Genomic DNA, 68,058 nt, shown 5'->3' with positions numbered 1-68,058 from the left:
GAAAATGTATAAAAGGCTCCATTACCTTGCATCTTACGTTATGGTCCCGTAGAAGCAGTTTTTGTAAAAAAAATAGGCTAACGATTGTGTCACAACGGCGACTCTCTGTCGCACAGTAGAGAAATTACCGTATGGACAGGAGGAGAAGCTCGCAGGCAATCTTTTATTGTCTATGAGGCAATCAGGGGGACGTGGAGGCATGAAGTCAAAGGGGAAGCCCATAGAGAGTCCATAAAAGACACGGGACAAAATTATTCAACAACATCTGCAAGATTCGGTGGGTGCTTCAGATTTCGCTTGGCACAGCTATTAGAAGACTTACAATTGTGCTCACGTGACATCTACATCATCAAGTTCAGTTTGAGTCTGCGCAGTACGCTCGACCCCCAGGAAGTGCGTGCTCCTAATTGACTTCACTTGTCTCCGCTGAATCCTTCGCTGTGTCCATTTCTTCTACTGTCTATGGACAAAACTCATCCATGACTCCCAGCATGCATCGTGGCATGAATAAATGATCCCCCTGAATTGTCCCCTTATTGTCTTTAATTCTTATGTGCTTGTATTTTTGTATCTTAAAGGGATAGTTCACCCAAAAATGAAAATTATGTCATTAATAACTCACCCTTATGTCGTTCCAAACCCGTAAGACCTCTGTTTATCTTCAGAACGTTTATCTTCAGAACACAGATTAAGATATTTTAGATTTAGTCCGAGAGCTCTCAGTCCCTCCATTGAAGCCGTGTGTACGGTATACTGTCCATGTCCAGAAAGGTAAGAAAAACATCATCAAAGTAGTCCATGGGACATCAGAGGGTCAGTTAGGATTTGTTGAAGCATTGAAAATACATTTTGGTCCAAAAATAGCAAAATCTACAACTTTATTCAGCATTGTCTTCTCTTCCGTGTCTGTTGTAAGACATCAGCAGTGATATCCAGTTCGCAAACATCATTCGATGTCACCAGATCTTCTTGAACCAGTTCACCAAATCGAACTGAATCGTTTTAAACGGTTCACGTCTCCAATATACATTAATCCACAAATGACTTAAGCTGTTAACTTTTTAAATTTGGCTGACACTCCCTCTGAGTTAAAATAAACCAATATCCCGGAGTAATGCATTTACTCAAACAGTACACTGATGAACTGCTGTGATAAAAGAAGACATTAAATCTCTCAGGATCTCAGCAGAGGAGCATTAAAAAACTCTACAAACTTAATTACCAGCTTCACTTATCACTGTTAGACATCTATAAAAGTTTTTATTGAGAATTAGCAGAGGTTTAACTCTAATGTGTGTCACCATAACAGTGATTAGTGTTTTCATTAGTTGGGCTCTTAACTCTTATTATATGTTTTGTCTTTTTTGGCTGCTGTGACAGCGTGTTTGTTAAACACATTTGTGGCATTAAAAAAAAAGCTAAAATGAATTGAGGTGAGGTGATGGCAGTAATCTGTTGATGATATTATTTGCGTTCAGACCCATTTCAAAACAGGAATGTTTTTTTATTATTTGAAATGTTTTATTAGTTTGGATTTGTTTTTGTTATTTAAAACTTCAGGTGACATAGAACAATATAATCATAACTGAACCATGGCATTTATTTCAGTTCTATTTCATCAGGGGAAGCTGATTATAATCATATATATACAACAAATCAATTTTAATCTTATAATGTTTTTCAATTACATCATTAATGTGTTAAAAAAGTAGAAATACAAGCAAAAAACATGTTTGTGTCAAAACACTGCTTGTATGCAGAGAGTTGGTCTACTCAGACTCAACAAACATGACCAACCAGCTTCAGCAGCTCTGTTGGAGAACAGCTAGACTGGTGCATCAACTACACCAACGCTTAACATCTAATACACTTTTAGACTAAGAACAGTAGAGCAGAAGCCCCTCCCATTTCTGAATTTCCATAAATGACTGTTTCTTCCCTGAGCTTTGGTTAAACCCACCCAGGTTTGTTAAACATCACTATTATGACCCAGTAAATGAAAGTGCACAGAGGTATGTCTTGTCTAAGATTGTGTCTCAGTAATCCAAACTGTGTTTGGAGCACATATAAATGTTTCTGTTACTGAAAACACTGAGTTCAGGTCGAGTTTAGGAACAGTTTCACAAGATCCAGAAGCAGGAAATCTGCAGAAGTGAAACTGTGACTCTTCACAGAAACGACCCGCCCACATCAGCGTCTGCTTCAGTGTTTGTCTGATAGTGAGCTTTCAGCTTATCTGTGCTTCTACAGGAAACAAACCCAGGCTTTATATATACATGACGGTTTTCAGAGAGGTATGATCTCATTTTCTCCCACTTGTGAAATAAATATTTGGGTTAGACATATATAGTGTGTACTGAGTAACAAGTTATATATAAACAAATCACTGTGCATTACTGATTCAGTCTTGGTTGCTGCTGTTTGCTCTCAGTATTTAAGTTAATCTGTTGACAACCAGAGAAACACAAATTATAATTTAAAAAAATGGAAAAAGATTCAGAAAGAATCAAAAAGAATCAGAAAAAGTAAAAAACGACAACAGCAAAAACTGTAACTCATTTCCAGGAAATGATCTCTCTCTGCTGATCACAAAACAGCAATAGACAACAGAGCTGCTGTCTCCTCTACTAAAACTGCTCATTAGTACAGTTAAGGAAGCGCTTTTTTCATTGATATTGAGTATTTATAACACTATGACTCTAGGCACTTTTTAAGGAAGGTAAAAAGATGAATAAGTTATTAAGAATATTGATATATATAATGAATGCTGTAATGTTGGAGCGTGTTGCTCGTTACGCCGCTTGTTTTCTAATTTATAATGGTCTCCTTTCTAAGAAGCTTCAGAATCTACAAATAATCTGGAGGTGTAAATGTACAGATGTCAAATTTAGCTAAAGGAAACTTAGCCAAAATGTACTTTTGACCATTTAAAAAAAGTTCCACATTTAGTTAAAAGTAAACACTTATCTCTGCTTATTTAAAAACACTTTTACAACTAGGTTCTTTCGTTTTAAATATTGTCAAGTAAAACCTTTATTATTACAGCGCTTTAACGATACAGATTGGTCAAAGCACTGAGCAGCATTAAATATAAAAATGCAATGAAAAATTTCAGCATATGCTGGATAGGTATGTTTTGACGCATGACTGCTGGTCATGAGCTGGTTAAATTGGTAACAGAGTACAGTATGTGTCAATAATGCAAAAGAACAATAGTAAATATTAAATGTGCAGGGACACAGAAACTAGGAATCATCACATGCTAGACAATAATAAGCAACTTGTGTGAGGAGGATGAGTGCAACTTTATAGTGTCACTGATTTGGAAACAGCTGTGGTGCAATAATGAGTTCCTAGGCAGGGGTTTATGGGGGATGGAGTCCAGAGAGAACCAAGACAAAACCCTTATCTGACAATTGCAATCTATAGTAACATACTATAAACAGTGTATAGAGTAGGAACCTTGCTGAGAATATAGTAATAACACTAGAAACAACTAAATTCACAGTAACATACTGGTATGGAAAATGTACAGTAGAGAACAGTTGAGAATCCAGTGATTACTGTAAAAAAAATAAGAAAAATAAAGCTGTGCCTTATCCATTCTTACTCTAAAATATGTCACTACTATGCCACATCTTAAAATGAGCTAAAATAATTCTAGCTCAATATTTTCAAGGCTATGTACAGTGGTTTTGCTTATTGCACACATAGAAAGTAACTAATGACTATATGTTATCATCTATCACTGTACACAGCAAAATCCCCAGTGTTAATTTAACACTCTGAGTGTGGACTCATATAAACACTGAAGCAGTGTTTAAAAGTTACACTGAAGCAGAGTTGAAGTTAATGAGATAATTAAGAAGTTAATTGAGTTATGATTAAGCATTATTGAAGACACCTGATGTTAACAAGCAGAATCACCAAACGAGAAAATCACAATTTGTGTATCACCATTATAGTGTTCAGTGTTTGCTTTAGTTGGGATCTTGGCTTGTAACTTTTTATTTTTAAAGTTTGTTTGTCAAATCAAGAGCAAAAATCTTCGCGTGTTGATGATTATGTTTAATGTTGTAATTTGACATGAATCACTGAACTCATTTACAGTCTCTTTTCAAGTAAAGCTTCCATTATTGATTGTCACAGCTTTGATTCCGCAATGAAAAAATCTGTATTTTCTATACATTTTGTAGTTATCTCTTGCAAGTGATTCTGATTTTTTTTTTTTTTTATTAAAGAGTTCTAATTTTAGGCACACACAGATAACAATAATCATGTATGAATCTCAACAATGGTGACAAACAACATATTCAGATAAACAGACCAACTCTGAACATCACAAAACTAGATACAAAAAAATGAACATAAAAACAGCAAAAATAAAATATAATTAAAATAAAAGTTAAAAAAGACAGTTCAGCTCATAATTTATTCATGCCGCAATGCATGATGGGAGCCATGGATGAGTTTTTATTGGCTACAACATGCTTTTTTGATGGTCACCGTTGTGTGTGATGCCTCACGCTGATTCCTGATGTCTGTGTGTCCAAACAAAAGATTACTTTTTTTTTTTTTACGGTCGAACTAACTATTAAAAACATGTCATACTATGTCAGAAATGCTGAGTTGCTTACTTTTCTTGTTCACTTAATTTATGTATGCAGTAAAGAAACCTAAACTCAGGCATTCAGGTAACTCTATAACAAAAAGCTCAAATCACAATCCAATGGCACACATGATTGCCTTTGCTGTGGTCTGTCTGTATGATACAATTCAGTTACCACAGCCACATAAAATCTAAAGATAATAACTGAAGGGTCAAGATCCCAACTAAAGCAAACATTGACCACTATAATGGTGACACACAAATTGTGATTTTCTCGTTTGGTGATTCTGCTTGTTAACATCAGGTGTCTTCAATAATGGTCAATTAACTCAATTAAATTCTTAATTATCTCATTAACTTCAACTCTGCTTCAGTGTTACTTTTAACACTGCTTTAGTGTTTATATGAGTCCACACTCAGAGTGTTAAATTAACACTGGGGATTTTGCTGTGTAAACTCATATTACACAATGCTACTGGATATACTGTAGCTGTACGTGTGTTTGAGAATCAAACTGTTCTGTTCAGACCCAGCAAATAATAAAAATTAGTGAAATGGAATGTAATATCAAATCATTGCACATGCATTGAAGTCTGTGTACAAAGTTCGAATAATGTTCCCAGCATCTCTAACCACAAAACTATATTTAGTTTTCATATTAAAGCCAATTCTTGGTATAAAAATACTGAAATAAAAAAAAATCTTCAGTGATCTTGTATTTTAATAAATACCTATATATTCATTTTTCTTCTGAAGGTACAAGATCATGGTGGGAAAATTAAATGAATTAGCCCAGCTGAGAGATTCTGGGTTTGGTCGACCCCAGCCCAGACATGGACTCAGACTCCTCTACTGGTTTGCCAACGAATGTGTTTCTTTTGATGAAGAAAATAACATGCTCTCTGAATGTGACCCAGTCAGTGGAGAATTTGGGTTTCCACCATTTTAATAACAGATGCTACGGGAAAAAGTTTCTTGATGAGGAAGATTTCCCTTACTATGTTGTTGGAAATCTAAACTTTGAAAAATATCCAGAAGCTGAAGATCTTCCTGATTACGTCTTAGAAGACAAATATACAGACGAGCACAACAGCAACACGGATCGCATCATCATCAGTCTTGACCAGGACTGGTTTCATGAAGTTTACGTGACTCAACACCCTCGACCGATCAAACAACTACGACCCAGACGCCACTCACCGGATCTCCAGAGGCCTTCTCATGATCATCAGGAGGATGAGTTTAGAGGACTTTCTGAGGAAGATGGATTATTATACACACACACAACCTGTCAGACCCCAAACTAGAGATTTCACATCGGTCAGTGTGTCATCCAGTGATTCATCAAAAGAGTCTATAATCCAGTTTAATGATGACATGCCTCGACAAAACAGCTCAGAGAACCTACCCGGATTGTGGGAAAGATTCTGCACCATTCTTTAAAACAGATGTGCGTTCCAGTGATTTGATGGACTTCATATTTCTCTTTGCAAAGCCTATAAAAAAAGAAGCATATAACAAACAGTAAAATTAAATTAAATTTGGTCTAATCAGAACAGTGTTTTCTGGTGAGCTTTATCACTACTCTTCACCAAAGGAACACAATATGTACAAAAGTAATTGTACAGTAACCTTGAGCTAATTTTTCCACAGTCATATCGTCCTGTCATCCGCATATGAGACACACGATAATATCACACATGGTGCATCATTCATATACTTATTTAATCACTTATTCAGTTACTTATTTTGATGTATTATCACCTGAAATTAAAAATCATTTTCTTTCATTTTGTAAGAAAAGATTTGAGTTGAGTGATGAAAAAAAAAACACATCACGTCACATAAATATTTCAAAAGGTGAGTATATGGATATCACACATGCAGTTTGCAAACTTTGCTCAAGAGTTACGCTGGCATAGATTCTCAAACCATTTTTCTGGCCTTTTTAAGAGCTAAACATGATTTACAGTTCAGATGATGCAGGTTTCACAAAAAAAGTAAAAATAAATAAATAAATAAATAAACATAAATTGTCAGCTTTTATACAATTTTTTTTTGTAAGTGAAAGTGACATTCAGCCAAGTATGGTGACCCATACTCAGAATTTGTGCTCTGCATTTAACCCATCCAAGGTGAACACACACAGAGCAGTGAACACACACACACACACTGTGAACACACACCCGGAGCAGTGGGCAGCCATTTATGCTGCGGTGCCTGGGGAGCAGTTGGGGGTTCGATGCCTTGCTCAAGGGCACCTAAGTCATGGTATTGAAGGTGGAGGGAGAACTGTACATGCACTCCCCCACCCACAATTCCTGCCGGCTCGGGACTCGAACTCACAACCTTTCGATGGCAGTCCAACTCTCTAACCATTAGGCCACGACTTCCTAGGAAGGAGGGATAAGTCAAATGTATCAATTATTATATAAATTTAAAACACATAAATATATCTTAGTGTCCTCAAAGCAAAATCTCCAGTGTTAATTCAACACTCTGAGTGTGGACTCATATAAACACTGAAGAAGTGTTAAAAGTAACACTGAAGCAGAGTTGAAGTTAATGAGATAATTAAGAAGTTAATTGAGTTATGATTGACCATTATTAAAGACACCTGAAGTTAACAAGCAGAATCACCAAACGAGAAAATCACAATTTGTGTGTCACCATTATAGTGGTCAGTGTTTGCTTTAGTTGGGATCTTGACCCTTCAGTTATTATCTTTAGATTTTGTGTGGATGTGGTAACTGAGTTATAACATACAGACAGACCACAGCAGAGGCAATCATGTGTGCCATTGATTGTGGTTTGAACTAATTGTCATGTAGTGATTGAATGTGTGAGTTCAGGTTCCATTAAATGTATACATAAATTAAGTGGAAAAAAGATAGCAATCCAGCATTTTTGGCACAATATGACATGTATTAAGAGTTAATTCTACACAAAGAATTTTTTTTATTTAGTCTAGACACACATACATCAGGAATCAGCGTGAGCATCACAACAACGGTGACCATCAAAAAAGCATGTTGTAGCCAATAAAAACTCATCCATGGCTCCCATCATGCATTGCGGCATGAATAAATTATGAGCTGAACTGTCTTTGTAACTTTTTATTCTAATTATATTTAATTTTTGTTGTTTTTATGTGAAGTTTTAGTATCTAGTTTTGTGATGTTCAGAGTAGATCTGTTTATCTGAATATGCTGTTTGTCACCATTGTTGAGATTCATACGCTGATTATTGTTATCTGTGTGTGCCTAAAATAAAGACACTTTAATTTAAAATAAATAAATAATCAGTCACTTGCAAGAGATGGCTACAAAATCTATAGAAAATACAGACTCTTTCATTGTGGAATCAAAGCTGTTACAATCAATAATGGAAGTTTTATTTAGAGAAAACACTGTCAATTAGTTCAGTGATTAAGGTCAAACAACAATTACATTAAAAAATAATGATCACCATCCAATGACTTTTGCTCTTGGCTTGACAAACAAATTTTAAAAGTAAAAAGCCACAAGCCAAGATCCCAACTAAAGCAAACACTGAACACTATAATGGTGACACACAAATTGTGATTTTCTCGTTTGGTGATTCTGCTTGTTAACATCAGGTGTCTTCAATAATGCTCAATCATAACTCAATTAACTTCTTAATTATCTCATTAACTTCTAACTGTTTATATGAGTCCACACTCAGAGTGTTGAATTAACACTGGAGATTTTGCTGTGTAGTTGTTTGGATTTTTAGAATCACTTTAGATTCTCATGGCTAATATATTGGTACACATTTACAGCTGTTTGTTTGCTGCTGCTGCGTGTAAAATATTGGTTGATTTCCGCAGTGGTCTGAATGAAAACAGCTGATGAGCTTTTTGAAAATGTAATATCATTCTCTGACAGCTTGTGAACCACACTACACAAACAGTGCTGCGCTCATAAACACTACTTTATTAGCCATTACAGCTAGGCAAATATTTTAATGTTTTGTCACTGTGTAAAGGAAACACAACAAAATGCTGTTGAACAACGATAACTGATGTTTTCAGATATGCAAATCCAGTCCTGGCCTACAAAACCTGTACCATTATGATACTGAAATCTGGGTTGGTTATACATGTTGGTTACATGTTGTGTGTTTTATTTGAATAATAGGTGAATAATTCTTACAGCTTGGGACAGAATTTTATTTTGACAAAAAAACGAGCATGGCTTAAAGTGCTTCACTTAAAATACTGTATGTTAAATAATAAAAAAATGTGTTTAAATAATGTTGGCTCTTATCACTTTGTGCACAATATCTTTATATGGATATGTGGATATGATATGTGGGCTCATTCAGTGTAGTTAACCGAGTAGTGTAGTTATTATATTATTTAAAATCCCATGCTATGTATACTGTGTTAACCTAAAGACTTCTTATAGCACTTATCCTAGGTTTTGAAATTAACTCACTGTAAATGTTTTAATAATTTTTAAAGATGTTACAATGTAATAACATAATGTTATTGTTGTTTTACTTCCTCCTTTTATCTCATATCACAATTACATTAATTTCGCAATTCGTGCCTTTGGGCCACCTGGCGGTAGTTTCGCGAATTATTTGAACACGCGACTGAATTACAGTTAACGCCGCGACACCGCAGTCCACCTACTGTACATGCAGACATTCATATGAGGAGTCTAGCAGCCAATTAGGCAATCAGAGAACACATTTTATCTTTGAACATGAAAAATAAAGCTGGCTACTGCCATGCTCACACCCCCTGCACAGCGTGGAACATAAAATTTATATCCATGATCTGCCATTTTCTCTATGATCCTCGCTTGTTTCATCACCTTCTTTCTTCAACCTTCAACTTCTGATGATTCGGCTGCGCAGTTCCGCCTGGCCTTGAACATGGGCTGGAATGTGCAAATATTTGAGGCGTAAATATTAATGATCCTGACTGTTACGTCACAGTCTTTATTTTTTTAAGATTTAAATAAGGAGAAAACAATGGTGTTTGAGACTCATTGTATGTCATGTCCATGTACTGAACTCTTGTTATTTAACTACACTGTCAGAAATAGGGGTACAGTAGGAGTCCATTTCTGTCCCCCAAGGTACAATCTACAATAACTTACCCCTTAGGGCTTATTATTGGACCTCAAGGTACATGTATGTACCTTTTTGAGTGTCAAAAAGGTACATATATTTTCCCAAACATTAATAGGTACATATATGTACTGTTTCTTTTAAAGGTTAAGGTTTGTAGAGCCGGCCCTGATTGGCTGCTTGAATCTAAAAGTATGTCCAGTTTCTTCTGTTTTTTTTTTCTTTTGGCGGAGATGAATATGTCATATTACACATGGTTCTTACCAGATTTGGGTAGTCCAGGGGCCAAAGAGTAAAAGTCCTGCCATATTATTGCTCCACCCATGAACTCAGCAGATGATTTCATCAGAGGAATCAAGTCATTCCTTCCAAGACACAAACTAGTCTTGAGTCAAATCCCAAGTCCTCAAAGAGCTCAAGTTAATGAGATAATTAAGTGACTAATTAAATGAAGATGCATTAGTGATGAACACCTGCTTTTAAAATCAATATCACTGAAGAAGAGAGAAACACAAGAACTACAACTGACTTTAAGCACAGCCTTGGATTAAAGGTGCCATCTGTAATGTTTGGCAAAAAAAATCAAGTCATACTCCACATTCCATACCAGATGGGGGCAGTATGCCTCAATAAAGTGAATTGGTCTACTCTAGAGTAACAAACGAGAAACGGCATAGTCTCTATGCTCCGCCCCTACTTTCACAACAACACAACAGCCATAGCCGAAGCCTAACTGTGCGTTCAAAAATCGCTCTTGTCGCTCTGCTCACGACCCTGCAGAAAGATTCGTGAGCGCTCAGATGCTCTAACGTAGATCGAATGCTTATTTTGTATTTAAAGCGGCCGCAAAGCAAACAAGCTTGTTGATCTCATGCAGACTAACCACAAGGAGTTATAACCTCATTAAATATTGTTGTGGACGAAATATTAGGATCCTTTACTTAAAATGAACAATCTCAGACACCTTGGTCCACGTATCACTTTTAATTTATTTTTTTATGTCCCTGTAGTGTGTAAACAGCAATAATCAACCTGTCCTTTATTCTGCTTGAGAACTAATGTGCCAACTCTCAAGCATTCACCGTGAGACACACGCAATTGACTCTTTTCACACGCTTTCACGCCACACATAAATTTTTTCACGCCCAGAAAAACCACGAAACAAAGAGGACACGGAGACCAACAGACTAGACAGAGCAGGTTAGTTATGATACATAGGGCTGTGCAAAAAATCGAATGCGATTTTCATGCACCTCTCATCAGTAAAGACGCTCCTGTAATTAGAAGTATATCTCCAGCCTGTGCGTTCAGATCAGGGTTGCCAGGTTTTCACAACAAATCCTGCCCAGTTGCTTCTTAAAACTAGTCCAAAACTAGCCCAATGGCGTTTCCGGGAGGTTCCCCAATATAAATTGCTTCCCGGGGTTAAAATATACATTTTTGGGAAGGGTTTCCCTGGTAAAATTAGCATTTTAGGGGCTAAATATCACATTATTGGTATTGGGATTGCTTCAAACCACGGACATGAAAAACAACCGCAGACTTGGCAACACTGGTTCAGGTGGAGCGGCAGTTACTACACAGAGCCGTAGTCTACCGACAACTAACACAAAATCGCTTTCAAAATCGACAAAGAATCGCCTGCGATTTTAACATCGATGTTGTGTAGATTGTCAGTGAATTATGGCTCTGTGTAGTAAATGCCAACCAGTGTTGCCAAGTCTGTGGTTGTTTTTCATGTCCGCTGGTCACAGCGACCCCAATACAAATAACTTGATATTTAGCCCCTAAAATGCGAATTATACCAAGGCAACCCTGCCTATATTTTAACCCCGGGAAGCAATGTTTTATCGTGGAACCTTCTGGAAGCGAGATTGGTCTAGTTTTGAGAAGCAACTGGGCAGGATTTGTTGTGAAAACCTGGCAATCCTGATCTGAACACACGTGCTGAAGATATACTCCTAATTACAGGAGCGTCTTTACTGATGAGATGTACATGAGTAAAGACATGCACAGCCCTATATAATAAAATGGGTAACGTTAAGTTATAGCTAGCTAATTATCAAATGCAGCTACGGTTAGCCATCGCTAACATTAGCACGTTTATCGAACAGCCTTCGATACATTTCTATGTTATAACTTTCCGAAAACAAATACACAAACATATAAAACAAACCTCTAGCGAAATACTAACAGCATCTAACTTGCAAGTTCGGAGTCGAACCTCATTTCTTTTCAGGTCCATCAGTTGTCTCCAGCGATTAAAAGCAGTGCCGATGTTTACTCTGGTATTCTTATTGGATTTGATTTGTGATTCCGAGCGCGGTTGTTTCCCTGTAGCGGGTGTTGGTCTCTTGCCAAGGGCTTCAGCTATCCTTCCGCTCTCTTCTCTGAACTGAAAGTAGTGGGCTGTACTTTCCACACGATTGACATCAGGTTCAAGTACACGCCCACAAGCCTTGCGAGTTATTCGTGTATTGCAGGTTGGCTGGTGGTTATGTTGCCCGCATACCGCCTCCCACGGCCGAAACTGGTATTACAACACCTGTCGGGCCGGGGCTAGTAATGCTAATGCTAATTAAGGTTGATATCTCTGCAGCACTAAAACTTGATATTTTTTTAATGACATCATCGCCCTTATTTCTTCTCATTCTTTTGATGCATGTAGGTCATGTTATGGATATTTTTACCTCAATTTCTGCATATAGCACCTTTAAATCAATTGAAAGGAAAAAAAAAACTTTGGCACCATAATTGTGCTGAGTATTTGCTTCAGTTGAGCTCTTGAGGATTTAAATTTAAATTTGTTTCTAAACAATTGTGTTATTGCTTTGCAGCTAACATTTGCGCAATGCTGGTACAACTCTTGATCTAGCAGATGATTTATGCTTTTGATGACTGTCTGATCTTGATTAAATTTCTTGATTATATGTTTGAAGTGAAGAATTCGTGGTTTAGCTCTTACCGAGAGAACTGCTGTGTATTCACTGCTCTGTGTGTGTGCACTTTGAATGGGTTAAATGCAAAGTATGAATTATGAGTTTGGGTTCACCATACTTAACTGCACGTCACTTTCACAAAATGAGAGAAATCTCATTATGTAAATGCCTCCATATAACGCTTCAATATTAAGGAAAAAATAACACGTTTTGGAATTAGATAAATATTAGATAAATATTAGATAGGATTATATAGGAAATATTAGAGCAATGCTTTGTTTTTTTGTACGCATGCTGTATTTTAACTGGAATTATTCAAAACCTAAGCATGTGATAAGATTTTTTTTTAATATAGTGTGGCAGATTAGTCAGATCCTCCCTGTAGTGACGTCATGTTATTGGTAGCCTATCTTCCCGCAGGGAGGTGTGTATAAATGGCTGTTTGGTGCGGGCCGGATGTGCGTCATCTGTTCTGTGCCTGCGCTCTTCCTGTTTACCGGCATTCAACAGAGGTCTGTGGTTAAAACACAGCCGTTTGGGCATTTTAACACCGCTTGTGTCATTTTGTGGGGTTTTGCGTACACTGGAGAGTCTATTGTAAACAACCGTTACGTGCGGTCTGGCTCGTTACACTGCCTAGTCCCAGGTACGTAAGATTTAGTATATTTCCAGAGGTTTTAGGTGATGTGGTGTGGGGGTCAGCTATGTTTATCTTTACCGCAGCATTCCCGTGTGTTTACCGTTTGAGTGGGGACATCCAATATATGCTGTTTGGCATCTACTTCATTTCTATCCCGTGGATACTGACGTCAGCTCTGCTTTCTGGTGTGGCAAACGGCTGCGTTATTTGGTATGTGTGTTTATATTTCCGATTGCTGTTCATAAACTATAACTAGTTTACTAATCGTCTTCTTATCTGTTAGGGGCTAAGACTGTGCGTGCTGCATTTCCCTACTACATATAGAAGCACGCTGCTGTTTTGTTCCTGCTGGATTTGCTTTCGTTTCTTTTCTGTATATTTTTGCTGTGTGTTTTCATCATTTTGTCCTGGGTGATTTAGCGCGGCCCGATTTTGGAGTTGTTGGTTAAAACCTGCTCCTACTGTGACTGTATTTTAAAGATCTTTTCCTCGTACGTTGGGAAATAACGAGTTCAAGGGCCGCGCTCATTCAGATATTTATTTCTTCATTTTCCCTTTGTGGTGTTTCTCATTTTGGACTGGTTCAGAATGCTGAGATTTTCTCTTGGACATTGTTGTCTTTAAATTTATTTTCCTTTTCCTTTTGTGTTATTATCTAGCTGTTTAAGCTAGAATTTATTTCTTTTCTTTATGTTGGAAGGGTTTCTTTTGCTCCCCTGCATTTAATAAGTTTTTATTGATTAATCTCTATTGATTTGATTTTTGTTTTGTATTACAATTACAGGAGCTGTGTGTCCGACGGCAGTGAGGCTTTCCTTCACCGTGTGCTGTGTTATGCTGTGTGAGCACCACTGATAAAATCACGGGTATTGGAGTGAGTGTGTGTGTGTGTGTGCACTTAGTGTGATTCTCCTCTTTTGCTCCCTCTCTTAGCCCATTTGATGCCAATAGGCTACAGCTCCGAAGTAAATGTGAATCCTTATTGTGGATTGTGATTTCCAGCTTAGTAATTGGCTGGGTGACTATTATTCCTGCATTTTAAACTTTTGTACTAATAAACAAACTCTATTTTGCTACCCACGTCTCTTGCTCATTTTATTCAGTGGAATGAACCTGGGTTCCTTATAACATTTTAAGTGAACTGTGATTCCCTGGTATAGTCCCAGGGTGGCGTAGTCTATTGTATATCTCTTGAGTGTTGAATATTGCTGCAAAAAGACCACTTTGCCACATTTTGGCGTAGTCGGCAGGGTCCACTAAATTGAACAGAGACGTGGGTGAAGATTTCTTTGCCAGCTGGTATTGCCATTATTTGCTTTTCTTTTTATTTCACAGGAACAAGACAGCAGCGTAGACTCTTTGAAGGGTCTCTTTGGCTACCTCCCCTGATTGTGTTTCAGGTCCAAATTTTCTTTCTGCCCCGCCTTGCTTGGTGGTAAGTGTTTTACTAAAAGTTAGCTATGGCAGAAGAATTACAAGAACTTCAGGATCTTGTGGCCCAATTAAGAGCTGATAATGAGAGACTTAGACAAGAACAGACTCAAATTGTTATTCCAGGTCCCAGTACAGCTCCTATTTCTACCACCTTACCCTCTGGTGCACAGCAATCTGCTGGTGCAAGTGCCCCATCTACTGAGCGATTTGTGTTTGTTCCCCGAGATAGGAAGTGCCCAAAATTTAGCGGGAGACCCGGTATTACCATAAATGAATGGGTAGAGGAGGCCCAAGCCTGTATGCGGGTTCGCCATTTGTCTAGAGCTGATCAAGCATTCTTTCTTTTTGATCATTTAGAGGGAGAAGCTCGGGATGAGATCAGGTATCGGTCTGAGACAGAGAGGGGGGATCCAGATAAGATAATTCGGGCCTTAAAGGAATTGTATGGGTGTTCTTTGTCATATGTAGCATTGCAACAGGCATTTTTTTCCAGGAGGCAGCAGGAAGGAGAAACACTTTTAGAGTTCTCTATTGCATTGATGGGCCTCTTGGAGGGGGTAAAACAGCAGTCGCCGCATGCCATACCAAATGCAGAAGCTTTATTGCGTGACCAGTTTGTCGAGCACGTGCTCGATATTGGTCTTCGTCGGGAACTAAAACAATTAGTCCGCCGTGACCCTACCTCTTCCCTCTTAGATGTTCGTAGCGAGGCAATGCGCTGGGAGCGGGAGGGAATGCCTGGGGGTGCGAGAGGGCGAAGTCAGTCTGTACCAGTGGCCTATGGGGCCCAGTATGCCATACAGGGGGAGTCGCAGGTAGTTCGGTTGAGCTCCCCTCCCAAGTCGGAGCTAGCAGAGTTACGGGAAATGTTGAAGTCACAACAAGAACAGTTAAACCAACTTACCCAAGGGTTGGCTCGCTTGCAGGTCCCTAATTCATATAGCCGGTCCCCACATCACAGTAATATAGTATGTCGGAGGTGCCAACGGTCTGGCCATTTTGCCCGAGAGTGTGATGGAGAACGTGTTCTCCCTCGCGCTCCAGCAGTGGGTACATCTTCGACTGGGTCTAGGCAGTTTCGATCTTCACAGCCGTCGGAAAACTAATCCCCACCGGGCTGCGGAGTCACAGCGCGGATGGGGAGTCATTTGACTCAAATGTTGTAAACCGTCTAAATTCTGTCTCTCGTTTGGTGTCCTCCTGTCCTCATCTTAATGTGCTCATCGGTGGTGTTCAAGTGCCATGTTTAGTGGATACCGGTTCCATGGTGTCCACGATCACCGAGAGTTGCTTTCACCAGTATTTTGAACCATGGGGGCAGGAGCGTCTTAGGTCGTGTCAATGGTTGCAACTTACCGCTGCGAATGGTCTTGCGATTCCTTATATCGGGTATATGGAGCTCGATGTCGAACTTTGTGGTAAAGTAGTACCGGAGTGTGGAGTGCTGGTTGTCCGAGATCCTCCTGGTGGCGCCGGTGGACATGTCCCGGGTGTTTTGGGGATGAATGTCCTTGGCCGGTGCTACCAGGAACTTTTTGGACAACATGGTACATCCCTTTTTGACTTACCGGTGGTGTCACAGGCCCCTAGCTCCGTCACAAAGGCATTACAACATTGTAGTAAGGTTAGTGTCCAGACCTCTGTTGATCGTGTTGGGGGGTTAGGGTGCGGGGGCGGGGCGTGTGTCACATTCCAGGTGGTACCATGAAGCTGGTAGCGGCAACCTGCTCAGAACATTATGCTTCCGGTCCCGTGCTGTTTGAGCCTCCAGATTCAGGCTTACCTGCTGGTTTGTTGGCCTCCCCCGCACTGGTTCAAGTGACCCGGGGCACGGTGTATATCCCGGTTGTGAATGTGGGTACCACTGAGGTGATTCTTTACCCCAGGACGTCTTTAGGCACATTGAGTGGTGTCTTTGTCATTAGTTTGCCAGAAGGTATTACTGAAGTAAGGTCCTTAACTGCTACTGTAGGCTCCCATAGTTCCTTGGTCCCCTCTACTGTGGAGGACCAGATTGATGCCATAGATTTGTCAGTTTTGGCAGGGGAAGAGCAAAGCCGGGTCCGGGCTTTGCTTCACAAGTACAAATTTGTGTTTTCAGCCCATGAGGGTGATCTGGGGTGCACTAACCTCTTGTCCCATGATATTCCGCTTCTGGACGATACCCCTGTCAGGCAACGGTACAGGCGTATACCACCTTCGGAATATGAGGTAGTAAAGTCCCACATTAATCAACTTCTTGAGGCACAGGTTATCAGGGAAAGCTGCAGCCCCTATGCGTCTCCCATTGTTTTAGTTAAGAAAAAAGACGGTAGTCTACGAATGTGCGTAGACTATCGTCAACTTAATTCTAAAACTAGGAGGGATGCCTTCCCTTTGCCCCGTATTGAGGAGTCCTTTGATGCCCTGACTGGTGCCCGCTGGTTCTCCACTATGGATTTAGCCAGCGGGTACAATCAGGTACCTGTCACTGAAGTTGACCGGCCTAAGACTGCTTTCTGTACCCCATTTGGCCTATTCGAGTGGAATAGGATGCCATTTGGTCTCTGTAACGCTCCCAGTACCTTCCAACGTCTGATGGAGAGGTTGTTTGGTGACCAACAATGCCAATCTTTGCTCTTGTATCTAGATGACATTGTGGTGTTCTCTTCCTCGGTGGCTCAACATCTGGAGCGTCTGGAAGTGGTCTTGGGTCGGTTAGGGGCTGAAGGACTAAAAGCCAAGTTAGGAAAGTGTGCCTTCTTTCAACGTGAGGTAAAGTATTTAGGGCATGTGGTGTCGTCTCAAGGTGTGTCCACAGACCCAAGTAAAATTGAAGTGGTAGCTCAGTGGCGCACTCCTACAAGTCTGTCCGAGTTGCGTTCGTTCCTGGGTTTTGCCAGTTATTACCGCCGTTTTGTGGAGGGGTTTGCCAGGTTGGCGGCCCCTCTGCATAAATTGGTGGCCGAACTGGCAGGTGGCAAGACAAAGAAACGTAGAGAGGTGAGTTTTAACGGTGCCTGGGGTGAGATTTGTCAGGATAGTTTTGAAGCCTTAAAGAGGAAACTCACCTCTGCCCCTGTGCTTGCCTACGCAGATTTTACTTTGCCATTTATTCTGGAGGTTGACGCTAGTTTCAGTGGTCTTGGGGCAGTTCTTTCCCAAGAACAGGGAGGAACCGTGCGGCCAATTGCATATGCCAGCCGCAGTCTTAGGCCCACTGAGCGCAATATGAACAACTATAGCTCTATGAAATTAGAGTTTTTGGCGCTCAAGTGGGCCATGGCTGAAAAGTTCCGTGAATATTTGTTGGGGCACAAATGTGTTGTTTTCACCGACAACAATCCCCTTAGCCATCTATCATCGGCAAAGCTTGGGGCGACTGAACAGCGTTGGGCAGCACAACTTGCAGCTTTTGATTTTGAGGTGAGGTATCGATCAGGCAGATGTAATAGAAACGCAGATGCTCTGTCGAGGCAGCACCCACTCGACTCTAGCATGTTAGGGGACTTGCTTCCAGGCACTGCAGTTCCTCGTGCTGTACAGCAGGGGGCTGGTACGCAGGTAGCTGTTCAAGCCACTCAAGCGGTGATCACAGCCCTGCCCAGTTATACCACTGCAGAATTGAGCTCTTTGCAACAGGCAGACCCTGTGATTAATGAAATTTTGCCATTTTGGAAACGAAAGGTGTTCCCTAGAGCGGAAGAACGCAAACGGTTGTCTAGGCTGGGATTGATCCTGCTTCGTCAGTGGGATCGGTTCATTGAGAGAGAGGGTGTATTGTATCGACGAGTGTTCCGCTCTGATGGGGGTGAGGAGTGTTTTCAATTGATTTTACCCACTACCTTAAAATCTGAGGTTTTGAGGCAGCTTCATCAGGAGCATGGGCACCAGGGGAATGAGCGTACCACTGAGTTGGTACAGCAGCGGTGCTATTGGCCTGGAATGTCCTCAGAAGTGGCACGATGGTGCCAGGAGTGTGAAAGGTGCCAAGTTGCTAAGCATGGGGGTCCCACTGCCCGTAGTTTTATGGGCCATTTGTTGGCATCAAGACCTAACGAGATCGTAGCCATTGACTTTACTGTGCTTGAACCCTCTCGTTCAGGAGTTGAAAATGTCATCGTGATGACTGATGTCTTCACGAAGTACACCATGGCTATCCCCACACGGGACCAACGGGCGGAGACTGTGGCCCAGGTTCTTGTGGCCGAGTGGTTTTACAAGTTTGGGGTCCCTGGTCGGATTCATTCCGATCAGGGCCGTAACTTTGAATCCTCTCTCATCCAGCAGCTCTGTCAGTTGTACAAGGTCGAGAAGTCTCGCACTACTCCTTACCATCCGGCTGGTAATGGCCAATGCGAGCGCTTCAATAGGACGTTGCATAATCTCCTCCGTACATTGCCTGTTTCTCGGAAGAGGGACTGGGTGTCTTGCCTTCCACAAGTACTTTTCTGTTATAACACCACCCCGCATCAGACCACTGGTGAGTCTCCATACTTCCTAATGTTTGGGCAAGAACCACGGCTCCCAGTTGACTTTTTGTTGGGCAGAGTCCAGGAGGTGGGGGTAGGTAATGTTCATGAGTGGGTTGTGGAACATCAAACTAGGCTCCATGTGGCCTTTGAAGGGGCACGTGATCGGCTAAGGGTGGCCGCGGAGAGACGTAAAACACATCATGATCAGAATGTGCGGTGTGTGTCACTTGAGGAGGGCCAGTTGGTTTACCTCCGTGAGTGTGGCATGAGAGGTCGCCATAAGATCCAAGACTTGTGGAGCCCAGTTGTGTATAAAGTAGTGAAGGCACCTGTTGAAGGGGGTTCAGTATATACAATTGCACCGGTTGAGGAGTTGGGTAAGGTAAGGCATGTTCATCGCTCTTTGTTGAAGGCTAAGATTTTAGGGGACCGTCCAGTTTCGAGCCCTCAGGATAGGCCTTTGGTGGAGGGGGCGCTGCCTTTAGAGGATGAGCCAGACGAGGGCGATTTGCTACTGTTCGTCCCTGAAACCCCCCAGGCTCAGAGTCCGGCTGTTAGTAATTTAGTCCCTGCAGCTGTCCAAGCTCCCTTGGATATCTTGGACCCTTGCCCCCCTGTGACGGTACCTGGGATACCAGTAGCCCAAGGACAACACCGTTCTGGAGAAATGGGTCTCGCTCCGGGATCTGTTACTGTGTCTGTAGGCCCACCAGGCACTGAGGTAATGGCTTTGCGGAGATCAACGAGACCCAGAGCAGGCCAGCACTCCAATGTCCATCACCTGCCACGGTCAGTGGAGGTGCCTGGTGAGGCTGTGCCCCTAGGTGGGTCTGTCTCTAGTGGGATCTCTGTCATTTACAGGCCTTGGAATTGATAAGTAGGGTTGCCGTATTCTATCGTCGGGGCGACGATACAAAAAGTAGGGGTAGATTGTGGCAGATTAGTCAGATCCTCCCTGTAGTGACGTCATGTTATTGGTAGCCTATCTTCCCGCAGGGAGGTGTGTATAAATGGCTGTTTGGTGCGGGCCGGATGTGCGTCATCTGTTCTGTGCCTGCGCTCTTCCTGTTTACCGGCATTCAACAGAGGTCTGTGGTTAAAACACAGCCGTTTGGGCATTTTAACACCGCTTGTGTCATTTTGTGGGGTTTTGCGTACACTGGAGAGTCTATTGTAAACAACCGTTACGTGCGGTCTGGCTCGTTACACTGCCTAGTCCCAGGTACGTAAGATTTAGTATATTTCCAGAGGTTTTAGGTGATGTGGTGTGGGGGTCAGCTATGTTTATCTTTACCGCAGCATTCCCGTGTGTTTACCGTTTGAGTGGGGACATCCAATATATGCTGTTTGGCATCTACTTCATTTCTATCCCGTGGATACTGACGTCAGCTCTGCTTTCTGGTGTGGCAAACGGCTGCGTTATTTGGTATGTGTGTTTATATTTCCGATTGCTGTTCATAAACTATAACTAGTTTACTAATCGTCTTCTTATCTGTTAGGGGCTAAGACTGTGCGTGCTGCATTTCCCTACTACATATAGAAGCACGCTGCTGTTTTGTTCCTGCTGGATTTGCTTTCGTTTCTTTTCTGTATATTTTTGCTGTGTGTTTTCATCATTTTGTCCTGGGTGATTTAGCGCGGCCCAATTTTGGAGTTGTTTGTTAAAACCTGCTCCTACTGTGACTGTATTTTAAAGATCTTTTCCTCGTACGTTGGGAAATAACGAGTTCAAGGGCCGCGCTCATTCAGATATTTATTTCTTCATTTTCCCTTTGTGGTGTTTCTCATTTTGGACTGGTTCAGAATGCTGAGATTTTCTCTTGGACATTGTTGTCTTTAAATTTATTTTCCTTTTCCTTTTGTGTTATTATCTAGATGTTTAAGCTAGAATTTATTTCTTTTCTTTATGTTGGAAGGGTTTCTTTTGCTCCCCTGCATTTAATAAGTTTTTATTGATTAATCTCTATTGATTTGATTTATTTTGTTTTGTATTACAATTACAGGAGCTGTGTGTCCGACGGCAGTGAGGCTTTCCTTCACCGTGTGCTGTGTTATGCTGTGTGAGCACCACTGATAAAATCACGGGTATTGGAGTGAGTGTGTGTGTGTGTGTGTGTGTGTGCACTTAGTGTGATTCTCCTCTTTTGCTCCCTCTCTTAGCCCATTTGATGCCAATAGGCTACAGCTCCGAAGTAAATGTGAATCCTTATTGTGGATTGTGATTTCCAGCTTAGTAATTGGCTGGGTGACTATTATTCCTGCATTTTAAACTTTTGTACTAATAAACAAACTCTATTTTGCTACCCACGTCTCTTGCTCATTTTATTCAGTGGAATGAACCTGGGTTCCTTATAACATTTTAAGTGAACTGTGATTCCCTGGTATAGTCCCAGGGTGGCGTAGTCTATTGTATATCTCTTGAGTGTTGAATATTGCTGCAAAAAGACCACTTTGCCACATAGGTAAACCAGCTCATTATGACTATATCTTCATATGTCACAGTTCTTTCTTCTCCACAACACCACATGCTGAGCTACAAAGAGAGATCTAGCACAACAAGTCAAGGGTCAAGAGCAAAACTAATCCAAACACTGATCTCCATGATGGTGGCATCATTTTAACCAATAAAACATCAACATCTGATCCTCTGTAATTCTTAATAACAGCAGGTGTTAATCACTAATGCACAATCATCATTTAATTAATCACTTGATTATCTCATTAACTTTAACTCTTTGAGTACTTGAGAAGACTCGTTTGTGACTTGGAAGGAATGACTTGGTTCGTCCTCTGGTGAAATCAGCTGCTGGACTTCCCACCTCTGTAAAAAAACTGTACCCTTGAGGGTCCAGCCCCAGTGACAAGCTATTGTACCCCTAAAGGTACAATTATGTACTTTATTTTCTGAGAGTGTACCCTCAAAGCTGTACCATTGGGATAGGGTACATAAAACATCAACATCTGATCCTCTGTAAATCTTAATAACAGCAGGTGTTAATCATTAATTCACAATCATCATTTATTAAGTCACTTAATTTTCTCATTAACTTTAACTCTTTGAGGACTTGGGATTTGACTCAAGACTCGTTTGTGACTTGGAAGGAATGACTTTATACACCACTCTATACACCACTGAAAACTATGAAGGAGGGGTTCTGGCACTGACCTGAAGCTCCGAGGAATCTGAGCAATCTCGTCACATACAGAGCTGCAGCAGCAGAATGGAGACGCACATCTGGATTCTCTTCATGTGGGGTGAGAGGTTTCTTCATAAGATACAAATCATCCATTAGTAAGAAATGTTTAATTTTCTTAGTTGATGTTTGTGTTTGTTTGACTCATGAGAAATTTATGTAAAACTATTTGTGTTCATTTAGAGGTTGTCATACATTTACATTAAGTTGAAGCGGGGCTCAGCTGTGTGTGTGTGTGTGTGTGTGTGTAAGTTATGTTTTCAATAACTCACAGCTGCATGACTCATGTTCTGGAGCCAGAGCTCGTTCTTGTGAGAAAGGAACAGCGTTGTAATGCTGCTGTGTGTTGTTATTCTGATTCCTAACTGTGATCAGTGTCATACAAACACTGCGCGTCCCAGTCTTTGTTAGGGGAATGCAGCGCTTCTGTTATTACACTGTTCACTGCAGCAGGAGAGATTCTAGCTCTCATATTCACTGATGGAATCCTGTTCTGTTCTGTTCTGAGAGATATCGATTCTCCAAAACTAGAATGAATTTTCTAGGCTGGTTTGTTTGGCTCAGCAATCCAATCAGATGTCAGAAAAGTACAAAAGACAGTCCAGACTGCTGAGAAGAGTATCGGCTAAGGCTTTAGTATAAGGAACACTGAACATACATTCATTATTAATAATTATTAGTGAATTTGTGTTCTCTAAAGGGTTTCCGAGTATTGTTCCTTCAGGAACTGAACACACCCAAAATAAAAAAAAGGGGTCAGGGTTGCCTCACAAGCATAGCTTTTCCTCTTTGAACGGCTTCCAGACACTGAAAAACCGAACAGCCCAAAACAACAGTTTCTTATGAAACCCCACACTACATAAAAATCAAAAGTGATCTCTTTGACATCTCAAACAATTCTCTTAGACAGAAATGAGGTTACTTTTTATCAAACTGAGACTTTTGTTTGAGTCTCCTGATTCTCACACTTGTCTCCTGAGACAAAACTGTAACACTCTCCCAATGGTCTCCTTTAAAGCTTTAGAAGAGCTCTCATCATCATCATCATCATACACTGTGCTCAGGCTTTTCTCCTACACTTTTCTCTCACATTTGACTCTTTATTTCAGAGGTGTTCTCAACAACTTTACAAAGTATGCATCAGGTCAAATACTTGACAGCTAATAAATGATGTAAAAACAACCCATAAATTCAGAGTTTAAGGCTATATTAAGAGCGAAATTATGCAGAAATAAGGTTACATTAGTCTAAATTGTTGACACACAGTAAGGGAATAGAGCTGTACAGGTTACAGTGCACAACATTTGTTGTTGGAAACAGTAATGTACCCAATGACTTTATCAAAACTGACTCACATAATTCTTCAAGTCACATAAATGTCTAATGACTCAACTAATTTGATTATTAACACATAATATTTGATAGAAATGTTTGAGCTCATATTGAGACATTTGACTTGGTGCACACTTTGTAAAAGAAAAGTCTGAGCACAGTGCACTGTAAAACAAACAAGTAAACTTAACTCAAACCGTTTGAGTAAACAGATTGCCTTGATTTAAACCATGTAAGTTTTAAAACTTTGCATTTAAGTAATTAAGTGATTAACTAAGTACTGATTGAGAATTAGTGATGAACAGCTGCTGTTAACAAACAGAATCACTGAAGAAAAGAGAAACACAAGAACTACTACAACTGACTTCAAATACAGCCTTAGACCGGGCATACACTGTGCGATTTTCATCCGATTTTGAGCCTGACTCGTGCGACTCTTTTTCGGTCGGGACAATTTTCAGCATTGTCGTGTATCATGTAGTGTTCGTGCAGTTTACAAGGGGAAACAAGAGGCGGTTAACCTCTCCTGACTGGCAACCGGTTGGTCGGATGGATTTCTGACATGTCAGAAATTTTGGTCGCCTCTCGTGAGGCATCACACTACTGAAGCAGGGCTATGAACCGATTTTCCGCGTGGTTACATGGTTACTTCAAATGAAACAATAAATCAACATCTAAACCTTAGTTCATTCTCAATAAGATCTTCTGTAGACGTCTGAAAGAAATAAAGTCAGTCTGGTTATTAATAAGTGGAGCTGCTGATGCTGTTTGTGGGGTTGTTTCATCAGATCTTGAGAGATTTCATGTATTTTATTTCAGTTGATTTCATCTAAGGCTGTGTCTGAAGTCAGTTGTAGTAGTTCTTGTGTTTCTCTTTTCTTCAGTGATTCTGTTTGTTAACAGCAGCTGTTCATCACTAATTCACAATTATCACTCAGTTAATCACTTAATTGCAATGTATATCTGCTTTCAGTGAAATCAACTGAATTAAGTTCAGAGTACTCATAACTGTTAGTTTTTTCTACTTAAATGGTTTAAGGCAATCGGTTTCCTCAAACGATTTGAGTTAAGTTAACTTGTCGGGTTTTACAGATGATGATGATGATGATGATGATGAGATGTCTTCTAAAGTTTTAAAGAGATTATTGTGAGAGGGTTAGAGTTTTGTCAAGTCAAGTCACCTTTATGAATATATATCGCTTTAAACAAAAATTGCATTAAAAAAAAAAATAGAACAACTTTAATTAGGAAAACAGTGTGTCAACCACAGATTACTATAATTACTATAATGTAACAAGAGCTCATTCAAATACTAAGGTGCTAAACCTTTCAGGGCTTTATAACTAATAAGCAATATTTTAAAATCTATATGATGTTTGATAGGGAGCCAGTGCTCGTTGGCCACCAGGTGGTATTGTGAGCAAATTAAATTTCCAGAAATGAATCCTTTTGTGAACCACTTGACTGAAAATCTTAATGCTTCATGAGGCTTCATCTTGCCATCACTACCTGCGCACAATTCTCAAAACACCCACAAGATGTCGGCATTTTATCTGTGAATCTGATATTACAAAATCGATATTCGATTATGATAAAATGTTTAAATATTGGGGGAAATATCAGTAAATCGATATATTGGTTGATCTCTAGTTTTTGGATTAGAAATAAGCCTGTGATTTTTACCACAGTAACTAGTAACCAAAATAACTAGTTTGTTATGGTCTGGACTGATTACCTGGGTATATGATTGTGGATTACCCCTTCATGAAATATATTGCCTTTGGATCCTCTACCTTTGTGTCACCGTGCAGTTCATGATGGCTGCATACTGTATACAGTGCTATGCATTGAAGAGAAACTTAAACTAGTTACTGTTTAAAACTAGCACTAAGTATTGACATGGAGGCTCAACTGCTCCTCAGACAGCAGGAGTTTGGTTCTGACTGAAGGTACTTTCCAGTGAGACAATAAAGAGATCTCTCATGTTCCTCACACCACATTCTCTAGACCAGAAAGAATCATTGAGAAAGAAGTCTCACAAGCATCTCTTGATGTCTCAACATTCTCTCTCTTGCTTCTCCAGCGTCTCTTTCAGAGTCCTTCAACATCGACACTGAACATCCACTGAGATTTCACGGCACGCCGGAAGGTTTCTTTGGTTACAGCGTTTATCAGACCGAGTTTGGAAACAGGAAGCAGTGAGTCAGACACACACTGGTTGCTAGGGTATTCTGTGTGGTTGCTAGGTGTTTCCTGATGGGAATGTCTGATTGGTTGTGCTGGTGTGTTTCTCAGGATCATTGTTGGAGCTCCATTAGAAGGAAACTCAACAGGGGAGATGTACAGCTGCACAGCAGATCTACAGTCCTGCACACGACTGCAGCGGCCAGGTATCAGCAGCACAGCCATCTACCAGTGACTGCTGTGGACTTACACTGCTTTATACTGAGCTGGTGACCACCCCCCCCCCCTTTTCTCTCTCGCTCTCTCTCTCTGTCCCTCTGTCTCTCAATTCAATTTAATATTGCTTTATTGGTATGAATGTAAATTATACAATATTGCCAAAGCTTGGTGTACATGTAGAGAAAAAATAAATTATAACAAAAAAATTAACATCACAGTAATGGAACTGATTATTATAACATTTTATAATATTAAACTAACAAATTATAACATTTGTGTAAACATTTGATACCACAGTCTTTAACTTGCATACAAATACACAAACATACTAAGGGTCACTGTGGTGCACAATAGGGTCAGACACACTGAGGTCACACACACACACACACACACACGTATCTCGCAGCCAGTGCTGCTGTGTGTCCCTCTCCTAATATTATCTTTGATTGCTCTGTTTCACTAATGGCTGTAAAGTTCTTTATTGAATTTGTTAAAGTATATATGTCTTTTATGGAGGTGTATTTGTGACAGTGCAGGAGGAAGTGTGTCTCTGTCTCGATCTCTCCTGTCTGACAGTGAGCACACACTCTTCTCTCTCTGGGTAACCAGCTCTTTCTCAGCCATGGTTCCAGTGTAAGTGCTGGAGTAGCTGATCTCATATCAAAAAGTGTTCAGGGTAACGCTTCCAAAATGAGCTAAATTATTCCTGGAAGAATGCAATAAGTAGATATTACTTTGCAAGGTTTGTCGTTTTCCTTTATTAATGTATATGCTCCTCCTAATGTTGGGTATGAACAAGGTTTATTTTTTAGCAAACCGCTTGAAAAATGTCATGGCTTCAATAATTTATAAAGACCAGTCTTATTGTATTCCAAGACATTCTATTATTGATAACCTTTTTCTTGTGCGAGATTTATTGCATTTTACTGAGGTTTATGGACTTGATGTGGGCCTTTTATCACTTGACCAGGAAAAGGCGTTCGACAAAGTCGATCACGTAAACCTTTTTAATGCCTTATCAGCTTTTGGTTTTGGAGAACAGTTCATCTCATGGATCAAGATACTCTACACAGATGTTTTTTGTATGTTGAAGAAAAACCAAAGAGGTGTGCCCTTGAGCAAGGCATCGAACCCCCAACTGCTCCACGGGTGCCGCAGCATAAATGATGAACACTGCTCCGTGTGTGTGTGTGTGTGTGTGTGTGTGTGTGTGTATTCGTTCACTGCTCTGTGTGTGTGCACTTTGGATGGGTTAAATGCAGACCATGAATTCTGAGTATGGGTCGCCATACTTGGCTGAATGTCACTTCACTTTTAAAACGGATCACTAACAAGAACTTTTCCTGTGCGTAGAGGCATAAGACAAGGATGCATCCTCTCAGGACTCTTATATTCAATATCCATCGAACATTTATTGAGAGTTCTCAGAGAAAAGCTACAAGGTATTTCAGTTCTCACTCCCAATATATCAGAAACTACAGTATTATGTTGTATTGCCTATGCTGATGATGTCAAAGTCATAATAAGATCTCAAGAAGACATTTTTTAAATGAGGAAGTGTCTAGACTGGTTTCAAAAAAGCATCTTCAGTGAAGGTAAATTGGAACAAAACGGAAGCATTACTTTGTGGCCAGTGGCGGGAAGAAGTTCCACCTCATCTCCCACAACAGTGCCACTGGAACACAGACGGATTGAAGATCCTTGGAATCTTTTTCGGCACTCAGCAGTATATGGCAAAGAATTGGAATGGAGTGGTTGAAAAGATTTTAGGACGATTGAAGAGATGGAACTGGATTCAGCCTCAGTTATCATGTAGAGGAAGAGTCTTAGTGATAAACAACTTAGCTGCTTCAATGTTGTGGCATCGACTGACTGTTTTAGACCCTCCAGCTGGACTTTTACAGCTACTCCATAAACACTTTGTGAATTTCTTCTGGGGAGGACATCATTGGGTTCATCCAGGGTTTCTGAATTTACCTGTGTTTGAGGGTGGTCAGGGTCTCATTGATCTAACCGCTAAATGAAAGCTATGAGACTACAATCAGCTCAAAAACTGCTGTATAACACTGATCCACAACCGTGGATTATGTATGGGTTAGCAGTATTACGAGCAGTTAGTAAAATGGGATTTGATAGACACTTATTCCTTATTTCTAACGATGCAATCAAAGGTTTGGGTATAAATGAGTTCTACCTGTCTGTATTAGGAGCAAGGAGTATTTTTAAAATGCAAAGAGAGAGTCATTTTGGACTTGAAGAACTTTTTCATAACTCATGGCTATGTTATCCGTCTAACATGCCAAATGTTGGAATTAACACTTTTATTTCATCAGGGGTTTTAAAAGTGGCAGATTTAGTTTACACAGAACATAGTACATGGTTTTCAGTACAAGAAATAACTAAACAAAAAGGTAAGAAGCCAGAAAGGATAGTGAAGAATGTTTTAAGCAAGTTAAAATCATAATTTCCTATATCATTTAACAAGTTTCTTGAAGATTATTGTGTTAATGGTTCAAATCAAAGTTTTTTTTCCTGAATTATTTGTAACAACATATAATTGTCAGGATAATGGAGATATGAGACAACTTCTTTCCTTAAAACAACTTCAACATATGTCTTTTTCTGAAAGCAGCAAGCGACTTTTGTATATAGCTTTGGTGGAGTCAAGATTTTATGAACAACTTAAAAATAAGATGGATACAAAATGGAGGAGTTATTTATCTGTTCCTGATTTTCAATTACCTTCATGGTGTTTGTTATATAAAAGTCCATTGCCCAAACGATCTTACACTGTGCTCTAGCAACAAAAACATTTTTGTTTAAGTGCAACTTTAGTACATCTTCACTTTGTAAATTTTGTAATGTATCGGATATTGTTTTTCTAATTTTTTCTGACTGCTATAGAATTGTACCTCTTTTGAATCTCTTAGAAATTTTACTTAGAGGTTTTGGTTGGAATTTTTCAAAAACGGTATTTATATTTGGGGTTAAATATATGAAGCCTCAAAGTGAGTCCTGCACCTTCTCCTGATTTTTTAATTGGGCAAGCAAAGTTATCCATTTGGAAAGCATATCAAATTGAAAATGAAGACAAAAGAATTAATAAAGTAGGACTGCTCAAAGCTTTGGTAGAATCCAGAGTTAAAATAGAGGATACATTTTATAAAATGAACAAGTATATGTTAATTAAAAAAAAAGTGGTGTATAAATGCAAATTTTATTTTTGTGAATGATGATGATAAATTAGTGTTTCAGTGGTACTGTTGAAATTTGAAGGAATTCATATTGAATTTAAAATGTTATTTATTACTCATTGTTATTAAGTATTGTTATGAAGAATGGAAATGTGGTGATCATTGTATAATATGATAGAAAAATAAAAGTGGATAAAGTCTCTCTCTCTCTATCTCTCCCTCTCTCTGTCTCTCCCTCTCTCTCATTCTCTCACTCTCTCTCATTCTCTCACTCTCTCTCTCTCTCTCTCTCTCCCTCTCTCTCTCCCTCACTCTCTCTCTCTCTCTCTCTCTCAGGTGTGACAGGTTCAGAGAGCGTCCTCTTCTTCGGCATGTCTGCTGCTGTGTCTTCTGCTGCTCTCACTGTAAGTTCAGAGTCTCTGACCGTCAGACCTCCTTCATGAGATGCTAATGATGTGTGTCTCTTCCTCAGAGCTGCAGTCCGTATGTTCCTCATGAGTGTTATGGAAACTCGTATCTGAACGGTGTTTGCTATCAGTTCAACAGCAGCTTACAGACCGTCTCTAACTTCACCGCTGCTTACCAAGGTCTGATGAGTCTCACACAAACCAAGACTTCATTCAGTTTAACCATCTCAGACTCTAACACTGTAAACCCTGTGTTGCTCTATTTCACTTCATTTGGAGATATATTAGTTGATAACTAAATTAAAGATTAAATAGATGATATTATGTTATACTTGTTATATTTGAAGTAACAGCAGAGTTTGTGTATGTTGTGGTGTTTCTGCAGAATGCACCAAGAGAGAAGTCAATCTGGTGTTTCTCTTTGATGGATCCAGCAGCATGAGAGCACACGAGTTTGAAAAGAACAAAAGATTCATTAAAGATGTTATGAAAAAACTTTCAAACTCATCCATAAAGGTAAAATAAAACATCAACTATGATTTTGGAAATATCGACATGCAATAGTTCATAGGATACTTGTGATTCTGTAAGCCATACCTGGAGCTGCAATCATTACTAATGATGATAATGATGTTGTTTGTTGTCAGTTTGCTGCTGTCCAGTTTTCAGGAGAAGTACGAACTGTGTTTGACTTCAACAATTATCAGACTGGCTCTGCTGAAGAGAAACTCATGAAGGAAATACACATGAAGTCTCTCACAAACACATATAAAGCAATCAACTACGTTCTGTGAGTGAAACCTTCATATGATTATGAGCATTCACTGAATTTCCTTTTAGATAGTCTAGAACCTTAGGATGAATAAATGAAAATTAAATATGATTCATTGTGTAATTTTACTCTAACACTGTTGCTAATGTTGGACATTTGTCATTCTATAAATTATAAGTTAATGATGTTTTATTAACAAAGTTTGGGAGTAGCATGTTCCAATAATCAGATAATTAGCATGATAGGAAGTGGACGGCCAACTCCCATGACAGTTATGCAGCATCCCTCCTCCACCTGAACACCTCGCTCCGCACTATTCCTGTCCCAGCGTGGGATGTGGAGGAGTCAGGGCCGCTGCAGGATTGTATTGTTGTGCCCCCTTCCTCAAATATTATGGGTAAAAATAGAACTTTATTTAAATAAATAAAAATATTGTTTACAAATTACAACTGTAGCTCTCGACAGTTACCTATGGCTATGACTTTTATGATAGTTGTCTGATTTTGTAGTCTCAAACACTCAGAAATCATGCAAACGAAATTTAAGCAGTTTTACTGATAAAAGCATGGTTTATTTTTGTAAGAGTTGTGATGTCCAATTGTTTTTTGTCCAAGACATTATAGATTATATTTTCATCTATAGCAAAAAGCTGTCCAAAAATGAAAGATGAAGTGAATATTTGAATGAAATGTTTGTCTAATAGCCTAAAGAAGGATCTGATCGTCCTGTAAGTGTAGCAGCATTTACATGGCCTTTGGCTTTCTTTCAGGTATTTGAAATAACACTTAATCTACATCAATGGTTTATTTTGTATAAGCCTACATTATGTATTTTAACAGTGTTCTTAACCAATCATTATTGCCTCATAGTTTTTTGTATAATCCATTTTAAGTAATTTTAAAGGTCTGTTTTTAATAAACAAACAAAAAAATCTTAATACTTCTTTTTAAATTATTATTCAAAGTAACAAAACCATGGTTAATTTGCAGTTACCATGACTAGATGAACGGTGATTTTTGGTGTTATTCTCGTTAAAACCATGGCTAATTTCCATAAGGGAACATGATAAATCAGAGAGAATATTAGATGCATTGGTGATGGTGAATTTATTTCTGACATTAAAACATGTCATTAACATAAACAGCCAAAAAGTTTCACAGGATTATGAATGGACCTGAAAGTGATGCACGGGCTTTAAACAGCCAATTAAAATCTGATTTTAGGGGTCAAGAGCCAAACTTAAGCAAACACTGACCACTATAATGGTGACATGTTAACATCAGGTCTCATCAATAATGGTCAATCATCCCTCAATTAATCACTTAATTATCTCATTAACTTTAACTCAGCTTCAGTGTTAATTTAACACTTCTATTTTAACTCTTGAGTGTGGTCTCACATTTACTCCCAGCAGAGTTAATTTCACTCAGATTTTTTTGCTGTGTGGTGGGTCTAAAATATAAAAAATAATGAAAAGCCTCAAGTTGGCCTGAAAGCCCGGTCCAAGGGGCATAAAAAGGTCGAGGTGAAATGCAGGGCTCTAGATAAACCTAAAAATATATTTCATCCTAAAAATAAATTTCATTCTAACAATAAACAGCTTTTCAAATTTTTATACACAGAGTTTTACACTGTCAATCACTTATGACTATTTTAGTCTTTCAAAGGACAAAATGTGTAGAAAAACAGTAATAGAAATTATGCATAAATGACATAAAATGCAGACCAGGAGCGAGGCCCTGTGCGGTCGCACACTGGGCACAGTCCTTGTGATGGTACTGTTTTTATATATGTATATATATTTTCATATACATGAAAAATATCCAGTGAAGCATCGAAACGCGAAAATGATTCTAATCATTTTATTGGTCTACATTCAGTGTAAATGGCAATTGATAACAGAGTGTTTTTATGGCGCATATTTTACAGTGCGACCTTCTTTCTCTGCATGATTTTGTCTATTAAAATAGATTCAGAATATTAAGATTATATTGTATCTTCTGCCATAAAGATAAAGACTGATATTTTGTTAAAGAATAAGCACTTTATTTAAAAAAATAAAATTATATTATGTGTTTTAATTACTTTTTGTATGTTGTATGTGTATATACTGTATGTAAAACAAAATAATATTTTACAAGGGCCTCATCTTTTAATTTTGCCTGGGGCCCCACTTCATCTTTGATCGCCTCTGATTGTACGTCCAATGTCAAGCCAACTCTATGCCTGTTTTTTTACTGTCTTTCGTTTTGTTTTCTCTGCTCCGGATTGCAGATGTCTTTTCATGGCCATAGATGTCCATCTATCAATTATAATAATTTGCATTCAGTCCTAAACAGGAGGTGCGAGCAGTCATCAGCGTGGATGTGGGAAAGGCGGCGGTTATTTTTTTTTAATTTTTTTGAGCAATTGGGATGGTGCCGCCCTGGGAGTTGGTGCCCTACACAAATTGTGTACTCTGCGCCAGTCCTGGGAGAGTTCTCTGGGTTCAGGCTGAATTCTGAGCTCAGACAGCATGCCAAATATACTTATGATTTGCTCAGTCAGATTATATGAAAATGTGAAGTGTGAACATAATGCCCTAAAAACATCAGAAGCAAATTGACAATCAGGCTGAAATCTGTTCATATGTCATGATTTATGATTTATTATGTCATCAGAAAGAATCTGCTGAATAGAGTGTCGTCTGGAGCCGATCCCAATGCTCAGAAAGCTCTGGTGGTCATCACAGATGGAGACCCCAGTGATAATGATGATGATAATGTCCTCAAGAAATGTGATGAGCAGAATATCCTCCGTTACATCATCGGGGTGCGTTTCTTTGTCCTTTTATGTCTTTTTTCAGCTAGTTCAGTTTACTGGTCAGAGTCACTGTAAGTCAGTCATTGGTAATTTGAATTGTTAACAGACACAGACTCTGAGAAACTTTCACAATATATACAACATGTTGTATTTTATCACAGATTAGATAACTATCCACCACTGACTGTGTCACATTATTGAGTGGAAAACACTTTTTTATGTCATCAGGTGTATCAACATTAATAAATGTTTCAGATATCAAGCTTTTTTGAGTTCACATTTTTATTAAAAGTGTTTTTTTTCACAGTCAGATGTAATGACTACTGTTTTTCAGGTGGGAAACGTTGATTTAACTGGACTCACTCAGCTGGCATCAGAACCAAAACAGAACAACACCTTCTACATTAAAGACTACAGTGGACTCGAAGGACTTCTTGACAACCTGCAAAAAAAGATGTACAATATTGAAGGTAAAATGGAGATGTATGGAAAATGGACCATAAATAGAAGTTTTAAATAGAAGTAGCAGAAGAAGAATCCACAGATGATTGTAAGAGTTTTCCTTCTGTGTTTCAGGGTCAAAGAATGCTCAAGGCAGAGACAGACAGAAAGAGTTATCACAGAGTGGATTCAGTGTCGTCTACCAGCAGGTGAGAGATATGAATGATATAAAGTAACAAATAATTATTTTTATTCTTTATAAGGAGCAATAAGTTTCATTCCATAAAACCAGTTCATGCAGTTTGTGCACTAAATTCGAAGTTGTAGTAAATTTAAGCTCAAAAAGGAAATGTATATAAATAATTACAATTAATTATGATTAATTACAATTATTTATATGTGCTGCCAGTAGTAACTGTAGCAGAATTAAATTGCCATCAACCAATCTGTTCTTCCACTGAACCCTTAGCTCAGTTTTATATTAACTCTAAGAAAGGATATTTCCGTGGCCACAGAAAACACTTTCATACAGTATTAATGCACCAGAGCATGTAACAAAATCAGAATCGTAAAGGGACATTGATTTGTAAGGCAGAATTTTATTAACTAAACACTAATGCACACTAGTCTAACAAAAAAAAAACATACATACATAAAATCACTCATACAGGGGAAAGGGAAAATGAGATTTGATGGATGATACCATCAGGAAAACCAGAGAATGAAGCTATGAAAAGAGTCAGTTAACAACCTGAGTAAAACCATCAGAGTTAATAACGGGGTCTATAGCTTATACTAAACCTCTGTTTCATTTATTTAAATGTATGACTCTTGCATTTCCTTGGCTTCGAATGAGCATCTGGATGCAAATCTTGATGGTTTGGAGGTTCGGTGCTGTAGGAGTCGCAATCATGTTCTTCCGGTTTTGAAGATTGATGAATTCCAAAGGTGTCCTGACTCGATGGTGATTAGGAGTTTCTTCCAAATGGAAAGTGACAAGAGCTAAAAGAGACATCAGCTGAGATCCTAGGATCTTTGGTGAATGGAAAGTCGAGGCATGAGGTCTGGCACATACTTAGTCATTAAAGAGAGTTCTAGCTCATCCTCCTCATCCCCTTATGATCTAAAAGAAATGCACATTGAAGGTGGGTCACTGAGGTGAGGGCTTTAAGGTCTGAGAAGGTTTACGCCTCTCAGGATGGGCTTGTCCAATGAGAAAGGTTAAAATTCCAAGTGGGAGGTTGGAACTAATGATGAGTTTTACAACCCTTTGTGTGAAATAATGGAAATTTGCTAAATGGAACTCAAGTGGGGGTTCAAGAGTAGAATCTTCAAGATTCTTAGAACACTAATACTGTATATTGCCTATGTTCCAACACTATACACTATTGTTTAGATCATCAGAAGACAAATTCACAGATACTAAACATGGTAAGATTACATATAGGTAAATTACATGAACAAGTGGTTATATCATACGCGTGCATAAACCAGTAAACAAGACAAAAAGACAGTATACAAGAACAGTAAAAAAATACACAATGACCTGAAGTATATGTGTGTTCATTCAACACAGAGTTTTTCTATGAGTTAATTAAAGAAGAGTGCATTTTATAACAGTATGTTTCAGAGAGAACTTAGTAGAAGGAAGATTCTCTCCACATACTTATAGGTCGTAAAAGTCACGTGGTCTGGCTGAGGTGTCGTGGTTGCCACACTGTAAAAAAAGTTGCGTCAACTTAAAAAAATAAGGCAACTTATCGCAAGCGCTTTTTTCCACCCAACTTAAAATAATAACTTAATATCACAAGTTGTCACAACATAAATAGTCATGTTAACCTAAAAAATATCAGAACAAAATATTTTTTGTTTACTGAACACAAGGCCTATTATCTACATTTACATTTAGTTGACACTTTTATCCAAAGCAACTTACAATTGCTTTATTTGTCAGAGGTTGCACGCCTCTGGAGCAACTAGGGGTTAAGTGTCTTGTTCAGGGACATGTTGGTGTCTCACAGTGGATTTGACCCCAGGTCTCTCACACCAAAAGCATGTGTCTTATGCACTGCCCCAACACCACCATCCATACACATTCACAATTTTTTATATTATTCAAAATAGTCTAAATAAATAAAATAAATTTTTTTATTATTGAAAGTTTGTGTCCAAAGCACAAGGACATGCCAAGTCTTGTATATTAACTTATTTACCCAATGCATTTTACACTGAACTCAACACATGGTACATAATGCATGTTAAATAAATCCAGTGTTAATTATACCTTCATACATTAGCAGTCTTGTGGCATGAAGTCATATTTATTTAACATTTTTATTTGTTTTTAAAGGAACTATTACGTGAAAATTTGTATATTGCGTATTTTAACATCAACCTAATCCACTGGGCAAAGTTACGTCCAGTGGACGTCTTTTTATGTCTTTGCAGACGTTGAAAAGATGTCCACTGAGGAGACAGAATGTTTTTATGTCTTGTGTACGTCCGATATAGATGTTCACAGATCCTCCTTACAAGGTTCTGTGACTTTATTTCTGTCAGACATCTAGAGAAGCTCTTATTGAGAATTAACAGAGGTTTAAATGTTGATACTTGATCCATTTGAAGTCACCATTGTGGTGGAAAGTGTTTAGTTTAGTTGGGATCTTGGTCCATTGACTTCTTGTGTTAGCTTGTTTCTTGCTGTTGTAATAGTGTATTTTAAAATGCTGTTTTTGCAGCAAAGGATGACAGAATTTAAGATGGATCAGGTGTTATCAGCTCTTTGGTGGGTCAGATGTAACCAAATGGTACCTAAAGGTCACAATAAATTCTGACCATGACACTGGGGATTTTATATCTATAGATATAACTGAACACAGCAACACAATTGAACAGGTAGTGAATGAAGGAATGACAGAGGTTTGACTTTCAAGTTCAACAATTTTATGAACAAGCAGTATGAAATATCTAAACAAGCAATCAACTTTACTATATTTAAAAAAGGGGAATCACAATTTCAAAAGATCTGGGCCCGTATTCATAAAGATTCTAAGAATCCTCTCAGGAAAGTCTCAATTTATCTCAAAAACTTTTACGTAGGAGTCTTAGCTTAAGAGTGATTAGGGACCGATCTGAGAGAACTCTGTGTAAGAAAATAACAAAAACTTTCATCTTAGTGAGGAGGCGGGGTTGACCCCATTGCTATGTATGACACAATCATTTGAAGACTGTGATTGGTTGGTAGTCCAAGAAGGAAAATAGAGTGATTTTAACTATAGGGTCTATTCTAATTCTCACTTTGAATTTACATGCGTAATGTTTCCTATTTAACTGTTCTCTCTCTTTCACACACACACACACATTATATGTGTGTATATAAATCTATTTACCATGCTTTTAATTTCCTATAAGGTATTTGATTGGCATAGAATGATAAAAAATTGTTCCACTCTTTCCAATTACAGTGATTGCTGTCCTATTTAAGTGGTGGTTTGAATGTTGGTTTTAATGGATCAAACATGAAATCAAAACCAAGAAGGGCAAGAAAGCCAAACTGGACAGAAGAACAGTGTTTACTGTTAGCCCAGTTAGTGGATGAACACAAGGCCATTCTTAAAGGAAAATTTGGGCCGGGTGTCACAGCAAGGGACAAGAAGCACACATGGGAGCGTATAGCACAAACTATTAACGGTTCATTCCCCCTGCTTGTGAGCACCTATACGCCTGCTATATTCATAAATTCAGTTTTTTGAGCCTGCAAGGTCGGAATGTCCAGTGGAAACGAAATGAACTGCGACACAATAAGACCCAGCAGGCACAGTACATCAATGTGACGTATGGAAGACGTTGGACTCCAACTAATCCAACGTCAGTCAGACGTCATATTTTGGTTGAAAATTAAAGTCGAGTTGATGTCTAAACCCAACTTTGTATGACGTCAAACTTCGACATCTGACAGACGTTGAATTTTGGTTGGAATAAGCACCACACTGCAACAAAGGGTGAAGTGCATGGCAGCACATTAAATATCTCAAGATCTCAGCAGAGGAGGATTAAACAAAATACACAAACAGCATTACCAGCTTCACTTATTACTAATCAGACTGACTTTATTTCTGTCAGATGTCTACAAAAGCTCTTAAAATTTACAGGGGATTAAATCTAATGTGTTTAATTTCCATAACAGCATAACAGTTAAACACCATAACAGTGATTAGTGTTTCCATTAGTCGGGCTCTTAACACTTATTATATTGTTTGTCTTTTGTGGCTGCTGTGACAGTTTGTTTGTCGAGCACATTTGCAGCATCAAAGAAAGCTAAAGTGACATGAGATCAAGTGATTATCTGTAAATGGTTTTGTGATCATCATAAAATAACCTGATTCGCCAATATTTTTTAATCTAACAATTATGTTGGTCCTTTAGTACATTCTGCGTTTCTGTCACATGAGAGCCAGCAGTATTACAACAATCAGTTAATATCTTTTAACAAACATGAGCTCAAAAAACTTAACCTACACTGTTACACACAGACATCAACAATCAGCGTATGAATCTCAACAATGGTGACATGCTTTATACTATGGTGGCTCCCAGCATGCATTGCTGCATGAAGCATGTCACCATTGTTATGATTCATATACTGATTATTGATGTCTATGTGTCTAGAAAGATTTTTCTCCCAAAATGTATCTAAAAATGAAAATTCTGAATGTCAGAACGGATGGAAGAAAGCATTATTTCTTGAATATTGTTCATTAGTAATAAATAACCACTTTAGATCAACAATGAGAAAAATAATATTCCTCAATCAATTTTCTTCATGACAACAAAAACTATATCACCTTATAATAATAAATTATGTGTTTCTGTAAACACTATTACAGGAACCACAAACTTACTAAGCCAAGAGTCAAGCTACCCAACTAAAACAAACACTGATCACAATAATGGTGATCAAACATTTTCAAATAAAACATCAACATATAAACCTCTGTTAATTCTCAAAAATAACTTCTGTAGACGTCTGATAGAAATAAAGTCGAATAAGTGAAGTAAGTAATAAGTGAAGCTGGTAATACATGTAGTCCCATTCATTTCACCATTTTTTTATGTTTTATTTTTTTTTTGGGGGGGGGGGGGGGTTATTATACCGGCGTTGGAGTCTACATCCTGTGCCTGCTGGTTCTGAAAATGCTGTAATTGTTTGTGTGATCACTCTGCTTACAGAAATTTGTGACAGACACAAATCATCACTATTGCATTGTTGCATTTTCCCAGTTGCCAAATATCGTAATGTAGGGATTACTTTAATTTCTGGCGCTATGGCATTTCTGCGCTGTGTCAGAGATGTTAGCACGTCTCTAATAAGGATTGATTTTTTTTTTTTATTTAATGTACTTGAAGTGTGCACCAAATACTGGGAGAATACGAGTGATTGGGACTCAGTATCAGCAGATACTCAATATTCAATGACTCCGATCAGAAGAGGGACACACAAAAACCTGGGCCTGTATTCACAATTTTTTTTTATTACCACTAAGAGTTCTGCTAAATACCAGTAAAAGTTTTTAGCTAAGAGTTTTTTCTTAAAATCTTTTACTAAGGAATAGAGAGAGGTCTTAAGCTAAGAGAGAGGGCGGGGTTGACGTGCCGTGATTGGCTGATAGTCTATGTTAGAGATTTTTTTCATAGAAATATTGTAGGGCACAATATTATGTTGCCATATTCAAATGAAGGTTTTAAAATAAAGATGTGAATTGCCACATTCAAATAAAGATTTTAAAATGCAGTCTAAGTGTCACTAATTAAACAAGTAGGCTATATATTCAGCTAATTGTCAGCCTCTTATATGTATGCTTCTCTTAAACAATTAGTCAATATGCATTAGGGCTGCCCTCAACTAAGGATTTTTCAGGTCAACTAGAAGTCGTTCATTTTAAGCATTTGTCAAATATTAGTCGCACTTTTATAAATAAACCATATAAATCATAATTATGAACATTTAATTGCCTAAGAAGTGCTCGCGCGCACACAAAAAAGGCTTGCACAGCGCACTGGCAAATTTAATAAATATGAATTTGTAAGGAAAAACAGCAAGTACACAGCATTAACATTTTAATTTATCGTAACGTCATAATTTATTGTTACACTAGTGCTTTCTGTTTTTGGTTTAAGAGATGAAGTCTGCGACAGTGACTCATCTCTGCACATCAACAGAGTTTTGAGGTGACACACTCAATTTCACAGAGTCCGAGTCGGCAGAAAGCACATTATGTTTGCTTTATTTTACAAAAGAGCAACATTTTGTTGCTATTCTGAGTACACACCAATAACTGTAAGTTCTTTACAGATACAAAAGTTTACTGTTATCTGTATGATATATCTTAATGTTTTACAGTTTTAGGAGCTAATTTTAGCAATAAAATGCTTTGTGAGATACTCTTAGAGCAAAAATTAAGGAGTCCTAAATTTGGGACGGACACCCACAATTTTTAAGATTTTCTCCTAAATCGGCAAGTTATGAACTACTTGTTGTCTTGAGACGTTTTGTGAATATGGATCCTGATTGGGAAATCCCTCTTAGTGACTGTCTCTCAGCTGACAGGAAGAGTGTTTTTATCATTCTCCATTATTGTGTGTAATATGTCAGTGCTGAGACTGCAGTGTTTGTTTCAGGACTCTGTGATCGTGGGTTCGGTCGGAGTGAATGACTGGCGTGGAGCTCTGTATGAAGTGACAGGATCAGGATCTGAATTCAGACAGACAGAGATCATCGATCCAGCTGTAAATAAAGATTCGTACATGGGTATTTTGGAGTTTTTGTTTGTTCTTGTGTGATGTAAAGAGTGTGTGTGTGTGTGTGTTTTAATGATGCTGATGGTGTTCAGGTTACTCTACTGTGCTGGGAATGAGACGCGGCGTCTCTCTTCTGTTCTCTGGTGCACCGCGGGCTGAACACAGGGGTCTGGTGACCCTCTTCACCAAGAATGAAAGCACATGGACAGTGATGAGCAACATCAACGGAGAACAAGTCAGTGAAAAACCCTCAGACACAATATTATCTCTCTCCAACAGTGAGATCAGGGGCTCCCAAACCTAAAGTACACTGAGACGATCAGCAGACCCTTCAACAACACACACTCATTCTCATACTCACAAAAACACTCACACACACACGGGATGTTGTATTTCACCAAAGACACAAACAAGCAAACAAACAATTTTAACTTCAAATTTTACTTCTATAAAGTCCTCTTCAGTTTCTAGCCAGTATAATGTAAGGTTTTTTTTGTGTAGCAGAAGAACATGTTGTTTTCAAATTTCTTCTATAAAAATCAGGCTATAAAAGCATGTGCTAGAATGCTGTTTCTATTCATTTTAATTGATTTCCGGCATCAGATTGGCTCATATTTCGGAGCGTCTCTGAGTGTGTTGGATGTGGACTCTGATGGAGAATCAGATTTCCTGCTGGTCGGAGCTCCATTATTTTACCAGTCTCAACCGAGGGCTGAAGGGAGGCTGTACATCTACACTTTATCAGAACAGGTACGCACAAATTCATGACTATTATTACGATCTTCATGAACAAGCTTCTGCCTGTAACTGGAAGTCTGCTAGTTGTCACCATTGTGTTACTCCATTGGGATTGCTGTTGTAATAGGTTCCTATGATGTGAAAGTTGTGGAAATTGTTCTGGTGCTGGTCATGTGCTGATAAAGAAATATGCTTTTCTCTTTTTCAGAACTATTTTCAGAAGACACTGAATGTGAGCCAGTCAAGCACAGGTAGATTTGCTACATCTGTGGCTTCACTAAAGGACCTGAATGGAGACAGTCTGTCAGATGTGGCAGTCGGGGCACCGCTGGAGGATGAAGGAGTTGTCTACATCTACCTGGGTGATGGGACGCATGGCATAAACCCTGAATACATTCCTCAGGTGAGAGTTTGCTGTGCTTCTATCAATCCCAAATGCTGTGTTTGTGCTTACTTTTAACCCAGAAACTTTCAAGCTGAAAGTTCACAGTGGATTTCTTAGGCAATTTTCCACTACCAGTTGTAAATAACAATTAATAACCACCCTGAGTACAAGAGATGATAAGTGTGACTCAGACACACCTGTTCATTTAAAGCCCAAAGTATATTTCAGTTCTGATGTGAATTCTTAGTGCATTCATCAAGTCAAATCACCTTCATTTGAATATAACCTTTTACAATATAGATTGTTTCAAAGCAGCCTGACCAAGATAAACAGGAAAAAAGCAGTAATGGAAGCTATGGTGAAAGTTAAGATTCTGCTGTAGAGCAGCTCTAAAAAGACAATTGTATATTTTTTCAGATCAAGTCGGTTCAGTGTATGTTCAGTTCAGATCATTAACAGTGTAAAATTCATACATTTGAAATGAATTCAGCTGTTGGGAACTCAGAAGCAAAGACCAGGAGACTCTTCGGTAATCTTCAGCAGAATTATTTATTGAGAAGCTCTGCATGGCACTGTAGTCATCAAAAGTCTCCCTAAAGCAGTGATACTTTGGAGAGTTTATAAATGTCAAGTGGGAGGTATCCATACAGTAGAGGTGGAGACAATTTAAACAAAGCATGCAAATTTTATACAGGGAACAGCCTGATACTGGCCATTTTCCCATCTTTGATCTTATCAAATTATCAGCATTACAGTGTCATTTAAATACAGAGGTGCCTGACCATATTGCTGATAACTTCACATTGCCATAGAAACAAAAGGCACAGCTGTGTTCTTGAGTTTAAAAAGCAAAATAGCAAGGAATGGCACAAAGACAAAAGGTCATTATCTGAGAAACCTGGGCATTGATCCTTTTTTTTTTACCTCAAAATGTACCACAAAATGTTTTCAGTTTATATGCTATTACATTGGAACACAGCAAAATCTCCAGTTTTAATTTAACACTCTGAGTGTGGACTCACATAAACACTGAAGCAGAGTTGAAGTTAATCAGATAATTAAGAAGTTAACTGAGTTATGATTGAGCATTATTGAAGACACCTGATGTTAACAAGCAGAATCACCAAACAAGAAAATCACAATTAGTTTGTCACCATTATAGTGGTCAGTGTTTGCTTTAGTTGGGATCTTGGCTTGTAACTTTTTAATTTTCAAATTTGTGTCAAGCCAAGAGTAAAAATCATTGGGTGGTGATAATTATGTTTTAATGTAATTGTTGCTTGACCTTAACCACTGAACTCATTTACATGCTCTTCTTTTATTATTGATCATTACTGATTATAACAGCTTTGATTCCACAACGAGAGAGTCTGTATTTTTTTATGCATTTTGTAGACATTTCTTGTGATTCTGATTTTTTTTATTTGATTAAAGAGTCTTTATTTTAGGCACGAACAGATAACAAGAATCAGTGTATGAATCTCGACAACGGTGACAAACAGCATATTCAGATAAACAGATCTACTCTGAACATCACAAAACTAGATACTAAAAATTCACATAAAAACAGCAAATATAAATTTAGTTAGAATAAAAGGTTAAAAAGACAGTTCAGCTCATGATTTATGCATGTCGCAATGCATGATGGGAGCCATGTTTTTATTGGCTACAACATGCTTTTTTGATTGTCACCATTGTTGTGATGCTCACACTGATCCTTGTTGTCTGTGTATCTAAACATAAAGAATTCCTTCTTTATGTAGAACTAACTTTTAAAAACATCTCATATTATGGCAAAAATGCTGGATCACTTTTTTTATCCACCTAATTTAAGTACACAGTAAAGAAATCTGAACTCAGGCATTCAAGCCACTCCATGACAATTAGTTCAAACCAATCATCGATAACACATGACTGGCTTAGCTCTGGTCTGTCTGTATGTTATAACTCCATTACCACAGCCACACAAAATCTAAAGTTAATAACTGAAGGTTCAAGATCCCAACTGAAGCAAACACTGATCACTATAATGGTGACACACAAATTGTGATTTTCTCGGTTGCTGATTCTGCTTGTTAACATCAGGTGTCTTCAATAATGGTCAATCATAACTCAATTAACTTCATAATTATCTCATTAACTTCAACTCTGCTTCAGTATTACTTTTAACTCTGCTTCAGTGTTTATGTGAGTCCACACTCAGAGTGTTAAATTAACACTGGGGATTTTGCTGTGAAGCTAGATTTAACATTTTATAAATTTGTAATCCCACACAGTTATAAGATTGAATAAGTGCAGTGTTGAGTCAATTCAGTTTAATACCAGTGTCTATGTTGCAAGTTGTGACTCAGCTGTAAAGCAGTTCTTTCAGGGATGTAGAGGTCCTTTCTAGGTGCTGATCCACCATCTGGTCTGGATACGTACTGGATCCGGGTGACTGCAGTGACCCTCTGATCTGGATACAGACTGGATCTGGTGGCTACGGTGACCTCAGAATAAGAGAGAAACATACTAATATTAGCGTAGATGCCATTCTTCTAATGATGTAGCAAGTACATTGGGTGTTATGGAAAGTGTTATCGGTTTCAGTTTACCTTATTCATGCAGGTTAAAAATCCTAACGGATATGTATATTAGAAGCAAGTTAGTTTGTTAAGTGAAAGCCAGGTTAAAGAGATGGGTCTTTAATCTAGATTTAAATTGCAAGAGTGTGTCTGCCTCCCGAACAATGTTAGGTAGGTTATTCCAGAGTTTAGGATCTGCTGCCCGCAGTTGATTTTGACTTTCTAGGTTTTATCAAATTGCCAGGAATTTGAGAACACAGCAGACGTGGAGGACTATAATGTAACAAGAGCTCATTCAAATACTGAGGTGATAAACCATTCAGGGCTTTATAAGGAATAAGCAAGATTTTAAAATCTAGACAATGTTTAATAGGTAGCCAGTGTAGTGATGACAGAATTGGGCTAATATGTTCATAGTTCCTGGTTCTAGTAAGAACTCCAGCTGCTGCATTTTGGACTAGCTGTAGTTTGTTTACTAAGCGTGCAGAACAACCACTCAATAAAGAATTACAATAATCTAACCTTGAGGTCATAAACACATGGATTAACATTTCTGCATTTGACATTGAGAGCATAGGTCATAATTTTTTATATAGTTTTGATATGGAAAAATGCAGTTTTATAAATGCTAAATCTAAAATCTAAGGAAAGATTGCGATCAAATACCACTCCTAGGTTCCTAACTGATGACGAAGAATTGACAGAGCAGCCATCAAGTCTTAGACAGTGTTCTAGGTTATGACATGCAGAGTTTTTTAGGTCCTATAATTAACCCCTCTGTTTTTTTATTTTTTATTAAGCAGTAAGAAATTGCTCGTCATTCAGTATTTTATATGCATTCCATTAGTTTTCAAATTAGTATTTTTTGCAGGGCTGCAAAGAAATAGAGCGGACTATCATCAGCATAACAGTGAAAGCTAACACCATGTTTCCTGATGATATCTCCCAAGGGTAACAATTGTGATGGATATGATACCTCTTCATCCACTGATACGAATTGATGGCGGTCAAATAAGTATTATTTTTAGTCTATGCAAAAGAATGTTGTGGTCAATTGTGTTAAACGCAGCACTAAGATCCAATAAAACTAATATAGAGATACACCCACGATCAGATGATAAGAGCAGATCATTTGTAACTCTAAGGAGAGCAGTCTCAGTACTATGATACGGTCTAAATCCTGACTGGAAATCCTCACAGATACCATTTTTTCTCTAAGAATGAATATAATTGTGAGGATACTACCTTTTCTAGTATCTTGGAGAGAAAAGAGAGATCCGAGATCAGTCTGTAATTAACTAGTTCTTTGGGGTCAAGTTGTGTTTTTTTGACGAGAGGCTTAATAACAGCCAATATGAAGGTTTTGGGAACATATCCTAATGACGATGAGGAATTAATAATAGTCAGAAGAGGAACTATGACTTCTGGAAGCACCTCTTTTAGGAGCATAGATGATATAGGGTCTATCATACATGTTGTTGGTTTAGATGATTTAACAAGATTATAAAATTCTTCCTCTCCTATAGTAGAGAATGAGTGGAACTGTTCCTCAGGGGGTCTATAGTGCACTGTCTGATGTGATACTGTAGCTGATGGCTGCATGGTTACAATTTTATCTCTAATAGTATCGATCTTAGAAGTAAAGTAATTCATAAAGTCATTACTGCTGTAAGGTTGGGAAATGTCAACACTTGTTGATGCTTTATTTTTAGTTAACTTAGTCACTGTATTGAATAAATACATATCCAAAATACAGTCCAAAAGAGATGAAAAGTAATCAGCTCTAGCGGTTTTTAATGTTTTTCTGTGGGATGGGTTACTTTCCCACCTTGATGCCTTGACCCCAGCCTCAGTCCATTCCTTGTGAAGTTCACTCAAATTCTTGAATTGACAATCCTCATGAGGCTGCGATTCTCTCAGTTGGTTGTCCATCTTTTTCTTCCACACTTTTTCCTTCCACTATACTTTCTGTAAACATGCTTGGATACAGCACTCTGTGAACAGCCAGCTTGTTTGGCAAATTAATGTTTGTGGATTACTCTCCTTGTGAAGGGTGTCAATGATTGTCTTCCCTATGATTGTGTAGCCTAGTGAACCAAACTGAGAGACCATTTTGAAGGCTCATGAAACCATTGCAGGTGTTTTGAGTTGATTAGATGATTATCATGTCATTATATTTTAACATGTCAAGATAATGAATTGGTGGTTTGTTGTTTAATGCGAGCCCAGATCATCACAATTAAAAGAACCTAAACTACTTTAGTCTGTGTGCACTGAATTTATTTAATACACGTTTCACAAATTGAGTTGAATTACTGAAAAAAATTAACTTTTCCATGACATTCTAGTTTATTTTACATGTCATTCTAATTTTCAGATGCATTTGTGTACTTGTATAAACTGAAGTATAATTTTTGATCAAGTCTGAATGCTCTCTCTCTCTCTATCTATCTATCTATCTATCTATCTCTATCTCTCTCTCTCTCTCTCTCTGTCTCTCTATATATATATATATATATATATAAGCGTGTGTGTGTGTGTGTGTGTGTGTGTTTAGCGGATCCCAGCGCGGTCAGTTCTACCTGGTCTGCAGCAGTTTGGACTATCTCTGTCTGGTCAGATGGACATGAACAATGATAATCTTACAGATATCATGATTGGAGCACAAGGAGGGATTGCCCTGCTCAAGTATGTCATTCTATAGTCTGAAGAATAAATTTAAAGTGCAAAACCTATTGGTTCCAAACTGTGACATTTATCACTATTAACTAGACAAAAAATGTTTGTCAAGACCAGTTTAGGTTACACTTTCTTTTTTCGAAAGTCCAATTTAGATATTCTACTATCTAAAAGTAACTTTGTAACTACATGTCAACTAATTCTCATTAATTTTCAAATACATGTCTACTAACTCTCAGAGTAGACTGTTAGGGTAAGTTAAGGGTTCGTGTTAGGGGTAGGTTTAGGATTGGAATAAGTTGACAAAAAATTGACAAAGAAAGTGTTGGAAGATTTTAAGCTGACAGTCTACTAATACTCTACTTACTGCTAGTTGACATGTAGTTGCAAAGTTTAAAACAATTGAGTTTATACATTTCTCTTGAATATGTATACGACTAGCAGCGAGTCTACATGAAACAGTATAAATACATAAACTCGTAAATTAAACATGATTCTATGTCATAGATATATATATATATATATATATATATATATATATATATATACATATACAATAATAAACAGGCTGATGCCTTATAATTACTTCATCATGTAAAAGCAGCTAGTAAGAGTTTTCTGCACTGCACTGATTGCACTGTTTTATAACAGCACATGTACTTTTGCAGAGAAATATCTAACACAAGAGGCCAAAGGTCAAGAGCCCAACTCAAGCAAACACTGATCTCCATGATGGTGGCATCATTTTAACCAATAAAACATCATCATCTGATCCTCTGTATATGCAGAATAATGGCAGGTGTTCATCACTAATGCACAATCATTTAATTAGTCTCTTAATTATCTCACTGACTTTAACTATTTGATGATATGGGATTTGACTTCAGACTCGTTTGTGTCTTGAAAGGAATGACTTGGTTCCTCCTCTGGTGAAATCAGCTGCTGAGTTCATGGGCAGAACAAAAATATGGCAGGACTTTTACTTTCTGACCCCTGGACTTTACACCTCTGTCTGTAATATATCTGTTTGTTTTACACTCTGCTTTTATTGGCCACCAGGTGGTATTGTGAACAAATTAAGTTTTCCAGAAATTAACCCTTTTGTGAACCACTTCATCTTCCCATCACTACTGAAAAGTACATAATGCAGACAATGTGTGGAACGGCTGAAGTAAACTTGATCTTTATCAGTGGCGCACGAGATGCGATGACAACATATGTGGCATTGCATTATAAGGTTATGTTAGCCTATCCAGTTGAAACCACTACAAAAAAAAAAAGAGAAAATCAATGTGAAGATGATCTTGTTTACATCAAAACTGAAACCAAGCCATTCACACAGAACGCATATTTCTTGCATTTTCTAGAGAAACACCGTTCTCACACAAGAAAGCCGCATGTTTAGAAAGACATGTAAAATTAATACATTTAATTTAATTTTCCAAAAATATCTCAAGACTTTATATTGTAAAACAAGCCAAGATCCCAACTAAAGCAAACACTGACCACTATAATGGTGACACACAAATTGTGATTTTCTCGTTTGGTGATTCTGCTTGTTAACATCAGGTGTCTTCAATAATGGTCAATCATAACTCAATTAACTTCTTAATTATCTCATTAACTTCAACTCTGCTTTAGTGTTACTTTTAACACTGCTTCAGTGTTTATATGAGTCCACACTCAGAGTGTTAAATTAACACTGGAGATTTTATTGTGTACAGTGTAGACAGCATCACTGATTATAATTGGTTCAACTATATCTTGTCATGTTGCATCACATCTGGTGTAGACATGGTGTATGGGATTTTTCTCAAGACAACCTATTAATAATAATAATATAAATAATAATCAATTTAATTAGCAATTCAGTAGGTTTGCTTTCTTAAGCTAACCTAATAAACAAATCGCTTTACCACATCAGTGATCCACTGGATTTGTCTGACTGTCTGGTATCATGAGCTATTTACTCTTTTCTCTCTTCTCAGGGCTCGGCCTGTGATGTATGTATCTACACAGCTCAGTTTCAGTCCAAAGGAAATCAGTCTGAACTACTTTGAATGTCCAGCTGTTAATTTAACATTTAATGCATTTAATCTCACGTCATGTTTCACGGTGACCGAGAGAACCAGCAGCACAGGTAACATCACTGAACTTTCAGAGAGTCTCTCTGTCACATGAAGAATGTCTTACCCCCTCATGTATTTCAGGATCTCTGGAGAAGAAGATGAATGTTTCTCTGAATCTGAATGTGGATGTGGTACGAGGAATGAGTCGAGGATTCTTCGATCAGAGCAATGTGTCGTCCAGGACTCTGCAGCAGTTTATCCTGCTGGATTCTGGGTCCTCCTGTTTTAACTTCTCCATCTTCATGCTGGTATGTGTGGTCTATCACAACTTCAGCCAGCCGCAGCAGATTCGGTCTGATGGTGAATATTGTGTTTGTTTCAGCGCTGTGTTGCAGACATAGTCTCTCCTCTGAAGATACGAATGAATTTCTCACAAACTGAGATGTTGTCTGGAAACTCTGTGGCTGTTCTTGATGTTCACAGCAGGACGGAGGAGTATGTCGAGGTGAGTCTACAAATATCAGATTTTATTCTGCTATTCAGTGTTAACCAACTCTTAAGTATCTAAGATTCTTCATCTTTATTGTATAAAGTTTCCATGACATTCAAAAGCTCGTTAAAAGTTTCTCTTTTGTATGTGATCAGGTGCCGTTTCAAAGGAACTGTAATTCAAACAACAGCTGTGTGGCCGATCTGAAGCTGAACTTCAGTTTTACGTGAGAAACAACTGATAAATGAATCATATATGATTTAAATCTGAAACATGATTGTAAATGCTTCGAAATATTGGCATTCTTCTTAAGGTTTTGGTTGAAATGTTGAAATGACGGTGTGTTCTGCAGGAACGACTCGTTAGTGATGGTGAATCAAGCTCATTTCACGGTCCTCATTTTGCTGTCAAACCCAGGCAATGACTCCTTCAACACCAGCATAGTGCTGCATTACCCAGAAGGCCTCTCGCTCGCTAAATTTAATGCGATTAAGGTACAGCTGTCTGTGTGTCAAACTAAAGACTGTCAAAAAGTTCATAAACACCTCCTCAATATTGTTTTAGCTAAACTCCCATTAGATGACACATTTAAGCAGATTTCATTCAGTTTTTTTAATAATAACTCTGTCATCAGTTTTCATTTTATTTCCAGTAAAACACTGATCTTAAACAGAGCTGTGTGTCATTCATGATATGACATGAGAATACATTTTAAATTCAATTTTTGCCTCCTGAATTTGAGCTTTTGTATCAAACAGGAGATTTGCAAAAATGCAAAATTGAAGTTTCAGTGTAAGGAAGTAAAATTAAACTAAACTAAAATAATTAATATGACTATAAACTAGAAAAGTGAATGTTGGATTGAATTTTTTGTTTGAAAGTTCTTTAACATTCAAAATAGATGGATTGATGCATAGATTTGCTTCAAATGCCACCTATAGAAAATTATTTTAGTTTATATATTTCATCATATTTAAGAAATTAACTTTGGTTAACAAGGTGTGGAAGAACAATTAATTTCCCAGAATGCATCACATCCATATCATTCTGTCAACTTCCTGTGGGGAATTGCTCTTAACTGAATGGGAGCCAATTGTTCAGTTCTAAATTTTGCCCTACCCTGTTATATAACATATTTACAGATTAATTTATCTAAATGTCTATGTTAGGATTTAAAATATTAACAGAAAACAAGATCAAATACTTATGAAAATGATTCTCAAGGTGATAAATATGTATGTGTTTTGAACAGGGTCGGACTCGAAGCAGTTGTGGCGATCGGGACAATGGGGCTACGAACAGAACAACCTGCAGCATTAATCTACCAGTGTACCACAGCGGCACCACAGTAAGACAGAATCACACACATACAGACACATAGACACATGCACACACACACACACACATACAGACATACAGACTTACACACACACACATACAGACTTACACACACAAACATACAGACATACAGACTTACACACACATACAGACATACAGACTTACACACACACACATACAGACATACAGACTTACACACACACACACATATACACACACACATAAACATTCACACACACACACACACCTACACATACAGACATACAGACACAAACACAGACAGACATACAGACACACACACACACACACACACACACATACACATACACACACACACACACATACAGACATACAGACACACACACACACACACACATACAGACAAACAGACACAAACAGACAGACAGACAAACACTGTCAGAAATAGGGGTACAGTAAGAGTCCATTTCTGTCCCCCAAGGTACAATCTACAATAACGTACCCCTTAGGGCTTATTATTGGACCTTAAGGTACATGTATGTACCTTTTTGAACGTCAAAAAGGTACATATATGTTCCCAAACATTAAAAGGTACATATATGTACCGTTTATTTTAAAGGTTAAGGTACAATTTGTGGAGCCAGCCCTGATTGGTTGCTTGAATCTCAATTTAAAAGAACGTCCGGTTTCTTCTGTTTCTTTCTTATGGCGAATACGAAGTCATAGCACAGTTACGCATGGTTCTTACCAGATTTGGGTAGTCCAGGAGCCAAAGAGTAAAAGTCCTGCCATATTTTTGCTCCACCCTTGAACTCAGCAGATGATTTCACCAGAGGAGGAACCAAGTCATCCAAGTCACAAACAAGTCTTCAGTCAAATCCCAAGTCCTCAAAGAGTAAAAGTTAATGAGATAATTAAATGAAGATGCATTAGTGATGAACACCTGCTGTTTACAATCAACATCACTGAAGAAAAGAGAAACACAAAAGCTACAACTGACTTTAAGCACAGCCTTGGATGAAATCAATTGAAAGGGAAAAAAAACTTTGGCACCATAATTGTGTTGAGTATTTGCTTCAGTTGAGGTCTTGAGCCTTTAAGCAGTTTTTATAAATTCGCTTCTAAACAATTGTATTATAGTCTCATTATGACTATATGTTCTTCATTTGTCACAGTTCTTTTGTTCTCCATAACACCACATGCAGAGCTACAGAGAGAGATCTAGCACAACAAGTCAAGGGTCAAGAGCCCAACTAAAGCAAACACTGATCTCCATGATGGTGGCATCATTTTAACCAATAAAACATCTGATCCTCTGTAATTCTCAATAACAGCAGGTGTTCATCACTAATGCACAATCATCATTTAATTAGTCACTTCATTATCTCATTAACTTTAACTCTTTGAGGACTTGAGATTTGACTCAAGACTCGTTTGTGACTTGGAAGGAATGACTTGGTTCCTCTGCTAAAATCGGCTGCTGGACTTTTACTCTTTGGCCCTTGGATTTCCCACCTCTGTACAAAACTGGTGTCTTAAGGTGCAAATCACAAGGGTACAAATTTGTACCCTATGCCAAGGGTACAAAAGCTTGAGGGTACAGCCCCAGTGACAAACTATTGCCCCCCTAAAGGTATAATTATGTACTTTATTTTCTGAGAGTGCATACACAGACAGACAGACACAAAGTATCAAATACTCTTTTATTTGAACAATTGCTAAACAGGTTATACACATGTGAAGCCAGGAATCATTTTGTTCTTCAGACACAGACAATTCATTTAGAATTCAAGGTTTTCATTCTGTCAGTTCAGTTAGTCCCTTGGCATTGTTAACATCTTTCTACTATTTCTACTTTCTATGGACTCTATTGTTTTCTAGACTCAGTTTCTGGCTACTTTCCGTGTGGCGAAATGGGAACACGACTGGTCTGACAGGATGGAGATGATGATCACTGCGTACAGGTGAATAAGGCTTAAATGGTGTTTTCATTTGAGCAAAGATTATAACAAATATTGCTGCAAATAGCAATTGTCAGGGTTCCAGCATTTTAAGACCTTTGAGTGATTATAGACATTTCAAGATGAGTTTATGCAAAAAGTCAAACAATAAATAAATAAATAAAATTGCCAAAAAAAAACATTCTTTAATGCTTTATCACTTTTTGACTAATTGGTGGCGTTACTCCCAAATTAATCTGGAGTAGTTCTATAGATTTTAGAACATAACAATTCTTTAAGGTAAATGAAAATTAGCAGCTTGCTTCAATAGTCTGTAGTGATTTACGAAATTACGGTAATGAGAAACAAAAGGCAGAAACTAAAAGTACATACTGTAATTCGAACAAATAGTTTTCAGGGCTAATCCTGAAATTGCAATTAGCAGTGTTTGAAAGGCAAAAGGCTTAAATCAATTTATATTCTGAATGTGTGGTTCACAGTTTTGACAGCAGTGTCTTAGCATTTGATCAAAGTCCTATTAATCCACAGTGTTGTGCAGGTTGTGGTTAAAGTCATGGGATAAGTGTGTAGAGTTTGGAAAACTGTGTTCAAGCAATGAAAAACGAGCTAGAGTTTTGTCACATGTACTGCTGCTGTGCAGACTGTAGTTAGAGTTCTGCACATGTGACTCCAGTTGTGCCCACTGTAGTTTAGCAATCGAAAAAATCTGTATTTAAGAATGGTTAGGTCTATCAAAAAGCTATTCAAAAAACATCTAAAGACTCATCTTTTTCACCAGCACTTTACCAACTAATACTAGCACTTACCTTTTATTTTCTTGTCTACCATATTCTTATAAAAAAAAAAAAATAAAAAAAAAAAACCCTGGCTAAGTGTTCTGTACTAGACTAACTGAGACTTGTCATGGAATATGTATAGTGTTGTTGTTCTCTTGTTGATCTGACTGCTTCTATTGTTCTCATTTGTAAGTCGCTTTGGATAAAAGCGTCTGCTAAATGATTAAATGTAAATGTAAATGTGATAACTTTTGTTTTGTAACTTTTTGTATTAATACTAGTGAAAATCAACCATGTTTCCAGGCATGTCTTTTGAGATGCACCAATCTTCTCAGAAAAAATTATGGCACCTTGGACAAAGACACTGCATGCCTAATTTTAAGTCATTCATACTATTGGGTGTGTAGTTACAGCCATTTTCAAGTTTTTTTTTTCCTGTTTATAGCACCACCAATCTGTCAAACTCCCCAAATATTGAGCTCATTCATATGTGTTCCAAGTTTGGTGAAGGTACACCATTCCATATTGCCATTTCAGTAAAAGGGTCTCACCCACTTTGAGTGATTTTGTGTCTTGTCCCGACTGACAATGGAACTTCAACTTTGTTTTGAGAACTTTTTTTTTAATAAGACTCCAGATAACTTTTTTGCCTTGTCTGGTTCCGATTGGGTTAAAAACATAAGGATAGTTTACAAAAGTCTGTTTTGTGAAAAGTTCAAAATGGCAGAAAAAGCTTCATGACAAAAATGTTCATCTTGAGTCTGCTACAAACGTCTAGGAGTTATGAGCGTTTTCCATTTTCAATCACTGTAGTGCCCCCTATTGGCCGACTGGTTGAGTCTTTGCCAGTCTCTCCTCAAAGTTAGAACTATCATCTGGCCAAGTTGCAAGTCTCTATGCCGTATGGTTTTGTCCGTACAATGTTTTACAGCAGAATAATAATAATTATCCTTACAGTTAGAATAGGGGTTTTGGTGCTTCATGCTTGAACCCCTAATAATTCTTACCCGTGTTTTGAAGGTTAAGAGGAATGACTTTATTGCAGTTCATGTTCATCTGTGAGTAAATTCTGCATGTTTGTACACAGTGATAACAATGGTAACATGAGTGATCCGGTGGTGAGGAAGAGCGTCCCGGTGCAGTTCTCCGTTGATCTGGAGATCTTTCTGTGAGTCACATTTGTCAGAAACATCTGTCCTTCTTGATCTGCTCTTCACTTCTGAATGATTGAAAATCAAACCTAACACCATGACTACACTTGACATGAGTGGTGTGTTTGACACGTTCAGTGTAGACATACCTGGCGTAAATATCTAGCTATGTTCATTCTTTTACTAACTAACTCTCTTGTAGTTTCTATTTTAACAGCCTTATTGATGACAAAAAACAGCACTGCATTGGTTTCATCAGCAGTTACAGACACAGTATGATCAAAGACAATAATATAATAAACAAAAAAATAATAATAAAACTATTACTAATCCATTTGTTACTGTTTGTCAGAGTGGCTGAAGACTCTGTGACGTATCTGAACTTCTCTCTGGAGGACAGAGGTCCAAAACTTCTCAACATCAGCTACAGGGTCAGAGAGTCAAACAAACATCTATAGTTTTCCTCAAATACAGCATTTATTTAATGTTACATTACAATGATCTATCTGAGAGCAAGAGTACAAATGTGATAAAAGGTGCTTCAGAGGGATCATATTGCTGTATCTGTCTGTTTGCAGGTGGAGAATCTGGGTTTTAAAGGTCTGCCAGTGTTGGTCATGTTCACCCTGCTCTGTCAGACTACACATGTGATTTTAAGACCTCACAGCTTCAGCATGCAGGAGGTGCATCACTCGATCATCATCTCATAGCATCAAATCATCATCTATTTATTGAATAAACCCCTTCTGTTCTTCTCTCCAGAACTCGGTGCAGTGCAACTTCAAGACAGAACAACAGGTAAGAGATCATAGAGCCCTTTACAACTGTTATTAAAATGATCATTCACCTAACACTAATTTTTGTCATAATTGATCTCATCCTCATGCTGTTCCAAACCACTGACTAAAATACAAGAAGACATCTCTTAAAGTGTTAGTTCACCCAACAGTGAAAAAAAGCCCATGTATTACTCACCCTCAATGCATCCAAAACAGTTTGGAAGACTAAAGACAAATTTAAATATAACACTGGCTGGATTCACATGTAAGAAGGAAGGGTGGTGTTGGTGCAGTGGATAAGACAAATGCCTTTGAGATGACAGACCCAGGTCCAAATCTACTGTGAGACACCAATGTGTCCCTGAGCAAGACACTTAACTCCTAGTTGCTCCAGAGGTGTGCGACCTCTGACAAATATAGCAATTGTAAGTCATTTTGGATAAAAGCGTCAGCTAAATGAATAAGTGGAAGTCATATACCCCTAGGATGCCTTGAGGCTGAAAAAATCATTTTCATTTTGGGTGAACGATGCCTTTAAAATATCTTCTTCAGGTGAAGATATTTTCTGAAGAAACTATCCCTTTAATATCAGATCACATGCAATCACAGTAAACACGTCTAAAACACATCTCATTCTCCACTTCTGCCCCCTTGATTGTATTGTTTCAGGACGGTCACTACGGGAAGATTGAGTGTCCTCAGTTTTATCTGAAGGAATTTTCATCAGTTCACTTCAACCTGACAGCAGACGCAAAACTCCAGAACGTGAAGGAATACGAGAGCGTGAGTGAAGAACACACATCTGAACTACAGAACTGCACAATCACACATGCATCCACAGACACACACATGCTGTCATGCATCTGACAAAAGCAGGGTGTTTAAGAGTTATTAAGTCTAAAAGCTTATGTTGATCCCAAACTGTTTCTTGTGCTGTAGAAACTTTCCTTCTACGAGTTCAGGAGGGATTCAGTGTTCAACATCACTGCTGAGCTCCACTACAACACAAGCCGCTACAAGCAGAAATCTATCGGACTGGAGGTGAATCCACATCAGGCATGAACCAATAAATTGAGCGTCAGCATCAGTTCTGGCAGGCCAGGTAGTCAAGACGCTGCTAATGCTATTTATTAATAACACTGTCCCGTCAGCTGATCTGCTTCGGCTGGTAAACTCCCCTCGCTGTTCAATCGCCAAAGCTCAAACAAGGCGCCCTATTTAAAGCACATTCAGTTGCTCATACAGGCTGCTGCTCGCTTTCTGCTGCCCACCACCTCCCCAGCTCCTCCTTATGCATAGCGTGGCATTTGCTTTATGTTGCCTGCTCTGTTCACGGGGGATATTTTAGCTCCCACAGTCCTAAACTGCGTGAGCGTTCCCTAATGCTGCTGCTGCTGAACTGAGCTATACTGCCAAATTTCAATTCAGGAACATCAACTTGTTTGCAATCTATTCAATAAAAATTTGAAATTATTTTTATTGTCTGTGTTCTCTTGACTTAATGGACCTGTCAGAATTAGCTGTTCTTTTATGTCACTGTAGCAATTTTCTTGTGTAGGAAGGAAGAGGAAAGGTTCGGCTTGACTGCTGACGATTGTTTTTATTCTCATATAATCAAATCAAACAGATAGCTGTGCCCACAGCACATAAACATAAACACAGTCGTGTAATAACTTTCACTTTCATTGAAGTTTCCAGCTCAGTCAGGATCCCACCAGTAAGCACTCCTCTCTCTCACACACTCCGGTTTCCCTTGGCATTATATACTCTCTCCATGCCAATTACTGAAACAAGACACAGATGTTCGTTATTTGCATTTAACCCACTCAATCACAGCTCATCTCCCGACTCTCTTTCTCCCGCTGCAGACTTCGCTGAACCATGCCCCCTTGCCACATACACCCCCCCCCCCCCCATTTCTGGAGAGGAACTCTGCCACAGCCATCTGAACACCCAGTCTGTGGACCACCTTGAACTTAAAAGGCTGTAAAGCAAGATACCACCAAGTGATCCGCGCGTTGGTATGCTTCATGTGGTGAAGCCACTGCAGAGGAGTGTGGTCCGGACAGAGGGTGAATTCCCATTCCAGGAGATAATAGCGGAGGGTGTGGATGGCCCAACTGATGGCAAGACACATCTTTTCAATGGTGCTGTATTTAGTCTTTCATTTAGAGAGCTTATGATTAATATATCTCCTGGGACAGGACTGCACTCAAACCCCTGTCCGATGCGTCTGTCTGCAGCACAAAAGGGAGATAAAAATCAGGAGAGTGTAACAACTGCTCGCCAAATAGAGCAGCCTTCACCTTGGTAAAAGCCTGCTGACATGTTTCCATCCACTGGACCATTTTGGGACGCACCTGTCTATGACCCAAGCGGAAGCCGAGATACCTTACTTCCACACACCAAATTGCACACTTCTTCGGGATGGCTGTGAATCCGGCCCCCCTCAGCGATCTCAAGACAGCCCTCAGATGCTGCATAAGCCGCTGCCAGTTATTACTAAATATAATGATATCATCCAAACAGGCAGCAGCATATGCAGCATGGGGCCGTAGAATCGCATCCATTAGACGCTGGAAGGTGGCCGGTGCCCCGAGCAGCCTGAATGGAAGGGTAAGAAATTGGTGTAATCCAAAATGTATTTTCTTTGGACAATGGAAACAAGGGGATCTGCCAATATCCCTTTAAGTCCACTGTCGAATAAAAACAAGCTGCACCAAGGCGATCAAGCAGTTCGTCAATCTGCGGCATTGGATACACGTCGAACTTTGACACAGCATTCACCTTGCAATAATCCACACAAAAACAAACTGAGCCCCAGTTGAATTTTCTATCAATGCCATTTCAAGCACCGCGCCTAATTTGGCTTGAACTAGTTTTTTCTTGTGTTCAGGAATGCGATATGGCCGACTGCAAACAACCACGCCCGGCTCTGTCTCGATATGATGCTGAATAAGATTAGTATGGCCAGGTAGGGGCGAAAACACATCTGGAAACTGGGCTTACAATTTAGCTAAATCAGTGAGCTGGGAGGGCAAGAGGTGATCTCCACCTTGGGCCAAAGCGAGAGATTGTGTTTTGACATTCGCCTCTGGCCCAAGATCCTTGTCTCTACTGATCACCGTCACCAGCATCACTGATTCTGCAATCAGACTGTAGTACCTCATAATTGAGCTCCCCAACTTGCAGTGTGACCTAAACCGGTCCCTGCCCCTTTGCATGTACTTTAGAACTTGACGTTGGGAGTAATATAAGTTCTTTATCTCCCGGTGAAAATTTTCGCAACTTAGTCCCCCTGTTATACAGCCGGCTCTGTCTGTCCTGGGCTGGCAACAAATTCCTCCTCGATAGTCACCCCAAAGTGTGGAGTTTTGTTCTCAAATCCAGTACATACTGAATTTCATTTTTACTTTGAGATGGTCCGTCCTCCCAAGTTTCTCTTAGGAAATCCAACACCCCACGGGGCTGGCGTCCGTAGTGAAGCTCGAAGGAGGAAAACCCTGTAGAGGCTTGCGGGACCTCTTGCACGGCAAACAACAGGGGTCCTAGCCATTTATCCCAATCCTTGGCGTCTTCCTGGATGATTCCTTCGGAATCCCCACTCAAGAGATTAATCGAAACTCTTAACAGAGAGCCACTGCTTCAGGATGTGTTGCATAATCCACTATGACTAATGCAAAATGATTTCCCCTTGCTGATCACTCTAATGGCCTGATGAGGTCCATACCAATTCTCTCGAAGGGGACCTGCATTAATGGGAGGGAGCGAAAAGGGGCTTTTGGGGAAGCCGTTGGGTTTACTAACTGACATTCAGGAAAAGACACGCACCACCTGCACACTCTCGTAAATGCCGGGCCAAAAGAATTGGGTCATGAGGCGATTTAGTGTCGTTGCCTGTCCTAAGTGCCCCGCCATTAGATTAGAATTAGAGCCGCTTGGAAAAGCATTTCACTGTGGTTCCTTGGAACTAATAATTGGGTTGTATCTTTTGTCTGAGCTTCTTGGGTAACTCGATACAACCAATCTTTTCACTCGATTTCAGTCTGTTCCCCTGAAATAGTAGTCCATTGTCCCCGTTCAGTCTCTCCCACCTGCACTCGCGCACCCCCTTCCGGTGCATTTTCTCCCCAAGAGGCATCCTTGCACAAACAACCCAAAAATTCAGTAAATACTGGGCCAATTTGTTCCCAAAATTATCAGATGCCACCTCAACACTATGTTATTGTCCCCAGAATTGGATAATGACAGGCACTACATTTACATTTACATTTAATCATTTAGCAGACGCTTTTATCCAAAGGGACTTACAAATGAGAACAATAGAAGCAGTTAGGTCAACAAGAGAACAACAACAGTATACAAGTGCCATGACAAGTCTCAGTTAGTCTAGTATAGAACGCAAAGCCAGTTTTTTTTTTTTTTTTTTTTTATAAAATGAAAAGACAAGAAAAGGAAAATTGCTAGTGTTAGTTGGTTAAGTGCAGGCGAAAGAGATGAGTCTTTAGATGTTTCTTGAAAATGAGATTTTGAACTTCTTTGGGATGGTACCACAAGGCGTCCTTCACTTGCAGAGCACAAACTTCTGGAGGGCACATAAGATTTAAACAATGAGTTTAGGTAACAGGATACTGCACCACATCCCCGTGCACACACCGCACCCTAACCAAGCGGTTTGTATCCAATGTCTCAGGTTGATTCAGGCTTTGGTGGTTCGAGGTTCGGTTACATCCTGAATCCACCAAGACCTGATCGGTACCCCCCTTGATACTCACAGGTATTTGGTATCAGTTACTGCACACCTATCCATGAAATGCTCCGGGTCCCCACAATGCCAACAGGCCGGCCCAGACCTCCCCGCTGCCTTGTGGCAGAAATTGGGATAAACGATTGCCTTGGAGAGAGCGGAGTAACAAGAGCGGTGTCCGACCCGGAAGCAGCAGTCAGTCCCGCCCCCCTGAGCAAGGCTTCTTTGACTCACGAGGGAAGAAGGAGGCGGGAACCGGCGGACAATGTAAACAAGACTTTAATAATCAAAATAAACACAAAACAGCACATCAGCCCCTCACGGACAACTGATGCGCACAAATAAAAACCAAAACATAAAAAAAAAGCCCAGGCCTGGTCCCCTCTCGTCCGTCACTGTCGTCGCTCCTGTTTTACATCCTTCCATCTCCTCCGTGGGACTCGAGACCGGTGGGTTCCACGTCTCTCGGCACCGCACCACTCGTCACAGGGACCTAGGTAGACAGATAGGTCGAGAGAGAGAAGGAGGAGGGAGAGCAGGAAGGGGGAGAGAGAGAGACAGATGGCAGAGGTTTGCCAACCCCTGTGCACGCCACCATCGGGGTCTGATGTTGCTCTTGATGCAAGACCGTGAGGAATGAGATTATGTCCGCAAATGGCGTGGAGGACGGTGTTTACATGATGGCGGCTCACCTTCTTCCTTCCCGGGTTTTGGCACCATTGTAGCAAAGTTTTTGTGTAGGAAGGAAGAGGACAGGGTCGGCTTGACTGCTGACGGTGTTTTTTATTCTCAAATAACCAGATCAAACTGATAGTTGTGCGGACAGCACATAAACGTAAATACAGTCGTGTAATCACTTTTACTTTAGTTGAAGTTTCCAGCTCAGTCAGGATCTCACCAGTCAGCAGTCATTCTCTCTCTCACACACTCCTGTTTCTCCTGGCATTATATAAGTGTGCAATACCTGGAGGTCACTGACATGACCTGCAGTCATTTTCACGGTTTCAGAGCCTTCAAAATGAATCATACACTGATGAAGCTTCTGCTAGAACATAATTAAATATTTGGCATTGGGAAAGCTGATTTTTGCAGTTATAATTGATGTTGTGCTTGTGCTGCCCTGTACAGACGAGCAGCTGTGTGTGTGATTATCAGTGTCAGTCTGAACTCACAGCACAGACCTGCAGCTCATGAGCTCATCTCACAGTTAGAGAGGAACACTGTTCTATCACTTTTTAACTAGAAAATATTGCTTCTTCTTTCAGCAATACAATCTCCACAGATCCCAGGTACCCGCTTTCTTATTTCTTCAGTAATTCATTTAAAAGATTATCATCATCTTAAGTGTACATCTGAACCGTTATATTTCTGTACTAGTAGAGGTGTTTTGATAAGTGAAAATTTGTTGTTATTTTTTTCTACTTATTTTAAATAATACATTTCTATCACTACTTCTATACATTTCATTTATGCGCTCAGTGTATTTTATGTGTGTTTATGTAAAGTAAAAACCTTACTAGTGCCAGTGGTTGTGATGATTTTCCTCAGACTGCAGTGAAGGTGGAGTTTGTCGTTCCTCCCAGTCGAATGCTGATTGTTGGCACTGGTGTAGTGGGCGGGTTTATCTTCCTCATTATCATATTAGTCCTTCTGCTGAAGGTAAGAACCAATCAAGTCACCTTGCAGTTGATCTCATCATTCACCTCTCAAATTCTCAATCCAATTTGTGTGTGTGTGTGTGTAGTGTGGTTTTTTTACAGTAAAGTCCCACAAAGTGTATGAAAATAGGACGGTGGTTCTCATCAACTTCAGCACCAAAGAAAACTGATGTCTAAGTCAGTGTTTTGAAGGAGGCCTCAAGATTCTTTTTTATGTTAATGATGTTTTATTGGTCCAGATTTATGTCAAAGGTTTCTTCGTTTTCAGTGTGTTCAGTATGTTTACTTTAAGGATATCAAGCGTGTGTTGTAATGGCTTTTCCACTTTTTTTCCTATTAAAAAGCTTTTAATTTTGTAGTTTTTATTCAGTTTAAGTCTTTGACAATCTTTTTTTAAGCTTTGTCTGTCTTTTTCTCAAATCTCAAAGAAAAGTGTTCTGTGAGTAACCTTCATACTGAGTATTAGTGTTAATCTTAAGACAATAAATAAATAAATAGTTGAATTAATCTGTAATAAAATAAAAAAAGAGCAATTTATAAGTAAAAGGACTACTAAATATAATAGAACTAAGACACAAATTAAACAGTGTTTAAAGCTTTACAGGTGGCTTTATTCAAGTAAGAAATACTGGTCAAGTCACTTTATTTTTAAGTGCTTTTAACCATACAGATTGTCAAAACACTTTACAGTATTAAATAAAATAGTCTGTCAATACTGCAAAATGACAACACTTAACACTTGTCTATCAGTTAAAGGCAGTTCATAATTGAATTCAGTGATGTCGTAACCAAAACTCCATCGGTGACAGAATGAAGAAAGACCCTTGGGAGACACCAGTCTCAGTCAGGGGTCAGTTCTCCTCTGACCAGACGAAACCAGTAGTTCAATTCCAGGCTGCAGCAAAGTCAGATTGTGCAGAAGAATCATCTGTTTCCTGTGGTCTTGTCCTGGTGCTCCTCTGAGACAAGGTCTTTACAGGGGATCTGTATCTGGGCTCTAGTTGTCCTGGTCTCCGCTGTCTTTCAGGGCAGTAGAGGTCCTTTCTAGGTGCTGATCCACCATCTGGTCTGGATACGTACTGGATACAGGTGTATGCAGTGACCCTCTGATCTGGATACAGACTGGATCTGGTGGCCACGGTGACCTCGGAACAAGAGAGAAACAGACAAATATTAGCGTAGATGCCATTCTTCTAATGATGTAGCAAGTACATAGGGTGTTATGGGAAGTGTTCTCGGTTCCGGTTAACCTAATTAATGCTGCCTAAAAATCATTTAATAGATTTGAATATTAGAAATGTGTAGTGTGTTATGTGTAAACCAGGTTAAAAAGATGGGTCTTTAATCTAGATTTAAACTATAGAAATTGAATCAAATATAAAATAAACTGCATTGTCTTCACTGTCACTTTAATACCTAATGCACTAATAGCATCTAATTTTCTCTGAAAAGACTCTGTTTATGTGAATACTCACCAAGACAGGCATTTTGAGATGCAAATGTTTTTTTGATGATTCAAGTGCAGTAAGCCAGAAGAAGACCTCAATTTGGTTTCTAAGAAACAGCAAGAACAAAAAGCAGACATACAATAAAGTCCTCTGGGGAATGCCTTCAGCGTGACCTGTGTCTGAAGCATACATCTAAAAAACACTGGCCAATGACAGCCTATGACATCTTTACCCAGCGGGATCACAATATAAATGGGCACCGAGCAACACATTGGACTGGATTCTATCTGTATTTGATGATGTTGGTAATATTTTACCTTACAAACAATTTATGAAACTCCATAATTGTCCAGTCCCATCAAAGGAATATAACACTTAAATAAAAAAAGAGTTAATTAAAAATCACCTCAAGTTTAGTAAAGAACAACTTTACTTCTAAGATCGATACTATTAGAGAAAAAATTGTAACCATTCAGCCGTCAGCTACAGTATCACATCAGACAGTGCACTATAGACCCCCTGAGGAACAGTTCCACTCATTCTCTACTATAGGAGAGGAAGAATTGTATAAACTTGTTAAATCAGCTAAACCAACAACATGTATGATAGACCCTATACCATCTAAGCTCCTAAAAAAGAGCTTAGTCTTTTCTCTGGCTGTTATAACCGTGTGTTTCTAAAACACTGCTAGAGACGAGCTAACACAAGAATTATGAGGACCAAGATCCCAACTAAACCAAACACTGTCCACCACAATGGTGACTTCAGATGAATCAAGTATCAACATTTAAACCTGTGTTAATTCTCAATAAGAGCTTCTCTAGATGTCTGACAGAAATAAAGTCAATCTAATGAGTGAAGCAGTTTGTGGAGATGTTTGATCCTCCTCTGCTGAGATATTCAAAGATTTTATGTCTTTGATTTAAATAATGTTGAAAATATTTCCTCTGACCACTTTTGAACTAGTTTGTAACCTTGTAAGGAGGTTCTCTGAACATCTAAATTGGACGTACAGAACAATCAAAAAAAGACGTCATAAAAACTTTCATTCTGGCTCCTCAGTGGACGTTTTTTCAACATCAGCAAAGACATAAAAAGACGTCCACTGGATGTAACTTTGCCCAGTAGGAGCCTACTACACCAGCGGAGGCTGCCTTGTGCTAGCGACTGCTACAACCATATAGGCTGAAGTAATAATAGTATCCATGTCTATGGCTACAAGAGAGGTTTGTAGCCAATGAGAACAATGAGGTTTTGCTGTGGTGAGAATTTGGTCACGGCCCAGGCTTATTTCAATTCAATTCAAGTTTATTTGTATAGCACTTTTTATTACTTTTTATTTGAGTCCTTCTGCTGCGACCCAAAGCTGGAGGAGATCCAGGTCTTGTGTGGGACGATGGAGGTGATGAGCGAGGCCAGTTCAGGCCTTTGCTTGATCTAGTGGCCAACTTGGATAATTTACAGGATGAAGAATAGATTGTACAGATCAGCTTTGTTTACCCTCCATGAGAATGATTCGTCTGAATAAATCAGTGTTTGCTTCAGGCTTGAACACTATACAGGAGATATGACAGGATACATCAGTTACTGGTTATCTGACTGTTTCTTAACACAATCATTATAGTGATTAGTTAACACATCTTCCTTAGTAGTTAGTTATTTAATAATTTATTATTAGTTATGCAATAAGGAAACAGTATTCTAAAGTGTTAGCGGATTCCCTGATCCGTCAAGACTGAGTTAACAGAAAACAGTGATTGGTCCATTCAGTCATTAAGCGACTGTGATGGGTCCAACCACTTGAGATCAAACGACTGTGATTGGCTCATTTTGATCTCGTTTTAATTAACAGCTATTTGTATTAACTTATTTGATCCAGTAGATGTCAGTGTAGTATTATAACAAACCTGAACACAAACGCCACTGTCAGCATACGAGCATAAATAACTTACATTTTTAATTGTATTTCTTAATGAAGTTTGTAATGGCATAATAGTCCTTTGTCATAAGTCCATCGAGTGTAAACGAGCACTGAAGCACAGTGAGAGGAGTCACCTGTGAACAGGTGTGCTGAGGTGAAACTCGATCGTGCTGACAGCTCACAGTAATCTCATGTTCTCTTCACTGTCAGGATCTTTACCGGGAGGAAACGAAACAGAGTCTCCTCACCCGAAAGACGCGGTTATTTATGGAAAGGCTTTGAGTTAAAACAAACGTCCTCGAGGTTTGATGTCTTGAGTTATTTGACAGGCTGCAGTGGTTTTCTTCTTCAGCTCTCAGAGATCATGGATTGGGGTTCAGATCTTTGGGTAAGTTTATTCTTATCAAGTTTATTTCACCTGTGCTTCAGATTTATCCTGACGCTTTGAGTATTATTCCGCGGACATCATTTAAAGTGAAGTCCAGTCATGATTCAGCTCGTTTTTATCATTTAGAAAGTATAGTTTACTTGTCCGAAATTATGTCTAATTACATAAACGCATTTATTCATATTTAATGTACACTGACATAAAGCATTAGGTGAAACCGACCTTTCCACCAACAATGCACACATGAACTAATAAACTATTTATTTGAAATAAAAAATGAAACGACACCGATTTTGATGTAGATTAGTTTTTTTTTTTTTTTTTTTATTAAGCCATTGTGACCCTGAAAGTGTGGTATTTATACTGAAACCATTCACAATTTAAATAAAAATATAAACATTAAATGATAAATGCGTGCTTGATGTTTGCATAAAAAAGTACAGACTGCATTTCTTATTTTAAACGTCTAGGAATAAATTAAGTGTCTCTACAGCGATCCTTTTTTTATGTTTACCTATATTGGTACTAGTATTCATTCTTTAAGTCACGTGACCGTGTCTGAGATTTACTTTCACTGTCTCGGGTTTTCTTCAGGTTAAACTGGTTTAAGGAACTAGTGTCTGCTCATCTGTGAAAGGCAGTAAAGATCAAATAAACTGTTTCTCATCTCCATTGCTTTGGAATAATTTCTCGACCAACAGAAGTAGATCAGTGAGCACACACACACACACACACACACTTACCTGTTTACATAGATGGGTGTCTGATGAACAAGAGCTTTAATACAGACTCAGCTAAGGCTAAGATACAGTGGTGTGTGTGTGTGTGTGTGCCTACTGAACCATTTGAGTTAGGTTATAATATTTATAGTTGGCTCTTTTTAAAAAATAGAAGTTGCATGAATTTAAGCTGAGGCCTTCAGGTTGTCTTGTCACTGCAAGTGTGAAGAAGATCGACCTGTCAAGCTAGTTTGAGAGGTACATGTGGGAAGAGAGCGACACACTCGATGCACCACACCTGTGAGAGCTGAGAATGTCTTACATACCTCACACACACACACACACACACTCTCTCAAAGTCTGGTCTAGTCTGCAGGACCAGCACGACCGTGATCGAGAGACACACGTCAGAATGGACGGATCTGCTGGAGCGTACGTGAAGTTTGTCAAAGATCCGAGCCGAGTCGAAGCAGAACTACGCCAAACCAGTCAGGGTGTGTGTGACACGCCTAGCCGGTCTGCCCCGAAACCCCTGAGATAAGAACCCTCTACCACTCGAGGGAGATCCCCCCATCCCTGAAATTTAAAACAAGAACGATAGAAGACCCCAATTTTAAAACTGTAGAACCTATATATTAGAAATATTATGGTTAGGGTTTTTTTTTTAACTCAACTATAGTTCTTGTAGTGAAGTAGATAATTTTTTTACATAAGTTTATTTCAATTCATTTTTATTTTTATTTATTTGAAGAATGTATTTGTATTATAACATTTTAGCAAAATCTTTAAAAAAATATTATTTTTTTTTCTTTTTAAATATTTTTCTGTAAGTTTTTCTACAGACTTAAAACTTCCCATCATTTTGTATTGCGACTCAGTGTTTGTAAAAACTGCCAGTATATTACTTGTACATTTCTCCATGCACACAGTGAGTTGTTGAAGTGGTGTGTGATCTTGTGTTCCTGAAGGCCACTGGTGGTCTGGCGTGAGCATGTTTCTCCTGGGTTTAACCTGTTACCTGTGTGTGTGTGTTGTGTGTGTGTGTGTGTGTGTGTGTGTGTGTGTGTGTTTTCCCTGAAGGAACCTCTCAAGAAATATTCCAGACGAGGCGTCAAAGAAGAGCAGGACACAAAGTTGCAGTCGGTTAGACTATTAAACCTTGACTTGTTTCAGAGTGATCTGCTTCTTTAGTCATTGCTCCAGATCTTTAGCACAAAGACCTCATTTCCTGAAGTGGTCTATTCTCAAACATATCAGCTGGACATCCGTCTAATGTTTCTTAAACATAACTTCTTACTCTTTGTTTAAGAGAGCACAGTTCTCATAATGTTTGTAAATGAAAGTAGTATAATGTTTACATAACCAATAAAAGAATGTTGTTAGAGCATATTAAAAACAGAATGTTTTGAACATTCTAAGAACATAGTTTTCCTAACTTGAGGTTCTCAGAAGATCTCTCGGTGTGTGTGTTTCTTCTCGTGTCGTGTGTGTGCCGCTCAGCTCTCAATGTGCTGGTGTTGTTGACTGTGTCTCCACAGGTTGACCAATCAGCAGCCGTTTCAGGATGTGCTGAACGAGCTGAACACTTACGCGGCTCAGAGAGAGCAGCTGTCCGAGATCATGACGCTGAAAATCTGTGTGGAGCTCAGCAGAACCCTGCAGGAGCTGAGACAGGAGCGCAAGAACGTGAGCGAGCACACAGAGCGCTCTCCTCCTCTCCTCTCCACTCCTCTCTTTCTTCTCTCC

At 38.8% G+C, this 68,058-nt stretch overlaps 1 protein-coding gene and 1 pseudogene across 1 annotated transcript; both read left to right on the top strand.

Annotated features, from left to right (window-relative positions):
- Positions 1-2,053: 2,053 nt before the first annotated feature.
- Positions 2,054-6,380, top strand: LOC113083288 (uncharacterized; annotated as a pseudogene).
- Positions 6,381-22,226: 15,846 nt separating this feature from the next.
- On the top strand, positions 22,227-62,194 carry LOC113083287 (integrin alpha-L-like). The gene is made up of 31 exons (XM_026254433.1): positions 22,227-22,434; positions 25,789-25,903; positions 26,001-26,095; positions 29,639-29,706; positions 29,775-29,889; positions 30,095-30,225; positions 30,357-30,499; positions 33,142-33,292; positions 33,618-33,753; positions 33,860-33,933; positions 40,403-40,532; positions 40,615-40,757; positions 41,126-41,272; positions 41,469-41,663; positions 46,767-46,897; positions 48,877-49,028; positions 49,099-49,265; positions 49,340-49,462; positions 49,603-49,673; positions 49,800-49,941; positions 50,700-50,795; positions 52,646-52,728; positions 54,589-54,669; positions 54,855-55,083; positions 55,231-55,335; positions 55,415-55,450; positions 56,101-56,214; positions 56,371-56,472; positions 61,444-61,467; positions 61,727-61,837; positions 61,923-62,194. Exons 1-31 carry the CDS (start codon positions 22,401-22,403, stop codon positions 62,004-62,006), a joined length of 3,528 nt encoding a protein of 1,175 aa, XP_026110218.1. The 5' UTR covers positions 22,227-22,400; the 3' UTR covers positions 62,007-62,194.
- Positions 62,195-68,058: the final 5,864 nt, after the last annotated feature.

Source organism: Carassius auratus, unplaced genomic scaffold, assembly GCF_003368295.1.
Source record: "Carassius auratus strain Wakin unplaced genomic scaffold, ASM336829v1 scaf_tig00037531, whole genome shotgun sequence".
Taxonomy (NCBI): domain Eukaryota; kingdom Metazoa; phylum Chordata; class Actinopteri; order Cypriniformes; family Cyprinidae; genus Carassius; species Carassius auratus.
This window is presented reverse-complemented; position numbering and strand designations above follow the sequence as displayed.

Excerpts from the sequence above, each read along its gene's own strand:
- LOC113083287 (XM_026254433.1), top strand. The coding sequence starts at position 22,401 with ATGGAGACGCACATCTGGATTCTCTTCATGTGGG. Across the intron at positions 22,435-25,788 it reads CTGGATTCTCTTCATGTGGG|CGTCTCTTTCAGAGTCCTTC; the intron begins GTGAGAGGTTTC and ends TTGCTTCTCCAG. Across the intron at positions 40,533-40,614 it reads AAATAAAGATTCGTACATGG|GTTACTCTACTGTGCTGGGA; the intron begins GTATTTTGGAGT and ends GATGGTGTTCAG.